Source organism: Ixodes scapularis, unplaced genomic scaffold (genome assembly GCF_016920785.2).
Source record: "Ixodes scapularis isolate PalLabHiFi unplaced genomic scaffold, ASM1692078v2 PGA_scaffold44__24_contigs__length_19508400, whole genome shotgun sequence".
Taxonomy (NCBI): Eukaryota; Metazoa; Arthropoda; class Arachnida; order Ixodida; family Ixodidae; genus Ixodes; species Ixodes scapularis.
The window spans coordinates 1,480,858-1,552,518 of record NW_024609873.1 but is presented as its reverse complement, the minus strand read 5'-3'; the positions used below and the strand labels follow the sequence as shown (position 1 = coordinate 1,552,518).

The 71,661-nt window shown below is 48.6% G+C and overlaps 2 protein-coding genes across 2 annotated transcripts; both read right to left on the bottom strand.

Moving 5' to 3' along the window:
* Positions 1-43,768: 43,768 nt before the first annotated feature.
* Positions 43,769-45,715, bottom strand: LOC120841699 (vegetative cell wall protein gp1-like). Its single transcript, XM_040212658.1, has one exon. The coding sequence runs from the start codon at positions 45,654-45,656 to the stop codon at positions 44,595-44,597; it is 1,062 nt and encodes a 353-aa protein (XP_040068592.1). The 5' UTR covers positions 45,657-45,715; the 3' UTR covers positions 43,769-44,594.
* A 2,580-nt stretch (positions 45,716-48,295) lies between these two features.
* LOC115329030 (polycomb complex protein BMI-1-A) lies at positions 48,296-71,362 on the bottom strand. The gene is made up of 9 exons (XM_040212678.3): positions 71,226-71,362; positions 71,060-71,156; positions 70,919-70,974; positions 70,632-70,679; positions 64,488-64,593; positions 63,103-63,169; positions 56,878-56,988; positions 49,271-49,351; positions 48,296-48,709 (listed from the first exon to the last, which is right to left on the bottom strand). Exons 1-9 carry the CDS (start codon positions 71,326-71,328, stop codon positions 48,296-48,298), a joined length of 1,083 nt encoding a protein of 360 aa, XP_040068612.1. The 5' UTR covers positions 71,329-71,362.
* Between the last annotated feature and the right edge of the window lie 299 nt (positions 71,363-71,661).

Below are 71,661 nucleotides of genomic sequence, written 5' to 3'. Positions count from 1 at the left end.
GAGCTGAAATTTTTAGCTCAAGTGCGTTGTCGCCCTCACTCCCTTCGCCGCTGTCACCATCGCTCACGCTTTCGCAGCGGGCCTCGCTGTTCACCTGTTCCGGGCATGTCGTCCACGGCAGCAGGAGACTTTCCCACTCCACTAGGCGTTGTTCGCCCGTCTTGACGACCGCCTCAGATTTTCCGTTCGCTCCAACCTGGCCCTCATCTTTCCCACCGCGGCGCCAATTCTCCTCGTCCTGATTAGCGTAAAATTTGGCTATCTTGAGTTTGAGTCTTAAAGATGCAATTTTTCGCTGGAGAGCGTTCTCTCTTTCACTCCCTCCCCCTTTTAATACGTCGTCCAACATCGCCGGGCTCTAATCCCCGTTCTCGCTCATTATAACTCGAGCTCCTTTAGTCGTCGACCGCGACACCACTGACATGCGAAACCCGGAGGAAACAGAAATGAGTCCCACCTGTGTCAGTGCGCCGCTCCTGAGTCGATGACTCTCCGGTGTCGCTGGACGTCACCCACCGGAGTCGGTCTTGGGTTCGGGCCCGGCTGGTCCGCTCTTCGGGTCGAAACACCACGCAACCTCTCACGTAGACGATGCTGCGTCGTCGCTGTATTTTGGGCCGTAAACCACGAAGCTTCTCACGTGGATGTTGCTCCGTGCACTCGTTCTCTTCGGGTCGTAACCCACAGGGCCTCTCACGAGGATGTCGCCTTGTTCACATCGGGTCGAAACCCACGAGGCCTCTCACGGGGATGTCGCCTTCTTCTCTTCGGGTCGAAACCCACCAGGACCTCTCACGTGGATGTCGTCATGGTCACTTCGGGCCGGAGCCCACAAGGCTTCTCACGTGGATGTTGCCTCGTCCACCGTTGACGTCGGGTCGAAACCCCCAAGACCCCTCACGGGGATGTCGTCCTGGTCACTTCGGGCCGGAGCCCACGAGGCTTCTCACAGGGATGGTGCCTCGTCCGCCGTTGAGCCGAGGCTCATGTACTTGCCCGCAGGTCGCCGCCACGTCGTCTCACCGGAAATCGCGCCACCATCCTGTCGACTGCGCCAGTTAAAGTCCTCCCGGTGGTGTGGGAGGCAGGTTCCGCTTCGATGTTCTGGAGCGTGGTTGCACGAACGTCGCTGAGTGACGGGTCGACTCACTGCTTGTAGGGAACTATGTGCATTTATTTACACTCTAGTTACAAGTCCCAACTTGGGAAACCATCCCGCCTCGTCTAAAGTCTCGACCCCCGTCCCCAATTTCTCTCCATCAAATCCAAAGTCCGAATCCCTCAAAATCCTCTCCGCGCTCTTTTTGTAGGTCCGTAGGGGCCTCCTTTCCCCTCAGGAACCGAACAATCTCTTCAAATTCCGCCACTCACACGTGGTACACTGTTCTCCAATGGTCGGCGAGCTGTCATCCTGGCGTCCCAACCGTCAAACCTAAATTCCTCGTAGAGTTGTTCTCTGCAATTTTCCCAGCCTGACTGGCGCCAACCGCTAAGTTATTGCATCGGGCAAAAAGCGACAATTTTATACAAAGCGGCAAAACCCTCCATATACAGGCACATTCGGTTATAAGCCACAAGCATCTTCCAACGCGGGCTCTTTCGGTCCCGGTCCGAGCAGACTTCCGAAACCCGAGGCGCTTCTTAACGACCGGCGCGGGGGACCGCTCCCGCGTCGCGGCCGCTCTGGCCCCGCCGACCCAAACGTAGAAAGATAAAAAAACACAATGCCGACGCAACTCTGGAAAGATAAACTTTCCTAACCAAAAGAAAACACCTTAATTAATAAGCATGACTCCTAAATACTTAACTAGAGTGGTTTCGTTTTCGGATGGATCCGAGGTTTGGCGGCCTTCAATTACATTTTTAATGAAGAAATAATCACCGTATGACTATACTTTTTGGTTTTTAGGGATACTTAGGGCGTCTCAATTCAGCTGTCATCATCAAAACACGAACTCAAAAACCACTTTAGTGCCCCTTTAAAAGCTTCCTCACAGCACACAACTCCCTCCGCTTTTTGAGATACCATTGCATTACCAACGCGTTAAGGCCAGACAAAACACAAGGATAGCTATATATTGTCACAAACAAAATAAACACACCACACACAAACACGCAAACCACACGCCGAACGTGGAAAGGAACTTGACTACCCTTGCGCCGATGCGTAGTGAGGATATGAAGGCTTGTCACTTCGGAGTTTCTAATGATCCGTGCAACGAAGAGATTAATTTAATAAGGAATTTCATCGGATGCTAACTCGACATGCAAATCAAAAAGCAAGACGGACTTCATAGCATCCGTGAGCGACTATCGAGACGGGCGTCTCTATAAAGGGAAATTTTGCAAAGTGAGGGAAACTTCGCCAAAAATAGGGAAATTTCATGCGTCAAATGCAAGAGGGAGGAACGTGAAACGCCCTTCACGTCTGCGCTACAGGTGGTCGCCCTCTGTCCGGATGTCAAATATTTCAAAACGTCCATCGTCTCAACGGCGGAAGCTGAGCGCTCGTTCTCTTCACTACGACGGTTGAAAACATACCCCAGAGCAGCCACTTCGAATGAGCGACTGCTCGGTCTAGCGCTCTTGAATGTTCATCGCGACCATTAAAGTTCAGACGGAGGACGTACTTAATATTTTTTGCCGTGAACGCAGGCGGCTGCATCTTAATGTGTAGGCGCTTGGCATAAAGGAGATAATCAAGAGAGCCTGTAAATTAGTTTCTGAAATAACTAGTCACAGTTACTGTTACAAGTAGTAGATGTTAAGGTAAGGTTGTTTTCCCCGACCTCGATGGACCACCTTGAAGTTGCCGTCGAGGACCGGGGGATCGTGGATGAAGCTAGTTACTGGAGGGCTGGATGCGTCGGTGGTGATGCAGAGGCGATCGACAACTCGGAGGGTTAACGAGATGAACGGAACTTTACTTCGATAAAAAAAGGAATCAAACAATTACATAAAATACAAGTGCGAACTCTAATAAACTGCCGCGTACGGCTTACAGACTGCACAGACGCCTCGCAAGGTAGTCGCCGTCCTACCGCGCACGGTAAGGACGGCGACTACCTTGTAGCCGCGAAGACGAAGACGCTGTCGCGCACGACAGGTAACGCGGCGCACCGCGGGAGCTGAACGTCAGTGGGTTCGCTCACGAGCCCGTTCCAAAACTCAAAGATTTCCCTGTCCGGCCAGGGTCTAAAACAGCGTGCTCGAACTCGTTAAGGCCAATCAGGGTTCGACCCTGGTCCCATTGGCTAGAGGGACCGAACTACGACGCCTACACACGACGCACTTCCGACCAATCGGGTGAGAGGTCATTGCTCCGAGAGTGAACCAAAAGCCGAGCTTTGGTTCTCGGAAGCCGAGGATAAAATACGACTTATGGCTTTTCTATCTGCCACAGAAGATACACATTCGCGAACGGCGAGAACCACCAAGACATGTCGGCTGGGGCACGTCTATGCCACCGGGCCGTTGGCAACAAAGTAAAAAGAAAGACAGCCAGGCATATGCAGAATATATAGGGAGCGCCTGCTCCCCCGGGCGTCACGGAAGAGTTCCGAGACACGACTCCGAGAGCTCTGAAGCACTTTGTCTCCCAGCAAACGACCTGGCGAACGGTGACGTGTTAATGTCTCGGCCATGGGTTCCCCGGCAAACCTTCAAGGCCCGTTCACACATGCACTTGCGTTCTGAGCGACCACTATGCTTACGAACGAATGCAACCGCTGCGACTTCAACGACAACTGTGCGCGACGTGTACACACACATGCAACCGCATGCAACCATACGAAGCAACGGTTAATGAAAAACGAGCTTCTGCTCTTGCCCCTAGCCAATAGTAAGCAACCCAGCTACGCTTACAAACATGGCGGACGGTTTCCTGCCCGACTCGAGGTCCTCAGGCTCCTCACCGGAGCAGCCGGAGGTTTCGGCTACGGCGAACTATCACGAAGATCTGCTGGGCGCCTAAAGGGTCGTTCTGACATCTGCAACGAACCCGCTATCCACGACTGCGTCCGTTGTGACCAGAGCGTCCGGAACGACCGCTCTGCGCCGCGCGTACACTCCTGCAACCAGACTTGTACACGTTACTGAAAAATAGTAAGGAATTACATTTACAATTACTCAAGGCTAAATTGTAATTTATTACAATTACAATTACCCTCCCATGATAGTGAGTGACCGTTACCCCAAAAAGTAATCCGTTACTTTCGTGGCGTTACTTTTAACATTATTGTCCCCAAATAAGAAATAAAGGGAAGAGGGTTATTCAAGTTCTTATAATTGCAACCTGGTCCATTTGATGACCTTGAGAATTTTGAGCAACAGCTGGCTCTCGAAAGTCTTGTCAGACATTTTGCGTTATTTCTTACTTAATATCTCGACTGCTACGCTGAACACCAATTTGAACTGAGGCACTGGATGGGAGTGCAATGTTGTTCCTCACAAATGCTTCATGCTTTGCATTGAGCTTTTTCAGCGAAGCAATGGAAGTACTATTTACCTCGAAGATAGAACAAAGCTTCATCTTTGCAGCCGTTGCCTGATATTCAAGAGATTTAGTAGATCTTTCCGATACCTCTGATACCCGCGATAACGATACCTGATAACGATATGATGGATGCGCAAAGACGGCGGCGAAGTATCGGTTACCGTTATCGGAGTCATCGGACCGAGCTACTTAAATTCTCCATTGTTTAAATCGCGAGGCTGTGGAAGTCATCAATAGCAAAACATAGTTTGTAACAGTAAGGTGATAATTAAATAATAAATAAGGTTTGGCTCGCTATTCTTCTTCCTTTGGTTCTGAACAGTCCGAGCCCCACTTGAGACGTTGGTGAATAAAAAAAGTGTCCAGTATATAAATATAAGCAATAGAAGAAAAAGAATTACACTCATAACAACAATTAATTAGAACGTAGGTTAAAACAAGGAAATGTGAATGCGCGTTTACCGTGTGTACCTTTCTTGGTGCAATTCAAAAATGCACGGAGCACGAAGCGACTGCAGTTTACTCCGGTGCTCTCCAGATAGACGTCCGCTGATGCCACGGGCAGCAAAGGGTAGAGTACTGAGTAAGACGCGCTATGGCCCCACTCACGAATTTCACTCTATCCTCAAGACCAGAATTTCAAGTCTACGTCAGCCACCATTATGTTTTATTTTTAAAAATACCTGCTTGAGATAAGATGCTTTCTGCTGGGGCGAAACCGGAAGAAGAAAAGAACACTATTACCATTTTCTAAGTGCTCGCAAAAAGCTGACTCCAAAAAATGGTAGGGTAGACGGAGCGTTGTCTCGTGTGGTGACATTATGAAAACGGTCGTAGTTACTATAACCGGGACGGACATTGTTAATCCTTTTCAGTGCACTTACCACCTCGAGCTTCCCGAAGAGGCACACAATCACTTGATGTCCTCCTCTCCCCGTCTTCGATCGCAAAGAAAAAACAAAGGCACTAAAAAAGGCGGAAATAACTTGCCCCCCCCCCCCCTTTTTTTTGTTTTGCAGAAATGTTTATTTGGATTTTTTGACATTGTTGTTAGGGTCTAAAAAAAATAGACTCAGGGGCTTGGTGCTGAAAAAAAAAAAAAAGGCTTTGCGGAACTGAAGAGCGCCAAGCCTCCCTTTGCGCTGGTCAATTCGCGTGACAGTGTCACTGCGCTCGACTTTACAAAAACGGAAAAAAAAAATTTATTTAGAAGGGGCGCGGGGGGGGGGGGGGGGGGGGTTGGTTCTGTTAAAAAATGTAACGGATTACAAGGAATCCGTTACGTCAAAAATGTAAGGGAATTACTTTAAAATTACTCTAGAAAATATGTAATTATTCCGTTACTAAATTACTGATAAATGTAAGGGATTACAAGTAATTTCGTTACTTGTAACGGATTACGTACAAGTCTGCCTGCAACCACTGCCACAAGCGCAGCGGGTCGGCAGCACGGCGACCGCCTCTGTGCCGCCGTCGGCTGTTTCAGCGGGGCCTCTAAAAAGAAGGAGACGCTCTGCCACTCACTTGCGTAACAGAAAATAGACAGACCGTCTTCTATGACCTAAACTTTATTTTTTTTTTTTTTTTTAGAATACGCTTGCAAGGTAGCGCATTAAAAAAGAAACGATGCAGTACGCCGTCTTGCATGATCACGACTTTAATACACGGCTTTGCCAACAGTACAAATCTTGCCACACGCCTTTTCTACGATCATAAAAGACAATGTAATTTTAGCAGCAATATAGCAACGGAGAAATCATTTCGTGATCAGATAGACGTTGCCAGCGTTCAGGATTGTTAACACTAATCACCTTTCTCGGGTGATGAAAACGCGTGAAAACTCGCATCCTTTATACGGTACGCAACAGTAACACCTTGAACTTGAGCACACGCATGAAATGCGCCAAAAAAGAAATCCGGGCGGTGTTCGAGGGCACAAATGCGAAGAAAGCACCACTGTAGTCGAAGTAAACAAACACGACGGCACGGGCGTTCCTGCTGTCTTGAGAGTGCCGCAACGAGATCGCCGCACGAGTAGGTGGATCTTCCCTTCTAGTACGTGCTGGGTTACCATAACGACACACGACGAAAATTCACAGTCAAGGATAACGCTTTTACGGGAAACGATGAGCGTCCACCACGCCGTCCATGTCGACGATCACTACCGACGCCATGTTTGCAAATAGAAGGAGCCTGGCACGACCGGCATGCAACGCGCGCGACCGAGCTCTCCTCGATCTGTGATTGGTCTGTCGCTCCCGTCGTTCCCGAACGTAACGAAAAAGTTCAGCCCCGCTCAACTCCTTGCGTTGCGAACGAACACGAACGAAACGACCGATTGGCGCTTCGTTGCTATGGCAACTCGTCGTTCCAACCGGTTGCATTCGTTCGTAAGCGTAGTGGTCGCTCCGAACGCAACTGTGTGAACGGGCCTTTACGTCTGGCCCCGCGTCTCAGGGTCAAGGGGTAGACGCACACGGCGCTGAGACAGCAGCCTCTCGTCGGCAAGTTAAGTGCTTTCGCGTGCGTTCGAAAACCGGGGTTCCGCATGAAATGCAACGAAGAGGGCGACATGCCCGCGGCCATTTCCCCGATACCGGGAAAAGCTCATAAACAAGCAGAATTCCAACTTGTAACGGCACGAGACCCCTTGAAATGCGACACCCGACTCAAAAAGCGCCTCCCCATTCCCAACCGAAGCGCCGTCAGGCGGCTAAACAAAACAGAGTGGGGTATGCCGTCCTGTCGGTCGAAAAAAAGTAATAAATAAAGGCGACCACCTCTACACAAGTGTAAACCGAACTCACTTCGCACCGCCAACGTTCATCGGCGGTAAGAAGCGGAAGCATGACATATAGTACGGTTCCAACACAACACTAACTGAGGGAGCCGTCTGGCCCCCTGTTTAATATAGAGCGCCGGACTTCCAGTCATCGTCACACTAGGCCACCAGGGGACCTTGTGGCGCTACATGTTGGCCAGAAATATAACAGTTACCTTTTTATTCGCGGCAATTCCCAGCCGAGAGCACGTAATTATGATTAGTACACAAGGTGGGCGTGAGTGCAGCTGCACCCGTTGCTTACAGTGGAATTGTTTTTACAATTTATTCAATATTCCTCGCATCACTGACATTTCTTTATATTATCATCATGTGTTCGTGTTTTTATATTTACTTTGGTTTGATTGAACAGTGTATTTCAGTGAAAATAGTGTGTTATACTTTGCCTTGAAATTGCCATCCTTCATCCCACAAATGTTTCGAATTATCCAATCTCTGCATACTGTGATCAAGTTCCGCATCCCATCGAATAAACATGAAAGAAACAATTTGTGCATATTTAATTAATTTGAGCATTTGACACCCCACAAACCCTTTTCCCGAAAGCTTATAAGTAGGAGATTGTCGGCGCTCCCCCGCGCAAAAGCGATTGCGTAAGCAGGGGAGGGAGCAGGCCCCGGGGGGGGGGGGGGGGGAGGGGGGGGTTGGTGTCGACCCCCCCCAACCCCCTCTCCCCTCCCCCTGCCTACGCCACTGCTCTAAATAGCCGGTATCTGCCGCAAGAAAAAAGTAGTCCACCAATATCGTGCACCTAGACTTGTACCGTACACATTACAAGTAATCCAATTACTTGTAATCGATTACTTTTTGAGTAATTTTGTAATCAGTTGATTAATTTTATTAGGCCGTAATCACAAGAGTCACCTGATTACTTTTTGAAGTAATAAATCTACTAACCGTTACTATTTTTCACCTGCCCCTCCCGCCCCCCCCCCCCCCCCTCCCCCCCGCTTACACTTTTTTTTCTGAAAGGACAGAAATAAAATTTACTTCTTTATTGAACGGAAAATAAGAGATTTTTGCGGGGCTGTAGGAAACCAGGTCAACCCATTTTTTTTTCGAGCGGGTATTGGGAGTGGGAAGCCCCAGGAAAGCCCCAGTGTGTCACAAAGGCCATTAAGGGCGAAGTTTGAGGGAACAGAATGCAACTTTGTAAGTCCTTCATTCAAACTAGCCCCCTCACGCACACACACACAGAAATAAAAAAAAAAGAAACAATCCTGCTTACGGTACACAGTAAATATTTTAACACCCAAAATCGTGTTAAAAGGGTGTGTTTTTTAACCAACACCCTCCCTACACCCTTCCTACACCCTTTTTACACGATTTTGAGTATTGGTGGGTGTAACAGGGGTGTACGAGAAGGCTTACACCTTACATACACCCCTCTTACACCCCTATCACACCCACAATTTGAAATATGCTCAGGAAATCGTGTTAGAAGGGTGTAGGCACTCGTCGCAACACCCCCCGTTCATAACGTGTAGGAAGGGTGTGATGGACTTATATGATTTCAAGGAGTCGGAGTTAATCACGTTGAAGAAACTTTTGTCTACGAGAGGAACCGGTAAGGACATCGTGACATCGATTGATCGTCATCGCGGTATAGCAGCATGTGCCCCAAATCGAGGAGCTAGCTATGAAATGAGTCGGAAAAAAAAATGTCGCCTGCATTAGCAAGCTCGAATTTTTATCTAATATGTGCTTTAAGCGGTGGATTTTATACTTTGTGCAATACCAATTCCAAGCAATATCAAATTGCTTGGAATTATGTAGCGATTCATCGGTCTGGGCGTCCCGTCAAAACTTCAGGACATCAACGAGAACGTGCAAGAATGCGCGTCACATTAATCTTACACAAATCCGCTTTCCCCTCTGTTCGGTCAATATCATTGTCATCGACGCCGTTTTTCTTCACGCCAGAGGAGAGGCCATTTATTCCTACCGGTTTTTGCCCGAAAACCCGGCGCAAATGACGATGAGCAGTGCTCTATACTTCCGTCCCCGGTGAAGTGGTTAACGGACGTCCACAAACTTTTCATTCACACGGTGTGAGACGGGCGTAATGTTGATACTGTCGATTACACCCATGATTTTATACCCGTTCATGTTTATTGCTTTGATGAAACGGTTGCGGATGTACGGCGGTACCAACATCGAATATAATTAATCGCCACACAAAGGCGTGTATGATTAGGAAGTGCTAGAGAATGTTTTTTGCAACTCCGATCGAACTCTTCGTCCGAGAGGAGCCGAAAATTACGTGTCGCGCGTGCATCAGTTTTATCAGTTCAACTTCGATTTAAAAAATCACCTCTGCTCGAAAAAGGTGACCGAAGACGTGTAAATATACAGCCCAGGCAACACAACGTATGTCACCGATACTGGATCTGTTCGAAAAGATTGTGCCCACACCATTTTGGTTTAGCCAATATTTAACGAATGGGATGAGTCGCGCCAACGATATCCTGACATAACGTACGCGACGCCGTTTTTAGTTGAGTGTTGAGACTATCCTGCGTGAATCGGCTATGCCGGAGAGGTATTTCTATTTATTTGCCGCCTAAAATACGACGTTAAAAATAAAAAAAGATTAGCCAAAACGGAATCTGCTTGCTTTTAGCCCGAGAAGTCTTTCTCGGGCAAAAAGCGAGCAAATTCCGCTTTGCTTAATCTTTTTAGTCATTTTCTTTTTAACTGCGCTGAAGCTTGGAACAAACAGTGGCGCCTTTTTTAGGGTAGCACAAACTCACCTGACTGAACCAATAAATACACTTATAAAACACATAAAGAAAAAAAGGAAAGTGAAAGAAGAAATTCAAACGCATAAACAAGACGACGATCAACGAGTTCTACCCAGAAAGCATAAGCCACTCCCCGGCTCCACACTTTTCGAAAGGGAACCGCCACTCGAACAACAACAACTTCAAGGTCCCACATACAAGGCGACCCTCCCTGTGCAGCCCAGGAGGCAGCAGAGGGAGATTAGCAGCTTTGTCCAGCCCCCTTTGACCTCTTCTTCTGATAAGCCTCCCCACCTTCTTTTGTGTCCGTGTGGCTGTGAGCGAGTGCGAAGGCCGCTTCTAGCGAATCAGAGGTGTGGAGCGAAACACGTGACCGCTCTCCGTAGGACAAAAACGCTTGGACGAACATTTGTCACGCGACTCGCTCTGACACGCTGATGGCCTACTGGGGTCATAGCCTTCGCCGTTTGCCAGTTTATGGTGAGTTGTAGGGACCACGTAAATCCGGTTTCCAAAAGGCGTCCGTCAGTGTTCTCTTTTTCGTGCAAGCAGGTCCTGACGAGTTCCATTTGAAAAACCAAATCGTCGTGAACGGCCGGAATACATCTATGCCAACTTTTTCATCTATTGGCCATCTATTTCGTCGGAATCTATGGAATTATTGTGCTGTGTTTGTTGGTCGAGTTTCGACAAAGAGCTGCTCATCGGCGGACGCGAGACTTCCGTTGAATGTGATCGACCGCCTTCATCCTCGACATTGTGTTTGCGGTGTTTCGTGCTGCCCGAGTCGGATTGTGCATCTATCACGACAGAGAGCTGCTCATCGGTGACCGCGAGGCTTCCGTTGAATGTGAGCGACCGCCTTCATCCCCGGCATTGTGTTTGCGAATTGTTCTGTGCTGCCCGAATCGGATTATGCATCTATCACGGATTATATGAGATCGCTCTCTTATTTGTAAGTACTCTGCAAGCATGCTTAAAAACATGAACTGCCGCTTGTGTCCCAAGTAACTTCCGGTCGTTCCGTTTTTCCAAGCCTGTCGAGTTTTGCTTACGTCACCAGTCCTAGAAAGAATAAATGTCGCAAGCAGGGTTCTCCCCAGGAATTTCTGAGAGGTGGACATTACCGAAGGGGGGGGGTAGAAAGTAACACCCCTTTTTAGGGTGTTAGACATTAATCACACCCCTTTTTAGGGTGTTATACATCACACCCATGACTAAGGGCGTTAGAAAAATCACACCTTTATTCTAGGGTGTGAGAATATCACACCCCTTTTTAGGGTGTCCAAAAATCACACCCCTTTCTTAAGGTGCTAAGACTTACACCCATTCCCTAGGGTGTTCTGTTACACGAATAAGGGTGCTCCCCATAGGACAAGCCATTTACACCAATAAGGGTGTTAAAATTTTAAGTGTGTACCTACTCGCAGCGAGTATAGGTGAAACAGAACCGAAGAATGTCTAAAGCGGATACAAACTATAACAAAGCCAGTTCAAATACACACCAAGATCCCGTGTTTCCCCTACGTGGTCTTTGCGACAAGCAAGGTTTCGAGCTGAGAAGTGGTCGGGGCGACCTCTTCGGCTAATCCTGGAGCTGCTGCTTTTTTTTTATAACATATGATTTCATCCACATGTGAATAATATCTCGAGAAGCGCATGTGTGTGCGAAAGAGAGTAAGGGCCTCTCGGTTGCCAGTACAAGAAAATATAAAGAGCAAGAAAACAAAATACCTTTTATTTGGAACCAGCGATTTCAAGAAGCATTTGTTTCCATTCATGAGGGACCAGTGGACATGTTTCGGGTGCAATAGCGATTGCGACACTGCTAGAAATTTTGCAGCTAGAAAAACCGATGATCCCATGATGCAGCGCACAGAGATGGCGGGCTGATGCTGTAGAGGAGATCCGTTTTTTCTTCTTCAATATACTTGTGAAAATGTGAAATTTAGGTTTGAAGTAGTTCGTTGTTATGAGCGCTAAGATGTAACTCTTCACACAATAAAGTAATCGGAAATGTAACGGTTACTTCTTAAAGTAATGTCCAATTACTTTTGCTGTCAAGTAATCAAGTAATCTAATCGAATACTTTTCAGCCAAGAGTAATGGTGATTGTAATCGATTACTTTTTTTAGTAACGTGTACAAGACTGCGTGCACCCCTCGTAATTTGTCTGCGTAATGTAATTGTTTTATAGCCCAATCTTTGTTCACAGTTTTTTTGTGTTGTTTTCTAACCAATAAAGTTTTCTTTTATCGACGGCAAATATATGCATGATTCTGTTTCTTCAGCGCCATGCCGCTCCACGTTGGCTACGCCCAGCCTCCCGCACACGTGACGTCACGGGGAGGGGCGCTGCGGCCTTGAACTCAAGTTCATAGCGCCGCTTCGCCAGAGTTCTCTTTCCCCCCATTAAAACCCCCTGCATGTACGTAAGCCACGTAGAGAGAGGGAGAGAGAGAGACGGCGCGCCGAAGATCCTTGAAGAGTTGAAACGTACGTTGACCTTGCGCAGCGCTACGCAACGCGCGCGACGGCGCCGACTGCTTCCCGGGAGAGCTCTGCGCAAGATGTGCGAGCTGAGCTGATGGTATGCTCTGTCGCTATTAGAGGGCGCCACGAGATAAGCCGCTGCCGCGCAGCCGCCAGACTTCGCAGTCGGCTGCTCTAGTGCCACTAGATAAGCTACGCTTCGGAGTTACGACACTTGGCCATATTGTGTCTTAAAATCATGGTTGCCAGTTACCTGAAGCTTTATCTGAACTCACAGGAGACCCTTTTCCGCCCTCCACAAATGTTTTAGTTCGCGATAGAGCACATGAGCTTCCTAACACCGAAGCGTAAAGCGGGAAACACATGTACGACGAAACCGTCCGATCCGACGGCCGACCGCGCAATACGACGGTCGGAGGCGAGGGTTTTCAACGCTCACCGATGCTACGAAAACCCTCTCCCCCCAAGGTCATTCCGGCAGTCCGCACGTCGGATCGGACGGTTTTCGTCGTACATGTGTTTCGCGTTTAATGCTGAGGAAGTCGCACTTTTGAATTATGGCGATCGGCAGTTGCGTCTGCTCTGCGTACGAGCCAAAATGGCAGCGCCCACAACAATGTCGGGGAACGGAGTGCCGATACTCTAAACGTAGTTTATTTAGTGCATCTAGGCTGCAAAGTTTATCATAGACAGTTTGCCCGTGCACTGTAGAATAAACCTACGGTAATCGCTGAACACGTGATCTAGGATATCGTGTCAATAATAACACGGATAACTACCAAAGCTATGCTATTTTATGCAACAATTTAAATTATGTTATCTACCAAATAACGTTAAGAAAACGAAAGTCCTCCAATTAATTTTTGAATCCCTGAAAGCGCCCTCCCACGAAGCCATGGGGGCAGACATGTACACGTTACCCCAAAAAGGCAACTAAATACCGTTACTCGTTCAAAAAGTAACCAAGTGCGTTACTCGTTACCGATTCTCAAAAGTAACGCGTAAGTTACCTCAAAAGTAACCAGTTACTTTTCACGTTACTGCGACGACCAAATACGCAACTGCCTCTGTTTTATGGTTTATTGTTTTCTTTGTTGTAGTCGTTGCACTTAAGCAGTAGCTGCCTCTCCAAGTTTTCATCAGTTATGTTTCCCCGTTTCCTTGAAAATACATCTCCGGCAACGCCGAAGAGACGTTCTACCGAGGCGCTCGAAGGAAGGGCACTGCTCTGCTTCAGGAAGATCTGGTGAATCTGGGATTCCCCTCTCTCTCTCTCTCTTGTTATCTCTGAATCTAAAGTTCGAAGTTGAAAATGCATTATGTCTAGGGCTCAGTGTTTTCGGATAAATCCGAGAAACTCCGAAAAACACCCGCCGGTAAAATTTTGGTCAATTCGGATTTATCCGATAAACTCCGAATGTTTATGTGCCAATATTTTTTTTTTTTCAGTTTGATTAGCACAGGGTCAATGGTCCTGAGAAAATTACACCATAATTATCTTTCAAATCTCGGACCGTTGTCAACAGGGGTCTTGCCGCTTGTTTCTTCAAGGTTGATTAAGGGCAACAGGTCGTTCGTTGTACATTCGGGTCACGACAAAAGCCACTCTTTTGGTTTCCGGTTTGAGCCTTGGGATTTGTGATTTAAATAATAATAATTCTGTTGTGGGGATATTTATACAGCGTGTAGTTGGTCAGCCATTAAAGTTGCGACGAGTCACACGCTGAGATGAGCAATTTCGCCAGTGCAGTACAACCGCTAGCCTGGGGTCTTTAACGTGCACCACGCAGTAGTGATACACGACCGCACGCCGGTACGATGCTCATCCAGATCGAAACGGGCAGGTGTGGGGCTCGAACCCAGTATCCCTGGGTTCAGCAGCGCGAGCTTTCGCTCTACGCGCGTCGAGAGTTGGGAAGAGGGGCAGTTCAAACTCTCTATTATACCTCCTTCACCACTCCACCTCACGCGGCCACGGGCTAGATTGATGAAATTAGAGTGCCTTCATGTGCGCTTCGCACATGAAGGCTCCCTAGATGAAATAGGATGGGATGACTACGAGCTTCCTAGCGACTACCTCCGGGAGTTTATGGATCTTAAGGTATCGGCGTTTATCGAAGTGGCCACTTGTGTGTGACGTTTGTCGTGGATAAAGAGCGCTACGTCCGTGTCACTTCTTTGTCTGGTCCTCGTCTTTTCGCGCTGTTTTTAAATCCGATGGATAAATTAGTATTGCCAATGGCAATGGCACCAACGCCAAATTCAACTAAAAATGTTTCATTTGATACAAGCCCGTCTTCTTTTTTTATCTGGAATACGTTTACATTCGGTTATTATTTATTTATTTATTTTAATATGATACACAGCGAAATTAAACTCCGAATTTCGGAGAATTGGGAATCAAAAAAATATAAACGCCGATAAACTCCGAATCTTCGGCAAAATATAAACTCCGAAAAACACCCTCCGAATTTGACGAAAAATAAACTCCGAAAACACGGAGCCCTAATTATGTGCCTCCCCGCATTGGCCACCTCCGGGTTTACATACAATCCGTACTCGGTTCGAGAAGGTTCAACCAATGTTCCAGTTCCAGGCTTCCTTTCTTTTCAACACTGCTCTCTCTCTCTCTCTTTCAACCGCTGGGTGAAGGACATTCCCAGCTGTAGAGTTCGGTACACCAACGTTTATCGCTGGACACGTCAGTTGAACTGTTCTACTGACGTGTTCAGCGATGTACGTTGCTGTACTGTCATACTGTTTAACTGCTTTTCATGTTTCCAATCTGCCTTTGTCGCAATAGACGCATATTCAGGTTAGAATAAAAACAAATCCGTTTGAGCGATGTTGTACACGTTACTCCTCAAAAGTTATGAAATATCCTTACTCGTTACTTAGCCTTTAAAAGTAACTAAATACGTTACACCTTCCTTTTCTAGAAAAGTAACTAAATACGTTACTCGTTACCGAAAATAGTAACTAGGTAGAAGTAACTCGTTACTTGTAACATGTTACGTACATGTATGGCATGGTGTTAAGTAACGAAGGATTTTGTTAAAAATAAGCAAGATTTTTTTTTTAGAAAAGTCTATCTTTCTACAGTTGCGTCGGCATCGTTTTTTTTTTTTAGCTTTCTTTGTGAGTGTCGGCGTTTTGGAGGGAGCATGGGCAGAGCGGCCGGCAGGTGGGAGCGGTTCCCCCGCGGTCGTTAAGAAACGTGTCGGGTTTCGGGAGTCTGCTCGGACAGATCCCTTCTTGCAGCTGGTTGTGGCTTTTAGCCGAATGTGCCTGTATACAGAAGGTTTTGCCGCTTAGTGTAAAATTGTCGCTTTTTGCCCGATGCAATAACTTAGGGGTTGGCGCCAGTCAGACTGGGAAAATTGCAGAGAACAACTCTACAAGGAATTTAGGTTTAGCGGTTGGAGCGCCAGAATGACAGCTCGCCGACCATTGGATAACAGTGTACTACGTGTGAGTAGTGGAATTTGAAGTGATTGGTCCGTCTCTGGAGGGAAAGGAGGCCACTACGAGTCTAGAATAGGGCTGCCGAGAGGATTCTCGGGGATTCGGCTTTTGAGATCAGGGAGATTCGGCTCTTGAGACTGGGGGACTAAAGTATGGGTTTTTATTTTTGGGAGTTCTGTCAATTACTGTTGACTTGTCGTTTTGCTTTGAAATAAAAGTGGCCACACTGGCCATCGTAAACCAACCAACATCGTAATGTGTCCAGCGGGATCGAACAACTTTTAGTATTTTTTTTTATTCGACTTCCAGGGAAACTTCCATCGGGCGAACACCATCATCGGTCGTCACCATCCTGACCGGTCCCCTCTGCCCTCCCTCGGAAAGTTGACTGGCGCAGTCGGCAGGATCCTGCTGACTTCCTGCGACGGGCGGTGAGCGAAAACGACGGTACCAACGGAGGTCGGCGGAGCGTACCTGGGCTCTATGCAACAAGTGTTTCGTCTGCTGGACTACGGACAAGGGTCGCTCCTGCCAGAGCGCGGACCGTGGCAATATCTACCTGAGAAGCCCGGGGGGTACAGTTACCCAAAGAAGACGTGGCGTCAGCTGGACTGCGGACAAGGCTCGCTCCTGCCGGAGTGAGGACCCTGGCAATATCTACGTGAGAAGCCCGGAGGGGGGTGGGGGGTTACAGTTACCCAAGATTCGTGGCGTCTGCTGGACTGCGGACAAGGCTCGCTCCTGCCGGAGTGAGGACCCTTGCAATATCTACGTGAGAAGCCCGGAGGGGGGTGGGGGGTACAGTTACCCAAGAGTCGTGGCGTCTGCTGGGCTGCGGACAAGGCTCGCTCTTGCCGGAGTGAGGACCCTGGCAATATCTACGTGAGAAGCCCGGAGGGGGGTGGGGGGTACAGTTACCCAAGATTCGTGGCGTCTGCTGGACTGCGGACAAGGCTCGCTCCTGCCGGAGTGAGGACCCTGGCAATATCTACGTGAGATGCCCGGAGGGGGGTGGGCGGGTACAGTTACCCAAGAGTCGTAGCGTCTGCTGGACTGCGGACAAGGCCCGCTCCTGCCGGAGTGAGGACCCTGGCAATATCTACGTGAGAAGCCCGGAGGGGGGTGGGGGGGTACAGTTACCCAAGAGTCGTGGCGTCTGCTGGACTGCGGACAAGGCTCGCTCCTGCCGGAGTGAGGACCGTGGCAATATCTACGTGAGAAGCCCGGAGGGGGGGCGGGTACAGTTACCCAAGAGTCGTGGCGTCTGCTGGACTGCGGACAAGGATCGCTCCTGCCGGAGTGAGGACCCTGGCAATATCTACGTGAGAAGCCCGGAGGGGGGTGGGGGGGGGGGGGTACAGTTACCCAAGAGTCGTGGCGTTTGCTGGACTGCGGACAAGGCTCGCTCCTGCCGGAGTGAGGAGCGTGGCAATATCTACGTGAGAAGCTCGGAGGGGGGTGGGAGGTACAGTTACCCAAGAGTCGTGGCGTCTGCTGGACTGCGGACAAGGCTCGCTCCTGCCGGAGTGAGGACCCTGGCAATATCTACGTGAGAAGCCCGGAGGGGGTGGGGGGTACAGTTACCCAAGAGTCGTGGCGTCTGCTGGACTGCGGACAAGGCTCGCTCCTGCCGGAGTGAGGACCCTGGCAATATCTACGTGAGAAGCCCGGAGGGGGGTGGGGGGTACAGTTACCCAAGAGTCGTGGCGTCTGCTGGACTGCGGACAAGGCTCGCTCCTGCCGGAGTGAGGACCCTGGCAATATCTACGTGAGAAGCCCGGAGGGGGGTGGGGGGTACAGTTACCCAAGAGTCGTGGCGTCTGCTGGACTGCGGACAAGGCTCGCTCCTGCCGGAGTGAGGACCGTGGCAATATCTACGTGAGAAGCCCGGAGGGGGGTGGGGGGTACAGTTACCCAAGAGTCGTGGCGTCTGCTGGACTGCGGACAAGGCTAGCTCCTGCCGGAGTGAGGACCGTGGCAAAATCTACGTGAGTAGCCCGGAGGGGGGTGGGGGGGTACAGTTACCCAAGAGTCGTGGCGTCTGCTGGACTGCGGACAAGGCTCGCTCCTGCCGGAGTGAGGACCCTGGCAATATCTACGTGAGAAGCCCGGAGGGGGGTGGAGGGGTACAGTTACCCGAGTCGTGGCGTCTGCTGGACTGCGGACAAGGCTCGCTCCTGCCGGAGTGAGGACCCTGGCAATATCTACGTGAGAAGGCCGGAGGGGGGTGGGGGGGTACAGTTACCCAAGAGTCGTGGCGTCTGCTGGACTGCGGACAAGGCTCGCTCCTGCCGGAGTGAGGACCCTGGCAATATCTACGTGAGAAGCCCGGAGGGGGGTGGGGGGTACAGTTACCCAAGAGTCGTGGCGTCTGCTGGACTGCGGACAAGGCTCGCTCCTGCCGGAGTGAGGACCGTGGCAATATCTACGTGAGAAGCCGGGAGGGGGGTGGGGGGGTACAGTTACCCAAGAGTCGTGGCGTCTGCTGGACTGCGGACAAGGCTCGCTCCTGCCGGAGTGAGGACTCTGGCAATATCTACGTGGGAAGCCCGGAGGGGGTGGGGTACAGTTACCCAAGAGTCGTGGCGTCTGCTGGACTGAGGACAAGGCTCGCTCCTGCCGGAGTGAGGACCGTGGCAATATCTACGTGAGAAGCCCGGAGGGGGTGAGGGGGTACAGTTACCCAAGAGTCATGGCGTCTGCTGAACTGTGGACAAGGCTCGCTCCTGCCGGAGTGAGGACCGTGGCAATATCTACGTGAGAAGCCCGGAGGGGGTGGGGGGGTACAGTTACCCAAGAGTCATGGCGTCTGCTGGACTGCGGACAAGGCTCGCTCCTGCCGGAGTGAGGACCGTGCCAATGTCTACGTGAGAAGCCCGGAGGGGGGTGGGGGGGTACAGTAACCCAAGAGTCGTGGCGTCTGCTGGACTGCGGACAAGGCTCGCTCCTGCCGGAGTGAGGACCGTGGCAATATCTACGTGAGAAGCCCGGAGGGGGGTGGGGGGGTACAGTTACCCAAGAGTCGTGGCGTCTGCTGGACTGCGGACAAGGCTCGCTCCTGCCGGAGTGAGGACCCTGGCAATATCTACGTGAGAAGCCCGGAGGGGGGTGGAGGGGTACAGTTACCCTAGAGTCATGGCGTCTGCTGGACTGCGGACAAGGCTCGCTCCTGCCGGAGTGAGGACCCTGGCAATATCTACGTGAGAAGCCCGGAGGGGGGTGCGGGGTACAGTTACCCAAGAGTCGTGGCGTCTGCTGGACTGTGGACAAGGCTCGCTCCTGCCGGAGTGAGGACCGTGGCAATATCTACGTGAGAAGCCCGGAGGGGGGTGGGGGGGTACAGCTACCCGAGAGTCTTGGCGTCTACTGGACTGCGGACAAGGCTCGCTCCTGCTGGAGTGAGGACAGTGGCAATATCTACGTGAGAAGCCCGGAGGGGGGTGGGGGGTGCAGTTACCCGAGAGTCGTGGCGTCTGCTGGACTGCGGACAAGGCTCGCTCCTGCCGGAGTGAGGACCCTGGCAATATCTACGTGAGAAGCCCGGGGGGGGGGGGGGGGGGTACAGTTACCCAAGAGTCGTGGCGTCTGCTGGACTGCGGACAAGGCTCGCTCCTGACGGAGTGAGGACCCTGGCAATATCTACGTGAGAAGCCCGGAGAGGGGTGGGGGGGTACAGTTACCCAAGAGTCGTGGCGTCTGCTGGACTGCGGACAAGGCTCGATCCTGCCGGAGTGAGGACCGTGGCAATATCTACGTGAGAAGCCCGGAGGGGGGTGGGGGGTACAGTTACCCAAGAGTCGTGGCGTCTGCTGGACTGCGGACAAGGCTCGCTCCTGCCGGAGTGAGGACCCTGGCAATATCTACGTGAGAAGCCTGGAGGGGGGTGGGGGGGTACAGTTACCCAAGAGTCGTGGCGTCTACTGGACTGCGGACAAGGCTCGCTCCTGCCGGAGTGAGGACCGTGGCGATTTCTACGTGAGAAGCCCGGAGGGGGGTGGGGGGTACAGTTACCCAAGAGTCGTGGCGTCTGCTGGACTGCGGACAAGGCTCGCTCCTGCCGGAGTGAGGACCCTGGCAATATCTACGTGAGAAGCCCGGAGGGGGGGGGGGGGGGTACAGTTACCCAAGAGTCGTGGCGTCTGCTGGACTGCGGACAAGGCTCGCTCCTGCCGGAGTGAGGACCGTGGCAATATCTACGCGAGAAGCCCGGGGGGGGGGGGGTAGTTACCTAAAGAAGTGGTGGCAGCTGACAGGTGGTCCTGGGCGTCATCTACGTCGGAGAACAGGACGACCTGTGGCTTCACCTGCGGACCGGCGAAGCATCTTCAGCGAGCGGCGACAGAATATCGGGGCAAGCCTCAAGAGGGGAGACGAGATCGTCGCTGCAGTGCTGAACTTCGTTGTGGTGCCGGAAAATTGTGCGTTTTTTTTTGTTTTTTTTTTCTTTTTGGTGAATGAAGAACTTAGAAGGAACTGAGGGTTCCAGACGACGGGCACGATCGCGAGGCTGAGTGGGGACACTGCGGCAAGTGGGTGGCGGCGACTGGAGGAGCAGCTAATTGGATGTCGCCAGACAACAGTGGGTGAGTCCCTTTCCCGTTTCCTCCGAGGTTCGCCATGACCAGAGAGAGCGCTGGCTCGCGAACCTGCGGCAGGGTTTGCGAGCTCTTTGGAACGGGCAGGTCTGGAGAAACAGATTTCGGTATAAATGAGGCAAAGCAATTTTTTTTTCTGCTGGCTTTTGCTTGTTTGCAGCCACAGTTAATTTTTTTTCTGCTTTTGTATAACTACTGGTCATGGTGGAATCTGGAACGTGCGACGCACACCGCTAGAGTAGATGATTCGGTCCTGCAACGAGTTTGTTGCGCCCATCATGTGGCGCGAATAAATTAGGGCAACGTTTCCTACCTGCCCACAGATGCTAGTACTGAGACCATTTTTACGTAGTGAACGTAGTGCGTTTTCTTTATTTTGGGAAGAGGCGTTGATGGATTTATTATGGTACAATCACTTGAGTGTTGAGAAATCGGAGAGCGAGCAAACTTTCCCAACTGTGTCTCTTTTTCTCTAGCACTGCCCTGTTTCAGTTTCAGTAGGCATATCTACTAGCAGGTACAAACTGCTTTAAAGCAGGTAAAAAACGGGAAGCTTAGGACTGTGCGGACTCCGTGTTTCGCGCTCTTCGCAAGGTGACGGGGCAATTGCTTTTGTGAGGTATGCGGAATATGCAAGCGGTTTTGTAATGCCCGTTGTAGATCATCTTAATCGTTTTGCTGGCGGCTCCAGCAAAACGAATAAGATGATCTACAAAGGCGCAATCATAAGCTACGATTTACGATAGCAGTGCCTTTGCTTCGGTGATCCGTGTAGCTGTATTTTACCCTGCTCTCTGGAACACCGTGCCATGACGAAGAGCTGGAACGGTCACGGTTTTTGCTGGCCTCCCGGACAGAAACCCGCTTTGCCCGCATCGGCACCGAGTGCGCTTGGGCTGTTGATGCTCAAGCCTTTCATCCGCGGCTTTTCGCCAGCTAATCCTGCTGCTCAACGGTGAGGAAGCGGCGAGAGTAACTCGGAGGTGAATGTAAATCCTCGTTCATTCACTTATCCGGTGTCAAAGTGTGGAAGATGTCCAACATATACTGAGGGCGGGAACTACGATCGTTTTGCCTTGCTTTTATAACCGAAACCAGACCAACGAGATAATTGCCTTGCGTACTCCAAAATGACGGAAGCTATAAGTTTCAACAGGTCGAGTACGTACCGGGGATGTAGGCGAGACGGTGCACACTGTTTAAACGCTTGCAGTATCCACGAGTGGTACCAGAAAAGCGACGTCAACAGAGAAGTAGTTCACGATTCAGCATAACCCTATTGGAAAAACGTACAAGAAACAAACCTGCTGCTTGTACAGTTCTGGTATGACACCAAAATAATTTCTTTGTGTTATGCATGCAGATAGTTTGGTTTGGCGTTCTGCATAACTGGAGATACCAGCACCGCTATGGTTCCGGGTCTGTCTATACTGGCAGCCAGTTTGCTTGCCGATATGATTCGGTGAGGCTGGTATGATTTTGCGTCCGATGACGTAGGCGACCGCCATCTTTCCCACAAAACGCTTATACCACTGGACCACCGGTATAACCAAATCATACATGCAGAAAGATGACCGCCATCTTCCAACGAAACGTCCATCCATCACCACCGGTATCGTTACATATACCATGCATGTCGAAAAAGAACATGAGCCGCGTTTACATGAATGCTACTTAGTCGCATTGAATCCAGTAGCCGCATTCAATATGCGGCCATGTAAACGACATAATGCGCAAAGCGCATCGCATTTTGGAACGGGGAGGATTATCGGAAGGCGCTCGCTGCGGGAGCGAGTGAACAGCTGAGAACATGGCAACGGCCAACCTCGTCGGCGGCGGGGAGAGCAGTCCCGCAATTTTTTTTTGCCGAGAACAAACGCAAGCTTTTATTGCGATCATAAGTAAGCGGAATATAGCGGAGCTGCTCGGTGAGGGGGGCCCCGTCCAAACCTTTGCGAAGTACGACTTGCGCGTCCGAAGGGGTCACAAAGGCTTCAGTGCAAGCACGAATCACAACGAGAGCACCGAGCACTGCACTGTTAGCAAAAATAACACGCCCAGACGTGTAAACCGTTGTCCCATAGCGGACACGTCAAAACGTGTTCGTTTTACACGCAGCTATCTGTGTTTTTCGTCTACACATGAGGTGCTGTGTAAACTTCACACGCTACACCGTGTCTGCCTTCAGCAAAACACGTTTCGAACGTGTTCCTTATGAAACATGGCGGCCAGCGGCCGAGAACAGGCGAGAGACGAGCCCAGCGAGCCGCGCGCCTTTCACCCGAATTGAAAGCACACAGGGCTCGTTAGTTCTCTTTCGATGTCTTTTATACACAGTAAAGTCTCCAAGCGGCGGACGTACCTACGTGCAAAGGTACGTACTGTACGTGCGTCGTCGGCGGTCGGCGGCGTCGGTAGCTTCAACGAGCCGCTGGACAAAAAAAACGAATGCCGAACTCACATGGATAAATAACTTGAGCAAACTATTTAAAATCGGTCGGTAACTTGCGCCACCTATCGAGATTTCTAGCAGCCTGTATTTAAAAAAAAAAGACGAGTCTGTTAACACTGCGAACGACCACGAGTAGAGAGCAACCCTACATACAACGCAGGCAAACCAGTACCACATCCTACACAGCACCGACATGTACACAAACACAACAACGACACTACGCCCGACACTTCCTACTCAGTATTCATTTCTCTCCGCGGCGCATATAAGCTTGACATGTGCGGGTGAGCTCTTTGGTCGCTGACCATTACAGATTTATAGAAGAATACAGAAAACACGGCGCAATGGACAGCCGTGTGTTAGAACTGTTTGCATTTAAGAAGTATGGAGGCAAAATCTATAATGTTAGTCCGTTGCAATAAATAACGATACGTTAACAATAAATCTTAAACCGGTCATGAAAAAGTTCAAATTTTTGATATTTTCTTGCTTGACCAGTGTTATGAGCATTCCGACTAGCTTGAATCAGATAGGAAAACAAATTATTGGGATTTTGTCATTATGTATACAATAATAAATGAAAATGATCCGTCCGCAAAGCATTTTTTTTATATATTTTTGTGAAGGACATCCGCCCAACACATCACTTCCGCTAGTTGCAGTACGGGAGCAGACGCCTTCAGTTTAGGGGCGTTTGATGCAGTTTGTTGTCGTATGTTGTGTCGGTGTCGAGTGGAGCGGTGGGGCTCGGGAGTTTGTGACCGGTGTTATTCGTAAACACTAGTGTGAGGCGCTGATGCGTCTTCTCTTTCATACTGAAACCACCCCGAACTTTGAAGATACACGGGCCCGTAGCACTGCATTATGCTGAATCGCGAGCTCCTTCTCTGTTGACGTCGCTTTCCTGGTACCACTCGTGGATACTGCAAGTGTTTAAACATTGTGCGCCGTCTCGCCTACATCCCCGGTGACGTACTCGACCTGTTGAAACTTATTGCTTCCGTCATTTTGGAGTACGTAAGGCAGTTATCTCGTTGGTGTGGTTTCGGTTATAAAAGCAAGGCAAAACGCTCGTAGTTCCCGCCCTCAGTACACGTTGGACATCTTCCACACTTTGACACCGGATAACTGAATGAACGAGGATTTACATTCACTTCCGAGGTTACTCTCGCCGCTTCCTCACCGTTGAACAGTAGGATGAGCTGGCGACAAGCCGCGGATGAAAGGCTTGAGCATCGACAGCCCAAGCCCACTCGGTGCCGATGCGGGCGACGCGGGTTTCTGTCAACCGGGAGGCCAGCACAAACCGTTACCGTTCCAGCTCTTCGTCATGACACGGTGTTGCAGAGAGCAGGATAAAATACAGCTACAGGGATCACCGAAGCAAACGCACTGCTATCGTAAATCTTGGCTTGTGATTGCACCTTTGTAGTAGATCCTTTTATTCGTTTTGCTGGAGAGACGCAAACGACGGGCATAACAAAATCGCTTACATATTCGGCATACCTCACAAAAGCATTTACCCCGTCACCTTGGGAAAAGCGCGAAACACGGAGTCCGCACCGTCCTAAGCTTCCCGTTTTTTAACTGCTTTAGAGCAGTTTGTACCTGCTAGTAGATATGCCTACTGAAACTGAACCAGGGCAGTAAAAGAGAGAAAGAGACAAAGTTGGGAAAGCTTGCTCGCTCTCCAATTTCTCAACTCTCAAGTGATTGTACCATAATAAATGCACCAAAGCCTCTTCCCAAAATAAAGAAAAAGCACTACGTTCACTATGTAAAAAATGATCTCAGTACATGCATCTGTGGGCAGGTAGGAAACCTTGCCCTAATTTATTCACGCCGCATGGTTGGCGCAACAAACTCGTTGCAGGACCGAATCATCTACTCGGGCGGTGTACGTCGCAGTGCAAACGCAGTCCAACACGAAGCATAAAAACGGCAGATTTAAGACAACAATCCGGAGTCCATCATTCAATTAAAACGACTTAATTTTGTTGAAAACGCCCGCTGCTTCTTACTCACGGTAAGTGTCGGGATATCTTCACAGTTTGAAACGGAACGAAGGAAGATTTACTTTTAAAACCGCTCGCTGCGTCCTCCCGGACCAGCTGGACCGGACCAGCTGACGACGACGGGACTGTACCCGTTGAACCTCCACCCCGCAACAAACAATTTGCGCTCCGTGTTAAAAGCGCGGTTCAAACAGACCCGGAATACAAAACACCGCACCACACACGACGAACGTTTCAGCTCTTTTTCGCATCGCCCTGTTGCACCAAACCAGAACGAGATCGCCGAAGTCAACGCCGCCCTGTCGTGAACCTTGGCTTGTGGTTGCGCAATCGTGGACCCTGTGACTCCCTTCGCTTTCAAAGCACACACGATGATTACGAATGGTACTTTCCGTCTTCCGGGAACATCACAGGGGAACTTCTCCGGTCACGTCTTCACTATGTGCTCGCAAACTGTAAAGCTCTATGCGAAGCTTCTCGCGTCCCGTCAAACCAAAACAATAGCGGCGCCATGCGTACTTGCCATACTTGCCAGATTTTCTCCGGTCTAACAAAAACAACGAAAGCCAACCGGCTCTTGCTTCCAGCGTACATCGGCGTTGCGCTTGCGCCGTGGCCAGATCGCTTGCAGTTGAAGCAAAAACGAAACCAAGTGCAATGTCACGTGTTCTCATCGAGGACACGCTTTTTATATTCATCTTAACTGTTTGGAACGAATAATTAGACCCATGGCTTTATTTGTGGTGTGTAAAAAACTATTATCAAGACCAGTAAGCTAAATACCTCGTTTTTAAATACAAACATAGGCGACATGAGGGAAGCCGCATTGCCATCGACCAGAAAATGGCGGCGAGCACGGTAAGAAGCGCGGGTTACGCCAACGTCCTGCGACATGGCGCAATTGCTTTTGGTGCATATTTGTCTCCGAGACATGTTTCTTTCCGCGGCATTTGTCTCGACGGTCCTTTCTAGGTGTGTCCCCAAGCATTCCGGTGCTTCGACAGCCGGCAATGCCGCGGTCGTCGCCGGGGGCGATGCGTGTTATCGAGGTCGGCTACACGGTTATGCGTGTATGACCCAACCAAAACACGTTTTTTACAACCTCGCATGATTTCTGAACGAATTATCCGTTACTGATCGTGTAAAATTATGGTAATTTGTGTAAATAGCGTGTTTTTCACCCCAAATACTCGCCAAATACACGGGACTTGCTAACAGTGTGTAGAGCACTGCATGGTAGCGCAGAACGAGCAGCTCCTACCTCGGTGCCGTCCCTGGCTGCGCAAGAGCTTCTTGGACTCGGGGTCCGGTTGGTCCGGTCGCGATCGGCGAGGTCTAGCGCGGCGAAACGCGGAGCCTTCCTCAAAGCGTGCACACACACGTCGCCTCTCGTTCAGAGTGAACCGGCGGCCCGGCCCGAAGTCCTAAACGCCTTGGTTTTGATGCTTCTTCCGTCTCCCAACTTCTTTTACAGCACCGAAGACAGCGGGCACGGTCTTTACGTTCACTGAATGCGTCGAAAGGCCTCCACGTGCGATGCACCGGAAAACGTGGTGCGGCTGGTGCCGGAACGGAACTGCATAACTTCGAGCTTTGATTCAACGTGCACGGCAACAAACCGATCGTAACACCAAGCCGTGGATACCGCGTCGCCGGTCGACAGCGGCAAACGGCCCGTTCCTCGTATCGTGGGCCGTGACTCGTACTTGGCCAACTCGGCGTCTTTTCGTGGCCCCTCGCGTGGTCGCGACCAGCGGCAAAGCCACCAGCCCGCAGCCGTAGCCGGCGTCGGAGAAAAGCGAAACCGAAATGTAAAGCTTCCGCCCAGTGGCTTCCGCTGCCGCGCCTTTTCTAACTTACCGGCTTCCACGCTTCCGGTCGTCGCGGAGATGGCGACGTAGCGGTTTCGGCGTCGCTGGCTCGTTCTGCGTTTTACGGGACAGATGTTTTACGGTCCGTTTCTAGTGCGTCTGTGGCTCTCAACTCGACGGCGCCTCTCCTAGTTCAACCAGGCGTGGTCAGCGTGGGTCAGGCCGGCTCGATTCGTCCGACCGCCGGACCGCAGGCGACTTTCGATTTCGGCCGTTAGGCCTAGGATCGGAAGGCCTAGGATCCGTGAAGCGGTAAGCGAATCTCGTCCCGTTTTCGTTCTACTTTTAAATTACTTTAGGTGCGCTACAGTGTAAGCATGCGTGCCAAGTGTTCGTGACAATTTTGAACTAGTATAATTGTGCTTCACTGCGGTTTGTCATTCACCGAAAATGTAAATCGAGCAATGAACGAGGAGCCATGCTTGAAAACGATGTATGTACGATGTTAGCTTCTACCTGTGCGGCTTTAAAAAAAGTCAAGACTGGTTACGGTTGGACGCGAGGCTGGTCCCAATGCAATGGTAAGCACTTAGAGCGCCTTTCTGAACGGCATGTAAACTATGTAGCGATCAACGAGACGAGCGACGGCGAGAAGCTACGAGTGCCAGCGCTGAGCGACGAAGATTTCTCACTCTCGCTACTTGCGCCGCTCGGCTCTTGGGCTTCTAGAAAACGTCGCTCATCGCCTTGGTCGCTCGCACCAATCGCTTTCATAATATGTCTTGTCGCGCGGCTGACTGCCGTGTTTATTCGAATATAAGTCGACCTTTTTTTTTTTTTCCGGAAATTGTGATTTAAGAATTTCGACCTACATTTGCGACCAAATTTTGCGACCCTACTGGAGGCATGAAGCTATCGAGTCACCGAGCCGGCGTTGCAGTAGAGCCGCGCCGCTTCTTGTTTCAAAAAGCGTTTGGTAAACAACCGAAATGGCTCGCCGCCCGCGGTGGCCGGTGTCGCTATCGCGCGCACCCCTCGGGCGTCGGATTTCTCCATTGCGCCTCTAGCGTTCCCTTTGCTGGGCAACGGGGAAGGAGAGGAACGCGATGCGCCATACACTTTGCCCTCCTTCCTCGCAAACGCGCACAAGAAAAGAAGAAATAAAAAACGAGTTACTTTTGTTAGTTGCTTGAGGCGGCTCGGCTCGCGTGTTGCTCATGGCGACACGGCGGCTTTGCTTGCGTGTTTGTAGTTTGTCTACCGTCGCTTCGCACCTTCTTTCGTTTCTTGTCGTCATTTTACAACGGTGTCAGTGAAGTATTGCTGCAAATTAGCGAGGATGTCTACCCAGCTGACGAAGCTTCGGACGACGATGACATGTCCAGAAGTTCTGACGGTGATTAAGTTTTTGGCATCGCCCCGTGATTTAGCTGAGAGTGATGTAAATAAAGGTTTGTTTCTTTCTTTTGCCCAAAATTTCCCCTGTTCTTAAAAATAAAAAAAAAGGTCGACCTATATTTGAATTTTTTTTTTTTATTCTCGGTGGATCCAATAAATAGGGTTCGACCTATTTTCGAGTAAATACGGTATCTTTAATTTTTATTTTGGGTTACGTCGGACGCAACTCGAATGCTTGACAGTTACGTTGGGCGTAACTTTAATTTTTATTTCGGGTTCCGTCGGACGTAACGTTAGACACTCCGTTACACTTAAGGTAAATGGGGGCTGCTGGTTCATCATATAAACCAACCATTTGTGTTTAATTAAAATGCATCACTGACCTCAAAAAAAAATACTGCTATCCTAGAGTTTATGCTATAGGAATGTAGCGCTTCAGATAAATTTGTTAATTTTTACTTTTAGTCCCTGCCCCCTCCAGATACAACATCTGGCCTAAAGCAGTGTTCCGGATCTCCTTCCAAGACCTCAGGCGGGTCGTCATTCAATCCAGGAGTCGGCAGCGTCTCATGGGCGTGTTGCTGGTGCTTCTTACTGGATGGTGCTACCGAGGGAAAAGTGGTCATGCTTGGGAAAGGAAAGTATGGCCGCCGTAAGTATACATATTGTTTTTACCTTTGCTCGAATCCACTTTTAAGAAATGCACAGTTCGCATGTGTGCATCTCTCAATGTTTCCACAGTCGGCTGTTTTTTGTTTTTTTTTGGAGTGCTCCAACTGTGTCAGCGCTAGTTTCTCTAGATCATGCAAATGGGATGCAACAATAAACCACATATACTTTTGCAACGAACAGTGCTGTGCCGAAGCACTGTGGAATTTACTCTAGCTTTATGATGCAGCACAAAATAGTGGACGCCAATTATAGCTACTTTTGTGACTCCGTTTTACCAAAAGCTCTGCCGAAACAAACTTGCCGCCATATAGGTAGTGCAAAAGAACCTCGCGTGCCTCTAACCTGGAAAGGGCATTTTTTTCATAGGTAAATTTTTTCTTAAACCAATACCTTCAGCCTCCTTGAAATGTTAACATCATGTGACACACGGAAGAACAGTAAACCCCTTAATGTTGGCGAACCTTTAATTTTTGCGGTTTTTAATTTTGCGGAATTCAGTCGCTGCGGTTATGTCCTCTGTGACCGATTCGAGAAGAGATAGGGGCCACAAAGATAAGGGGGTTTTACTGTACATCCGAGGAAAGAGGAAGTCACTTTTGTTTGTATGCAAGAGTAAAACCAACTACAACAATCATGGTGTCGACACTTAGTGAGCCTATCAGTGTCTATTGAATGATATCAATTTTGTTTTATAGTTCGTTAAACATTGTTGCCTGTACATTGTGGGATGTCGTCTTCAACACGAGCAGTGGTTTTCCTCTGAAGCAGGCAGCATGGACACCATGCCGCAGCACAACATAGTTCATTTGCAGGTAGTACCGCAGGTTGAAGGATGGTTGGCACAATATGGGGGAATCACAATTCAATGTTCTACCTCGGACGTAGACAAGATTTGCTCATTCTAAATCATTTTGTCTAAAAATTGGGGATTTGCGACGAATGTATCCACGTGGTTGGAAGGGCCGGACAAGCCTTGTGAGCGCTTTGTTTTTTAGCCTCTCAGTCCTGAACCCACTCACGCACCACATGTGTAGATGTTCCGATAGGTGGGAGCACTTATTTGGAAAACGGTGAATGGCAACTGTTATCTTTATCAGAATTCTGTATTATGGTCAAAGTTTAACTGCATATTTGCAATACTTTTTCTCACTTAAAAATATGTCATACTAAAAATATGTAGAATAGCCGATGACAAAAAGAGAATGGCTGGGCGTCCTCCAGCACGTGCTTGTGCTTTTCACCCCACTTTGGACAGATGTGCTCGCTCCAGGCTCATGAGGCGCTGAAACGTCATCGAAGGTAGCAGACGGGCTGGTGGTGGAACAACGGAGACTTCTCCCTGCCTTTCTCATGCTGTCGGTGAGCGTGTACTTCTATACTCTAACTTAGCTTAACCTGCACAGAGCTTAGGAGAATAGGCTTGGCGAGTGCCCTTACTGCATATGCATTTGTACAGCTGAGGCACTTTCTGAATCAAGAACGTTGTGTATCTTACCTTCAAAAACACATCATTTTGGGGGTGCAAAAGGAATTGTAAGGCATTTTTTGTTTGTATTGTCCTATTACGCATCGCAGGCCCGTAGCCAGGGGGAGGCCCATTGGGCCCGGGCCCCCCCTTCCCCCTCCCCCTCCGAAATCTTCCATTTTGCATGTGTCCTTCTCTCCCCCCTCCCCCTCATACAGCATTTTGTCATGAGTGGGCCCCCCCTGAAACAAAATCCTTGCTACGTGCCTGACGCATGGACTCCTTCAACTTAATGCGGAGTCGACCCACCCTGTTGAAAAATTTAATGCCTGTCAGGTAATTGTTTTGCATTTAGTCAATATATCAGTATTCAGTTAGGTATCCCAAGTCATTAGTCGTTGAGATGCAGTCTCTCTGTAAGTCAGTCATGTTTAACATTCATAAAACTGCTTGTCAAATAATGGCACTGTCGAGGACATGTACTCGGCTCGAACAATCGCTGTGCACAAGCTGGTCGTGTGGTTACAGGCAGCAAACATACCGGTTGGAACGTCCTACCTAGCAATGTAGCTGAAGACTAGGCCAGGGCCCCACTCACAAACGTCTATACTTTGCATCTCTTTAAGCTGGACCACTTTTGACACTACAAGCCATTGCAGCAAACAGTGTGACACATGATTATAAGCTTGACGTACCATGGCATCCAACTAGACGGTCACATGGCTTGCAGCTTCTGCCGTGGTTAACTTTAAACTGAGATAGTTTGGAATAATGCTCTCGGTTTTTAGTGTTTCCCGGCACGGTTAACAATTTGGTAATATAGTGCTGCCTTGAAAAATCTGCATTCGTGACTGTATCACCTTATGAATGCATAGCTATTAAACTCTCCATTCTGCAGAGAAATGAAATGCACTTTGCTTCCAAGTGCAGCTACTTCTGGAACTTCATGGTATGAAGCACCTTATGGCTGCAAGCTCTGACCGATCTTGTTCTCTGGTCTGCGCAGGCCCATTGCAGGGAGTCGCACCGACAGCCTCACCAGAGGTTCCTGCCCATGGTCGTTCTAAATTTTTTTGTTGTAGGTATGCATCATTTCTGTTTTTCCCTTAATTGTACTCGGGCGCTTTCTTTTCATTGTCGCAGATTTGCCTCAAGATTGGTTCAGCACAGAAATGGACGCTGTACAACTGTATCCCACATATTTTGTTCAAGATAACTTTTCTTCGTGAAAGTTAGATTTTTTTATGAAGGTTAGTCTTTTTTGTTTTTATTTACAAATTTATTTGAGTTTCCATGGGCAACACTAAAACGTTATGCCAGGGGCAAGGACAAGTTCACTGCTCTAACTTGTTCTCAACTGATTGCAAGAAATCTTGTTAATGTCGTGAAACCCCTTTCCACCACTTCCTTTGCAGCATGAAAACAAATTATACATAGGACATACTCTTTTTTAGACTGCTTGCTCATTCTGCAGGTCTTCCTTCTATAAATGTCGTGCTACTGGAGAGCGGGCGAATTCGATTGTTGGTTTTGCCATTGCTTTTTTCTTAGCCGTTGTCTTAATAGCTCTTGTAAATTTAAAAAGTTTCCTAAAAACCAAGTCGGGAAGAATATTTAGTTTGACTAGTTAGCTGAAAATAATAATCTAGTACCCTTTAGTCAGTAAAATAAATACTGTGTGCCGCTGTTAGTGTCAAGTAGAGATCCACGCTTTTTAGTCTTTTTGCGGAGAGTAGTACCCATTTTTATTGGTTAGCCTTTTGATGTGCCAACTAAACTCTTTCTATCCAGACACCTGCCCTTTCCTTTTATTTGGCAGGGCTCTGGCAATAAAATAATACAGTGTTATTCCTCGGTGGCTTAAAAACCTAAAGAAAGAAGTTTCTGCATGTTTAAACGCAAACTTTTATTCAGGCAAAAATGAAATAAGCCAGTAGCAGACGACGCGTAGCCTCAACAGTGCTCCGCGCCAACAGCGTTGCGTCAAAATGGCGGTCGTCTCCTCTTTGCTGCCTTCTCTCTCCCTCCTTCAGCGCTCTCCTCCCTTTCCTCCTCTCCGGCACCTTCGTCACCAAACCCACTGGCAAAACTCTCCCACTATACGGCTCTGCATTGCAGTAGTAGTTTTTTTTAGTCTTTAGAGTTAAATGTGAATATTTGACAGAAATCTCTCAGGTTGTGGTGAAAAAGGGTTAAATGAATGCATTTGATCATTCGCCTTAATTCGGTACCCATCATTTCAAGGCCTGTGTGGCCTTGTCCTGGGGTGCGACTATGACTGTGGCTGTGAAGGAGCAGTTTTTTAATAGGTACAAGTACAAAGTATAAAAACAAAAGGATCTATGTGCTGATCACGAAAGAATATGCTAGCCATTCTAATGTAGCTCTGCCAAGTACTTTATTGTGATTTGTTTTTATTTTTAGCTACTTGGGTGGCCTCAAGATCTGGAGATCCTAGTGGCCACAAGCTTGAACTCAATCTTCTTCTGTGGTCCGGCCAGGACCATGGGGGAGGTAATCCCAGCAACAAGAGCATCACGGTATCTCCCTGCCTGTGACTTTCGATTAGCATCACGACAAGGGAGTCCTCCTGCCACAAGGTGTTAGGTATGCTACTCGAAATAAGCATTCTTACCTATTCTTTAAGTGAAACAGCAAAAGCACTACTAAGCCTAAAATGCAAAAAAAAACATATTCAAATCTTCGGTTGGATGGAGTTCCAATTACAAAAAGGAGTCTGCAGACATGATTCACATGTGAACTTAAAGCCCGCGGATGTATAGTTCGACGGAGTCACAGAAATAACTTCCCGCAGATGGCCTCGCTAGTGCTATACCCAAACAAATTCTTAAAATAATCAGAAATAACCCCACCCAGCAGTCGGGAGATGTGAAATATAAAAAAAATGTGAACTTGCACATTGTCAGCTCTGCAAAGATAATATATTGAACCGAGCATGGCACGTTCAACTTAAGAAAGCAATTCAGTGCAGGCCTAGTTTTAAGGTTCACATGTGTTATTGCCCTCCATAATGAAGTAAAAACTGCTTAAGTTGTGGCCCACTACAGGCTTTCTATTAGTGTTAAAAAGTGTTATGGCGTTTTAAACAGCTCGCTCCAAATATTTTCTTGAAATACGTAGGTTTGTGGAAATTATTATGTGGATGTTTGCAGACAGTCATGGTGAGACCAATCTTTAGTGCCAAGTGTTCCACTTATTCAGAGTTGGTTGAGTCTGTAAATATTGTAGGTCGCAAATTATATTTTTATGGTATGCGACGGGCACAATCATCCGTAATGACTAGCTCTACCTAGGCTGAAGTTTTTACGTTTACTACGGCAAGATGGTTTCGCAAAACTAAGTATTTAGTTTATTCAACTCCTGCACTAACCTTATCTCTAGAAACTTTTTATATTCTTTACGATGCTGAGATAGGATTCTGGAAGTAGTTTTTCTAGAACTACGCTAGACATTTCCAGTTCATCATTTTTCTCGCAAAGCATTCGAGAGAGCCAAACCCTGTAATATACGGATGGAACTCACAGAATGATGCGACTGGCAGTTTGAAACATTCGGTCTATGTAATACTCATTGTCGCAGATCAAACTGCTTTTTCCGTCTACACTCATTTTCAGTGGACTCATTCAGCGAACTTGCACCCGAGACTGCAGCGCTGGGTTCTGCGAAGTAATTTGCATGAATATAGATGCAACAGGTTTCTTTAAGTGTGCGTCTAACACGTATTCTTCATATTGAATCTGCTAACCGTATTCATGACCATGTCCATAATTGTATCCACATTCCAGCTTATTTTTATTTTGACATTTGAGTTTTCTTCAGTACTTTTCTCAACATCTATGCTTGTTGAGCCGTACTCAAGTCCATGCATCTTGTCTTTCGCTATTACATTAATATATAAAACTGTTGATGCCAAGTGAGAGTTCAAGGTACCGAATTTGTCTTGCGAGTTAAATAAGAACCAATAAAAAGCTCTACAAAGGAAATTTTGTTAAAGGAGGCTGTATGGTCATTAGAATAGCACATGCCATGCTAAAAAAATACAAATTCTTGTTAGGTATGCAAGGATGACAGTGCTGTGCTGTTTCTGATGTGTCACAAAAAAAAATCAGTGCCATACAGTGTTCCTTATGGAAGTACAAACTGTTGAATTCGAAGCCCAGAAGTTTTATTCAAGAATGTTTCCTCAATAAAAATGTATTTAGAGATCTGAGCCACTGACTCATACATGACTTTGTGGCAAACATTCATTTTCATGTGCATTATAGTTTACAAGGTCTAGTCTGCATTGATTTATTGCATTCATGCTGAAACTGGGAGGGGTTTTCTGGGTTTGAATAAAGAGATCTAAATTTCTTGAAATCAAAACATTTGAGAACAGACAAAAGGAAGGATCTGAGAACAGTATCTTAGATTCTCTTTTTCTTTTTTTTTACAGTATGTTCACTTTAATTCACCTGATGCATTTAGTTTTTAGCGCAGCTCTTAGCACCCGTTTCCACGTTTCGCTGCGTCGCTGTCGGCCTAACCGCCCAACTAAACTTGGTAGGAAATTGAATTAATGTTGCGGTCATGTGACGTTAATATTTCCGCTAAGTCTAGCTGAGAAACTGAATTTTTTTATGGATGACGTGACACGGCCATGCGACGTCATTTTCCCCGCTACTTTTAGCGGGAAAACTGCATTTGTGTTGAGGTCATGTGACATGAATTTCCGCGCTAAATTTAGTGGGAAACGTAACCCGCTAAATTTAGCGGGGAAATTTTCCCGCTAAATGGGAGGGAGCAGAAGAGGAGGAGGGGAGGGGGAGGAGGGGCATACCCTCCCATCCTCCTCTTCAAGATCTGTGCTCTAATTTCACATTACAGAGAATTGTAAACGTCTGATATTTTATCTTATGTTTATTCAACTTTTATATTGCAGGTGCGCTTGCAGCACAAATCTGGGTTGTGCTGATCCTCTACGCACAAGTTAGGAACTCCTGAGTGGCAAGAGTGGGGGTTTGGTCTGACAGCTCAAGGGGCACCATTGTTCAGTATTGAAATTTTAATTATCTTCTTTTGAGCAAAGTTAAGCTTTGCTGCATGCAGTTCTTCTAAAAATAAATACCTGCAACTAAATTTACCAGGTCACGACATTTTGCCTCTGCTCTTAGTGCCCCTGGTGAGCCTCGGATAAGAGCTTACTGGTGTGCAAACATCATGCTTGTTTGAAACCCCTCACTGATGTAGACTCGCTGACATCCCAGCATTCCAATGAAACGCTGGATGTCCACAAGTCTTGAACAATGCAAGCGGGAAAGGAACCATACAATCGTATCGTATTGGGGGACATTCTACAGAGTGTTTTTTTGTATGTTTTACAAACTTTTTTTTAAAAAAGCCGTAAAAGCTACATCTACGCGGTCTGTGCACGTGAGTTGCATGGCCAGGGCGGCATAGTATAAAAGGCTAATTTGTAATGATCAGTCGGCTTATTACAGAGATGTGCCAGACTTCTTTCAGAAAACTAGATGGAGGTTTATTCTAGCGTAGTTTTATCCCGCAAATCTGAATATCCCGTTCGTTTTCCACACAAATATAAGATATAACTAAACGTGAGAAAACACACACAAAAAAAAACATCCTACCAATAGTGACATCGTAAGAAGACCTTTCGGCCGCCAAGCGTGTGTCGCTTAAGGGCCGCGCGTCCAATCGCAAGTTTTCTAGGTATATTCTCCCGCATTGGCACCAGTCGTGACACATTTTACTGCCCTTTTAAAAAATGACATGTGCGTGCATAGCTTTGATAGGCGCTGAAGATGCGTGAGCAAAGATTTCGAAAGATGCTTTTGTGACGTCGCTCTCCAGGGAAGTGCTTTCACAGCGCTTTAAAAATGACTCTATGCAGCCTCGATTCATCAAATCACCAAATAATTTTGATATTTGAGATTCTGGAGGTCAAATGAAGGTTTAAAAGTGTTTTCTCAAATACAGAATTGGTTCAGCCTCTCTTTAAGTATAGTTTGTTCCTGAAATTTTTAATCAGTGAAAATAGACCCATGGTTCCAATTAGAAACTTGCTAAGCGTCATCAAAACACACTAAATCAACTTTCTTTGTGAAGATATAAGACAAGAGAATCATTTTATGGCGTTCTTAAAAAGTGGTCAATTTGGACGCGTTTCCAGACTTCGGTTTCTTACCAGAGCGCATCTTTGCACCTGCGGTCCTGCTGCCCGGTGGCCGCAGTGCGAAGCCGCCCCCTCGCCTCCCTCGTAGGATGGAGGGAAGCAAGGCGCACGTGTGTTGCGCGTCTAAGCCCCTGGGGAACAGGACCGTGGGTGCAGAGATGAGCTCTGATAAGAAACTGAAACCTAGAAACTCGTCCAAATAAAGCGTTTTTACAGAACGCGTAAAATGCTACCCGTGCATTATATCCTTCTAAAAAGAGTTGAATTTGTGGTTTTCAATGACTCAGCAAGTTTCTAATTGAAACCATATTTTCATTTTCACTAATTAAAAAGTTAATTAACAAATTGTATTTAATTATCTGACTGATCGTTACGACTAGGTCCCTATACAACGTACGCCTGGCCGTATAACTCGCCTGCACAAACCGCATTAATTTAGCTTTCACGACCTTTCTAAACATATATGTAAAGCTTAAAACTAAATCGCCCTGTACAACAGTGAAAAGGCGAAACCAACATGCTGGAGCCATATAGGTCCACCATGCTTGTATCGCCTTTTCGCTGGTATAGGATGTTCCATAATACGATACGCTTGTATGGTTCCGCCTACCTGTATCGTTCCACCTTAATCCACTATACTAGAGCCGCCTTTTCGCTTGTATAGGATGTCCCATATTACGGTTACGCTTGTATGAACCTTTTCCGACGTCTTTCCATCATCGAAAGTTTCCAACAGGGAATGCAGTGATACGGACCCGTGTATCTTCAAAGTTCGGGGTGGTGGCAGTATAAAAAAAAGACGCATCAGCGCCCCACACCAGTGTTCACGAATAACACCAGTCACCAACTCCCAAGCCCCATGCACCGCTCCACTCGACACCGACACGACATACGACAACGAACTGTATCAAAACGCTCGAAAAGTGAAGGCGCCTCCTCCCGTACTGCAACTAGCGGAAGTGAAGTGTTGGGCGGATGTCCTTCACAAAAATATACAAAAAATGGTTTGCGCAAGGATCATTTTCATTTATTATTGTATACGTAATGACAAAATCCCAATAATTTGTTTTCCTATCTGATTCGAGCTGGTCGGACTGCTCATAACACTGGTCAAGCAAGAAAATAACAAAAATTTAAACTTTTTCATGACCGGTTTAAGATTTATTAATATATCGTTATTTGTCGCAACGGACTAACATTATAGATTTTGCCTCCATACTTTTAAATGCAAATAGTTCTAACACAAGGCTGTCCATTGCGCCGTGTTTTGTGTCTTCTTCTATAAATCTGTAATGGCCAGCGACCAAAGAGCTCACCCGCACATGTCAAGCTTATATGCGCCGCGGGAAGAAATTAATATCGAGTAGGTAGTGTCGGGCGTAGTGTCGTTGTTGTGTAGTACGTGGTACTGGTGTTACCCTTACAAAAAAATTGAGCGAGGGAGTATCCAATTTGTATACAAAATTGTGGATTCATTTAATCGATTACTTATTGAACGTGTATCCAAATTTTCATCGCGTTTCTTGAGCTGATTGGCCGACCACTGGGTTTGGAAAAGCTGTACACTAAAGTGTCTAAAATTCAGATGGAATGCCTGTAGACTTTCTATCCAATGTTAAGACATCTTAGTGTATACCTTTTGTATTGAAACTGACGTGCCAATTAAATAAAGTCGTTAAAAATGGAGATACATTGTGGATAGCAAATACTGCTAGAATGTCTGTAGATCTTCTATTCAAAGTTCAGACACTTCAGTCTACAGCTTTTTGATCCCCAGTGGTCGGCCAATTAGCTCAAGAAACGCGATAAAAAGGTGGATACATTGTGAATAGAAAAGGTTTGCTAGAACTCCTGTAGACTTTTATTCTGGAAATTTCAGACATTTAATCCTATATAGTTTGTATCCAAAGCGGCCGGCCCCGGCTGATGTCGTCCTCCGTGTCCACCGCAGCCATCTTTAGGTTGTACTCCAGAAGCATGTCATCTGGGAGAGCACAACGTAAAACCGCGCAGAGCATTGCACAGAAGGAGTCCTCGCTCACCCCCAACTCCTTGAGTCCTCGCGAGCGTGTAGGTTGTCATACTAACGTCTGAGGCCTTTAGGGTTCCGTGACGACGACACATGAGGAATATCTATTAGGCCCTCCATGTGGACTTGGATGAGTGCTTCCTGGCTTCCGAACGTCTTCCGCAAGAGGTCTACGGCGTCGGAGTACCACTGTGTGGTGGGCTGTGAAGCCGGCAATGGCAGCTGCTCCATCGCCACTCAGCGCTGATCGCAGGTAGTTGAACCTTTCCGCCGGCGATAGGTCCGAGTTCAGATGGGTGGCGTTCTCGAACTGTTCCCCAAAAGGACTGCCATTTCTTCCGTTGACCGTTGAATTTCAGAAGTTCAAATTTTGGGAGTTTGATACTCGACTTCGCTGCAGCGTTGCCGATCTGTTAGTGCTTCCAATCAGGTTACTCTCGTTGGCTGGATTGTCGCGTTCCGCACTGCATCTTAGCTGGCTTTTCATCTTCGTCATGTAGTGTCACGATCTTGTCCGCATATTCGAGGACGTGGGTGAATTCGAGGTCTCCGTCTTACTCCGAAATGAGTGGTTCGATGGTGGCGTCGGCGATGCTGCGTTCGCCCTGCACCAGGATCAGTCGTTCGATGAGTAGCTTTAGGTCCTCGCTGTTGGGTTGCGCAGACTGTGGCAACGCCTCAACGTCGTTCTCTAGCCGCGTCACTTGTGACCGAACCGCCTTGCGCTTTTTCTTGTGAACTTCCGTGCTGTCGTTCTAGCAGAAGGAAGAATCACTCACTTTTCTTTCGGCGTTCCAAGTGTTCACAGCGCTGTAATCTCGGGTTTCCAGCATCAAGTTTTCTGTTAAAGCTGTTTTATCTTGCTGGCAGATGAGGCACTACTTGAGTACAACAACAACACTTTTTTTAACTCCACTGCGAATAGCTTTCGTTCAATAGTCAAAATGTCGTGCGCATAGACTCGCTTGCGTTCGCGTTCTGGCCGTCGTCTCATTGTCCTTCTTTTCCTCGCCTCCCTCTTCGAAAGAGAGGAGGACCCGAACCGCCAGAGGCAACGGGGGAAGATGCGCCCATTTGTTCCTCCAAACCAGTTCCAAACCGGGACGGTCACGCACGGCGCTGTAGAAGTCACCGTATGAAAGGAGTCAGGACGCTCTTGTCTCCACGAGGGAGTTCGTCCCGAATCTGGGATTCTTCTAGTAAACGTTACAACACAGTGTTTTTTGTTGTTGATTTTTTTAGCTGCGCGAAGTTTTTAAATAAAGGGGGGAAAAGTAATATGAATGCGGTTTTCGATGCGTGTTTATATGGCTTGACGGACACTAGGTGGGAATATAACCATCGCTATTATCGGACGAATCAACTAAACTTCGGTATTTAACTTTTTACTTACTATAATTAGGATATATGTTTTTATTGCAAACTTTGAGGCGGTCATATGCCAAGACTTTCATTTTGTGTAATTCGAATAACCAGCGTGTGCTCCGCGATATGGCTCTCCGAATTTTGCACTTTAATCCGACTAATGTAGCGAATGTTTACAGAAGGTGAGCAGAAAAAAAAAATTCAGATTAAGTTGAAAATTCGGGGGCAGATATTTCGGAACACGGAAAAGACAAAAATCTCAAAATATTAAAAAAAAAAAGCAGAAAATAATCTATAATGGCCAAAGACGCCCTGGTCTTTGGACAAGACCAGGGCGTCGACCCTGGTCTTGTCCAAAGCAGGCTTTCCGGCCCCATCGTTTGGACGTTGCTCTTTACACAGTAGAGTGGTTCTATATGGTCTCAATGTAAGCTTGAATCTTGTTCATTTGGCTAAAAAGAACATAGTTCTGCCCATTGTGTATTTATAATTTCTTTGTTCATAGAAAGTGAAAAGAAGCTCACTTCTTTATGCATTACAGATATGTCAAGTTATTTAGCTTTATAGACCACTGATGTTAATAAAAAAGTATATAAGAATGAGTAATATAACATTAATCTAAATTTGACACATAAGGGAACAACAGCAGTGTATAGGCTTTTGTCTCAACAAAGGCTATGCAAAGTCTCAACACTACAATTAATAGAAAGTGTATAAAAAGTGGGTTATAAAAATTAATCCAATCTCAATACATATTTTAACAACTGGAGTGTATAGGCTTTCGTATCAATAATGGCTATACAAACTCTGAAGACTACCATTGATAAAAAGTATATAAATAGCGGGCGATAAAAATCAATTCAATTTTGATACACATTGTAACAACTGCAGTGTACAGACTTTTGCCTCAACAAAGTCTATACAAAGTCTGAACAATACCATTGATAAAAAGTATATGCAAAGCGGGCGGTAATAATGAATCCAATTTCGATGAAAAGTTTAACCACTGCAGTGTATAGACCCGTGTCTGAAAAAGGTCTCCACAAAATGTATACAAATACGTTGTTAGAAAGTGGGTAGGGAAGAAAGTCGCAAGGATCGTTAAGAAGTCGCAAAGATTTCAATAGACTGGGCAACTTTTTGTTTGTAAGGGAATTGCCTGCGGTGTATGTAGGGTTGCTGTCCAGTCGTGGTCGTCGCAATGTGTTAACATGGTGTTAACAGACTCGTCTTTTTTTTAGTATAGGCTGCTAGAAATCTCAATAGGTGGCGCACGTTACCGACCGATTTTAAATAGTTTGCCCAAGTTATTTATCCATGTGAGTTTTGCATTCGTTTTTTTGTCTAGCGGTTCCGTTGAAACTACCGACGCCGCCGACCGCCAACGACGCACGTACGTACCTTTGCACGTAGCTACATAGGCCGCTTGGAGACTTTACTGTGTATAAAAGACATCGAACGAGAACTAACGCGTCCTGTGTGTTTTCACTTCGGCTGAAAGGCGCGCGGCTCGCTGGGCTCGTCTCTCGCCTGTTCTCGGCTGCTGGCCGCCATGTTTCATAAGGAACACGCTCGAAACGTGTTTTTCGGTAGGCATACACGGTGTAGCCTGTGAAGTTTACAGGGCACCTCGTGTGTAGACAAATAACACACATGGCTGGGCGTAAAACGAACACGTTTCGACGTGTCCGCTATGGGACAACGGTTTACACGTCTGGGCGTGTTATTTTTGCTAACAGCATAGTAGTTGCGTTGAGAAAGAGGTATGGTTATCATCAGTACCTCCTCACGGAGTAGAACCATGCGGCGAATCCCGGACCCCTGATTGGCTTTTTTTTCTTCTTCAGCATATCACAAATACGCGCCCGCCGGCAAATAGACACGCTGTGGCGGCGGCTTTCTTTTGCTAGTCCACATGTTACCCGGCGCGGCAGAAAGAGGAAAAGGAGAGAAGGCTTGCCGCTTGGGTAAACAGCTGCGTGTTTCACGCGTACATGGATGCTGCCTCGGAGACTTGCTTGCTCTCCTGACAAAATGCTGTATGAGGGGGAGGGGGAAGAGGAGGCCCCAGCAAAAGGGGAGGTTTCGGGGGGGGGGGGGGGGGGGGGGCAACCCCCATGGGCCACCCCTCTGGCTATGTGCCTGGCATGCCGGCATCCGCGGTGTACTGGCTGATGAGATCGGTTTATCACGAATGTACGACACCCTCAACTATGCGCCCCGCCCATTCTTTGGAATCTTCATTTCCTGTTCTCTGAAATGCCGCCGCATATGCAATATGACAGTGAAATGGTACCGCGTCTGCTATATCAACCCACAGTTCCTACAACACTGCGCAGCACCCTTTATCAAGCATTCGAGGGGAAAAGGGGGCTCAGCGCCAGGTGCACCCCTCGTCGCTTGTTCTTACCTGGAGTGTCACGGACAAACAGGTGTAGACGAGGAACAACACCGATGGCTGGACAGGAAATGGTCCCTGTCCAGCCTCAATCACTTTTTCATCGTACGAGTGCACACCAATACGTGTGTGTGTATAATAATCTGGAATTATTGGGTCTTTATTCTTGGGGCAAATAAAGCAATCAGCATTAAAACCTTCTTCGCGACGCGCAGCTGACTACATGCATTCATTAAAGGTGCCCTGAGGACGTTTCTGGGATCGCCTAAATATATCAATACCTCACTTTGCAGGCTCTAAGTAAATCTATACATCATAACGATGCGCGGCCAAATTCCCTATTAAAAATTGCAGGGGCTTAGCTCGGCTATGCCAGGATGTACGTAGCGTGAGCTTAGGTTCAGCTGGTTATTCTTAGCTTTCCTGGTAGTCTAGGATTAGCTTGATTATCATGCTTACTGCTGCTTCAATGACAGACAGACACGGTATACGCATTATGTGACACTTGCATATTTATTTTTTCTGCTCAACGTCTCAGCACAAACGCAAGCTGGGCACGCGGCGGTGCCAGTGCGTCTGCCACGGCTATGACGTCACTCGTCTGGAATGCGCAGACCGGCGAGGCGCGCGCGGCGTCACCGGAGCGCGCGATGGCGGCGGCTCCGGCGCGCCAGCTGTGAGCCGTGTGACGTCACTGCTCCTCGCGCATGCGCAGCACGGCTCTCCAGGAGCCACGCGAAACTGCTCAATTTCGGCCAGTGTAGCTCACGCTACAAAAGGCAATTAAAGATCGAACACACCGAGGTCATCTCCGGCGGTGGGAGGATCACTGCTCCGGCAGCCGGGATATGTGACCAATAAACACGCGACATTTCGTTGAGATTGTGAACGCAATATTTACAAAATGTGAATGCTTTGGTAGAGGGAACATAATGCTGTAATAATCGTGTCAAAAACAGCGGACTGTTTTTTGCTGTTGCTTTTTTTTTTTGTTGGGGGGGGGGAGGGGGGGGGGTAGCGAAGTGTCTGGTCGTCAGCTCCCGAGCGCTCGCCCGCTGGGTTCTATCGTAGTATGGGGTGTATGGGCAACGAGCCGCGCGCACATTCGAGATATCACTCCGCGGTTCCACCGGTCGGAGGCGCGAGAGTCCTTTGCTTGCTATTGGCTGACAACGGTCATGGTTTCGGAACATGCTCCTCCATCGCCGAAGATGACCTCGCGGTGTGTTCTGTCATTGATTACTTTTTTTAATCGGGAAATGGACCACGCATCGTTATGGTTTATGGATGTCTAGGGTTGCTTTGAGTCCGCAGAGTGAGTTCTCGCCAGATTTAGGCGATCTCAGAAATCTCCTCAGGGCACCCTTAACTTCCGGCATTTTCTGGACACAGGATTAAAAGAAATAATTACACGCAGTGCGGTCTATGTAAACAATTCACAATACGTGCGTTGTGTGCTTTCGAAATTTCTCGGTCTAACATGTGCGCATATTCGCAGTATTGCAGAATCTTGATGCGGTGCAGTCACTAAACGTAAAGGCGCATTACTGTACGATTAAAGGGTGCGGACTACGTTCCCAGCCCGCACTTACGGAAAGAGCGCCTCCGCGTCTGCTCTTTGACGAAGAGCAGTTTGCGAGAATAGGAGAAAGAAATATTCCTAAGAAGCACACTTGAGGTTCACGAGGACCGTATTCCGAGGTAATCCAGGTGTGTGCACATACTCCTCGAGTTGAAGACGCTCACGCAGCTTGACACGAACTCGCGCGCACCAAGACTTGTGCCACCCACATACGCCGGAGGCCGCGCATAAAGCAGTCCTCCTCACGGGCTCGCATGGCGGCCGGGCCCCACGAGTCACGAGGAGCGAGCAAAGAGTACACGACCGCCTGCAAACACAACAGCACATCTGCCCGACCCAGGATGTATCCGAGCGGCAGGGAGTGTGTATCCAGATGTCTTCTCAGTGGCGCCAAGACGGCTTCCATTCACTCGCACGCACAAACAAACGGCGTCGTCTGCCGCGAATCCCGCCAGCTGCACGTGCGCTCGCGGTAGAAGTAGGAGACACACGCAAGGAGACTAGAAACAAGGCGCACGCTACCACGAGTCACGCCGTCTCTTCGAGGGGAGAGGGCGGCACGGCGACGCACCCTCACATATCACATCCTGTGGAAGCTGGCACCGGAAGCGCGCGGAGGCAGGTTCTTGATGACGATGCGCGGGTGAAAGGCGTCCGGGTCCGGGTTGATGCACGTCAGGTTGGCGCCCTTGAGGAAGCCCCTGCTGCTGCTCCGATGGTGGTTGTGGTGGTGGTGGTGCTGCTGCGACAGGGGCGAGGACGTGGCGGTTTGGCTGACCGCCACGGCCGGCTTCTGGTACAGCGACACCGCGGGCGACGACGCCGCCGTCCTGCGGTGCGGGGAGGGCGAGGCGGGTCCCTTGGCGGTCCCCGGTGGGCACGCCGTGGGCAACACGAAGGGCGGCCTCCCGACAGGCCTGCGCACGGGCGCCGGCGCTGGCAGGCCCCGATGCGACACGGAGAGGTCGAGGGGTCGCGTGTCCTCTTGGCTTTTCGTGGCGCTCGGGGCAAGTGGAGGGGCGACGGGAGGAGTCCTCGGGGTCTGCGGGTGGGCCCGGGGCGGAGACACGGGCGACCCGGGACTGTCGGGCCTCGAGCCATTCTCGGCAAGATTCTGGCTTTGCTGGGCCGGCTCCGGAAGAGACGCGCGCTCGGGAACCAGCCTGCCGGACGAAGCGGAGGGGGACACGCGGCGGCCGTACGCGGCATCGACTTCGGCGACGTCGACGCCGTTTAGCCTCGCGTTCTTGGCCGGCGTCGCTCCGTCCGGTCGCTCCGGAGAACGGCTCCGGGGAAACCGGGGCCTCTGGGCGTCCTGGCTGTCCGGGGGCCGTCCCTGGTGTCTGACGTGCTGCAGCGTCCGCTCGGCGTCCCGCTGCTCCTTGCGCCTGGACTTCCTGGACAGCGGGGAGCGGGGCGGGGACATGGCCTGCGCCACCGCCGGGGGCACCTCCTTCGTCTGGATGGTGATCTTGTTGCTGCTCCTGTCAAGGGTGCTGATGGTGATCTTCGACAGGGCGGGGGGACTCACGGCGGGAGGCTCGGCCGCTTTCTGTCGCCGTTGCTGCGGCGGGGAGCACGACCGCACGGGGGCAGCGTCCTGGGCAATCCCTGTGTCAGCCGACCCCTCGGTCGCCGCCATGCTGCAAGGAGTCCCCGGACAGGCGCTGAATCAGCAAATAAATTTAGAATCTGGCAGAAACAAATGGATGATATATAGCGTCGCATGTTAAAAGCTGAACTTCAAATGTATCGCTTTCTACAGCGAAGCTGTTTATGGCTACGGTTCCGTGGATTTTACGTGTGCGTGACCAAAAACGCTACGCTCGCACCGCCCCAACGCGCTCGCCTTCTCCGTATAAAAGATTCCAAGTAAACAACCAAAGTGAAGCGTTGACGAACGCGCGTGCAAGATGCCATTTGTTTTAGGCTTTTGCTTTCGAACACTTACTGCTGCAGACGCCGGCGCGTGCGGCGCGTGGAACACCATTCCCTGCATTCTCTTTGATGCTTGGGTAAGTCAGCAATAGGTCTATTCAGCAGATTAGTTATCACTAGGCACTATTTTCAAGGTCAGTACACTCTCAGGTACATAATAAAGGTTGCTCAAAGATTCGCTACTGCATGTGCGACCCGCGTCGGCCATGTCTACGCTCGCACCGCCCAGTCTTTGTCGTCGTTCCAAGCGCCCCCCCCACCCTCCCTCTCTCCCCCTCCCCCTCCCCCCCCCCCCCCCCGCTTTCGCGCCTAGTTTTCTTTCCTTCGGCTCTCCCGGAATGGCGGTCCCGTCGCACGTGCCTAGTTTCCTCCGGCTCCTCGGGGCGGGTATGTGTCGTGTACTAAACAGCTTCGCTGGTCATCCACCTCCACAAAGTGGAATGGCTCATGATTTTTATGAATATACGGAGTTATATGTCGAAACAATATATTACGTGTAATTTTTATTTTCTTTTAGACCATACTGTCCTTTAATTTTTTTTTTGTTGAAATTTCTTTTTTTAATTCCTCTAATATATAGCGTTTTTCCGCTGCGGTAAATTGGCTTCACAATAACGATAATGTACTTGTGAAATAGGTAATTGTTTAAGCTTTTAGTTCCTATATTATTTATGCCACAAAATTGAATGTAACAAAAGTTATCATCCAAACAAGGTAAATTACAGTCAAAGAAGCCTGATTCAGCATTGTTTACAAACATAACTAAAGCAACGACATGTTTTGTTTCTTTACATTTGGCACTTTTGATGCAGTGTTAAAAGCCATGTAAAAACTTTTTTGTGTGTGTGCAGAAGGTATCTGAGCTTGGTGAAGCTCCGAAGTGTGTACCTGTGTCGGATCATTCACATCCCCATATGCGCCCTTGGTCCTTTAAAAGTCAAAAACTAAAAATATGACGCAAAAAAAAAAAAGGTTTTCAGTCCATTTTTGAGCAGAATTTGTCCTGCGTATATATTTTCTTAGAAAGTTTTCGAAACATGATTCCATTTTCCAGCACGATTTGAACGATATAGCCCTTTTGATCATTGATAAATGACGGAACAGTTAAACCAGCAATGTAAAGAGGAGGGCCCCTGGATTGAAACGGGCATACAAATACATTTTTCTTAGTCGGCACACAAAAGGCTGAACTCACCGCCACGTGACGAATTCCACGAGGGGACTACGACGCTCAACAGCTCTTCTATAGACCAACGCGATTGCCCGGAGAATTTGAATTGCGTAAAGTTTAAGCATGGACAGTTCAGATGAGAGAGCGCGAACACAGGAGCCTATGAAGAATGGCGACAAGGAAAAAGTGAGTCGTTTACCACTCCCTGTAACGCCGAATTGGAGCGCAGCTCTTGAGGAGGAGGAGGGAAGGGTACTAAGGGCCACATGTTCTCGGGGGGGGGGGAGGGGGCGTCACGTGACCCCCCCCCGAGGGCACGTGACCTTGGTGGGGTCACGTGGGGGCAAACACGTGCCCCCTCAGAGGTCACGTGACCTCGGGAGGGGGTCACGTGACCTCGGGGTGTCACGCCTCCCCAGGTCACGTGACCAAAATGTTTCCGCTAGATTTAGCGGGGAAATTTTTTCCGCTATTTCCGCTAGATTTAGCGGGGAAATTTTTTCCGCTAGATTTAGCGGGGAAATTTTTTCCGCTAGATTTAGCGGGGAAAGTTTTCCGCTAGATTTAGCGGGGAAATTTTTTCCGCTAGATTTGACGGGGAAATTTTTCCGCTAGATTTAGCGGGGAAATTTTTTCCGCTAGATTTAGCGGGGAAATTTTTTTTGTAAGATTTAGCGGGGAAATTTTTTCCGCTAGATTTAGCGGGGAAATTTTTTCCGCTAGATTTAGCGGGGAAATTTTTTCCGCTAGATTTAGCGGGGAAATTTTTTCCGCTAGATTTAGCGGGGAAATTTTCCGCTAGATTTAGCGGGGAAATTTACCCATAATGCACCGCGCGGTTACGCCGACGGCGACGCCGACGGCGACGGCGACGCCGCTCAAGCCGGAAACGGGCGCCTAAGAGCTGCGCTCTAAAACAAAACGGTTCGGGGAAGTGAGAATGTAAACACCGAACAGTATATGGTTAATTCCAGGCTACATGCGGGTTGCATCGTCAATCAACCGTCCACGAACTCCACACTGATCTACGTGATTACGCTCTCTCTCCCTGCCAATGCACGGAGCCTGTTCAGGAGTCCGAGGGCCAACGGTCAATTGGCCCATCCGGTACCAGACCTTGCCGCCCGCCCGCCCGCCCCTCCCCCTCCCCCCTCCCCCTCCCGAGTTTCAGCCTACAGGGTTAAAATCCAATCTGGGACGTCCCAGGCTTCGGTTTCGGGCACTGACCCGTCCGGCGTCGTCGGCCGGCGCGTCTCGGCAGCGGGAACGACGGTCCGAACAGCAGCTTCCTCCTCCTCCTCCTCCTGCCGGACGTCCCGCGGCACCAGCGCGGGAGGTCCCGCGCCCGTCTTCGGACCCGCGACGCCCTGGGCAACACCTTCCTCCACGCTGGCCGCCGCCAAACACTCCGGCACCGGTCGACCGGGCGCCGTCAGCTGTACCCGGGGACACTGTCGCTGCCCGCCCGGGTCCCCGCTCCAGCCTTTCGCGTCGACGTCCGCCGCGTCCTCAGTCGTCGTTTCCGTCAGGGTCGGCCGCTTTGCAGGGCGGGGGTACACTCGGAATGCGAGGCGGAGAGGAGACTCCTGCACATTTCCGGATCCAGTCCCCCGCGGTTGTGCATTGCGGCGGGTGAAAGTTAGACACCGGAGCGCGGACCGCCACCCTAAATTAAAGTGCGAACATTTCACATCTGGACCACCCGGGACTATAGGAAAAGAAAGTGGACAGCACACACAAAAGAGGTCAAAGTTTATCAGCTCGCCTGCACCTTCTCCGTTATCTTTATAATTGCGAATATTTGCAGGTTCCACGGTGAGAAGACCAGTCATTTATTCTCGCTGGGAAGCAAGGAATACCAATTCAATCGCATCTGTAGCCTATGCGACGTTCATCATCAAATAGGACTATCACGCAACGCCTGGCCGTTGGCCCGGCATTGAAAAGCAAAGCTTGCGCTTCCCAGCGTCACAACTGCTACGCTCAGATCCCAAGGATGTGCCGCAGTAATGGGTATTGAAAGCACTGCGAAGCGTGACGACGTCACAAAATTAGCGAAAGCCGCGAGGTGATCTCTCGGAGAAGTTGCAAACGGGGGTTCTTTCACACTCAGCAGGCACGCGTTCGTCGGGATGCTAAAGGCTCACCCTCTTCCAGGCGTAGATGTAGGCCACGTCCATGAGCGAGTAACCGTCGCAGAGAACGTCGTCCATGTGCAGGATGTCAATCTGCGGAGGAGAAACACTGATAAGTACAGACATGATTCACGGTTTTGTGCTCCAGCTCCGTCGGTTCGTCGTGCTCGACGACTCGCTCACATCGCTTGAATTATGCGAGAATCACTTGGCTTCCACCCCAGATGAAGCACAATTGGCGACAACCAAGTGCTCGGATGAAGAAATCCGCTTGGCCCGGAGACCTCTCCGAGACTTGCCGAGCGGTCCGCTATGTCTTTTTAGAGGTCCCGCGGGATCGATGCCCCGACCGATTTCTTCAGTTGCGCACCTGTTGCCTAGAGGGAGCGCGAGTTGCCCCTGGAAGTCCCTTTATTCTTCTGTATATCTTCTCCACTTTAGGGAGTTCCTCGAAAATAATGAAAATCACTGGAGTTGTTGCGCGTTCACCGTCAAAGACAGGAGAGGAAGAAAGCGTAGTCTTGTTTCTTCCTCCTGTTTATGCTCGCGATATACATAGGAACGGGGTTAAACAGAGAGGTGTATAACATGTTGTTACGCCACCCGACAGTCCCTTTCACGTAAAGATGTGCGTACACTCATGACGTCAGGCTACTACGGTGGCGTTGCTGTCGGCGCTTGCCGGCAGACATCTCGCGCGAATTTCGGTTTATGCGTAATACTATAGGGACACAATTACGCTTAATTTGCTTTCTCTCTGTCCATATATGTGTGCACGCACGCTTTTCTTAGTTTTGTCTCAGGTCCACGTGTATACTTCCTGGCGAGAAGAGAGCTCGGTCAAACTGAGAGCTTTTTTGCCCCACCAACCTCCCCTATTGCTTTGATGGGAAATAAATATATCATTATTATCATTATTATTATATATAAAAAAAAGACCAACTGAGCTATATATTATATTTTCCCCCTTAACTGATCGGCTTATTCATTTTACCTTCTTTATAGCAAACTTAATGCTCATAAAGTTTGAAACCCGACACACAAACCGCTCATTTACACTGCAAGCGGATCCGCGTTCGCAAAGCGATTGCGAACGCGGTTGTATAAAGATCCAGTGGAATTGCACGCGCACTTGATGACATTAAGTGCGCGTGAAATTGTACTGGATCTGTATACAACCGCTTTCGCAACCGCTTTACGAACGAGGATCCGCTTCCAATGTGTATATGAGCGGATAGTCTGGACTCTGGTTCACACACTTGCGACTTCTTCTGACTGTGTGCCTTGAAACCAGTTTTGGCGGTAACGCGTTGCAAGTAACGACGTTACCAGTAACGCGTAAATTTTTTTTTTGTAACATAGTAATGTACTGGTTACTTTTTCAATAATGTAGTGGGCAGGCACGTAGGCAGGATTTTCTTTCGGGGGGGGGGGGGGGGGGGGCCGTCCATGACAAAATGCTGCATGGGGGGGGGGGGGGGAGGGCGGAAAGAGGTTCCCTGCAAAATAGAAGATTTTGAAGGGGGGGGGGTGCCATGCTCCCCGTCCTGGCAACGTGCCTGCTGGTGGGTAACGTTACCAACATTACTTATTAGAGCGCAGCTCTTAGGCGCCCGTTTCCGGCTTGAGCGGCGTCGCCGTCGCCGTCGGCGTAACCGCGCGGTGCATTATGGGTAAATTTCCCCGCTAAATCTAGCGGAAAATTTCCCCGCTAAATCTAGCGGAAAAAATTTCCCCGCTAAATCTAGCGGAAAAAATTTCCCCGCTAAATCTAGCGGAAAAAATTTCCCCGCTAAATCTAGCGGAAAAAATTTCCCCGCTAAATCTAGCGGAAAAAATTTCCCCGCTAAATCTAGCGGAAAACATTTCCCCGCTAAATCAAGCGGAAAAAATTTCCCCGCTAAATCTAGCGGAAAAAATTTCCCCGCTAAATCTAGCGGAAAAATTTCCCCGTCAAATCTAGCGGAAAGAATTTCCCCACTAAATCTAGCGGAAAACTTTCCCCGCTAAATCTAGCGGAAAAAATTTCCCCGCTAAATCTAGCGGAAAAAATTTCCCCGCTAAATCTAGCGGAAATAGCGGAAAAAATTTCCCCGCTAAATCTAGCGGAAAAATTTTGGTCACGTGACCTGGGGAGTCGCGTGACACCCCGAGGTCACGTGACCCCCTCCCGAGGTCACGTGACCGCTGAGGGGGCACGTGTTTGCCCCTACGTGACCCCACCAAGGTCACGTGCCCTCGGGGGGGGGGGGTCACGTGACGCCCCCTCCCCCCCCCCCCCGAGAACACGTGGCCCTTAGTACCCTTCCCTCCTCCTCCTCAAGAGCTGCGCTCCAATTCGGCGTTACAGGGAGTGGTAAACGACTTTCACTTTTTTTAAGTAACGGGTAAAATAGTTACTTCCCAAATTTACCGGCAAATTGAATTGGTGTTGAGGTCACGCGAAGTCAATTTTCCCGCTAAATCTAGCAGAGAAACTGAAGTTGTCCACTACATCTAGCTGAGAACTGAATTACCGGCCTAAATTTAGTGGGGAATTGAATTGGTGTTGAGGTCACGTCACGTCAATTCTCCCGCTAAATTTAGCGCGACTAGGCCGATGCCGACGCCGCGAAATATGGAAAGGGGCGCCTGAGAGATCCGCTCTAAAACGTCTCCCCTCTGCTCGTGCACTTTGCTCCGAGGAATAAAGTGTCGAGTTCTTGTTCTATTTTGTCGCGTCTGATGCGGAGCCCAAACTCCAGAAACGGTCGAACCCGCTGTACTGTTCACAAAATAGGGTATTTTTTTTTTCGCCAAAAGCATCTCTAATTTTGCAGATACTTTTTAGTGACTTAAAAAATGTATTTAAGCTATCGTTGCAATTACATAACAAGAATGTATCAAGTTACACTTAGAAGTTACAAAAAAAAGAAGTAACAAGTTCCAGTACCGCGATGCTACCCAAGACCGCATTTAGCACTTTTAGAGCGCAGCTCTTAGGGGCCCGTTTCCGGCTTGAGCGGCGTCGCCGTCGCCGTCGGCGTCGGCGTAACCGCGCGGTGCATTATGGGTAAATTTCCCCGCCAAATCTAGCGGAAAAATTTCCCCGCTAGATTTAGCGGAAAAATTTCTCCGCTAAACCTAGCGTAAAAATTTTCCCCGCTAGATTTAGCGGAAAAAATTCCCCGCTAAATCTAGCGGAAATATTTCCCCGCTAAATCTAGCGGAAAAATTTCTCCGCTAAATTTAGCGGAAAAATTTCCCCGCTAAATCTAGCGGAAAAATGTACCCGTCAAATCTAGCGGAAACAATTTTCCCGCTAAATCTAGGGGAAAACATTCCCCGCTAGATTTAGCGGAAAAATTTCTCCGCTAAACCTAGCGTAAAAATTTTCCCCGCTAGATTTAGCGGAAAAAATTCCCCGCTAAATCTAGCGGAAATATTTCCCCGCTAAATCTAGCGGAAAAATTTCTCCGCTAAATTTAGCGGAAAAATTTCCCCGCTAAATCTAGCGGAAAAAATTTCCCCGCTAAATCTAACGGAAAAAATTACCCGTCAAATCTAGCGGAAACAATTTTCCCGCTAAATCTAGGGGAAAACATTCCCCGCTAGATTTAGCGGAAAAATTTCTCCGCTAAACCTAGCGTAAAAATTTTCCCCGCTAGATTTAGCGGAAAAAATTCCCCGCTAAATCTAGCGGAAGTATTTCCCCGCTAAATCTAGCGGAAAAATTTCTCCGCTAAATTTAGCGGAAAAATTTCCCCGCTAAATCTAGCGGAAAAAATTTCCCCGCTAAATCTAGCGGAAAAAATTACCCGTCAAATCTAGCGGAAACAATTTTCCCGCTAAATCTAGGGGAAAACATTCCCCGCTAGATTTAGCGGAAAAATTTCTCCGCTAAACCTAGCGTAAAAATTTTCCCCGCTAGATTTAGCGGAAAAAATTCCCCGCTAAATCTAGCGGAAATATTTCCCCGCTAAATCTAGCGGAAAAATTTCTCCGCTAAATTTAGCGGAAAAATTTACCCGCTAAATCTAGCGGAAAAAATTTCCCCGCTAAATCTAGCGGAAAAAATTTCCCCGCTAAATCTAGCGGAAAAATTTCCCCGTCAAATCTAGCGGAAAAAATTTCCCCGCTAAATCTAGCGGAAAACTTTCCCCGCTAAATCTAGCGGAAAAAATTTCCCCGCTAAATCTAGCCGAAAAATTTTGGTCACGTGACCCGGGGGGTCACGTGACCTGGGGAGTCACGTGACCCCCTCCCGAGGTCACGTGACCTCTGAGGGGGCACGTGTTTGCCCCCACGTGACCCCACCAAGGTCACGTGCCCTCGGGGGGGGGTCACATGACCCCCCCCCCCCGAGAACACGTGGCCCTCAGTACCCTCCCCTCCTCCTCCTCAAGAGCTGCGCTCCAATTCGGCGTTACAGGGAGTGGTAAACGACTTCCACTTTTTTTAGTAACAAAGGCGAGCAAACCGCGCAGACCCACGCCGCAGCTTCTCCCGCCATTTTGTTTGTTTCTTCTCTTTCAGCAGCGGAACTTCGTCTGCGATCCGGAAATACGTCACACGGCGCTCCTTCCATTCCTCGCGCACAGTCTGAGGACTAGGGTGTACGAGAGCGCGAGTCTTTTCCCTCGTGCACCGGAAGTCGCTTTTTGCCGTCTAGTAGAAATGAGCGCGAGCTCCTCGACTCCCGGAGGAGCGTCCAATGCAAGTTCGCAACCGACGACAGCATCTCACATATATATATTACCCGAACGAATCCTCGAAACAACCCAATGCCATTTCACGAGCGGTCGGTGCATTGGTGGGGAGAAACGTTTTTCCCAACTTCGTCGGCGTTGCAGCAGGGAACGGCAGAGTGGTCCCGTGGGCTTGGCAAAGTAGCCGGAGTTTTCTCACGTGCCTCCTTCCACCTCCCTCACTCAACGAAGTGGGCCACAGCCGCAGCGTACGCTGTTTGCCAAGAGGAGTCTAGACAGCGTCCCTGGCACGACGCGGGCCCGGTTTTCTGGCGGCAGCCTGTCCTTCCTCCTCCACCGCTCATTGATCCACGCGGAGAGGAAGGAGAGGCTGGCGGGGAGCACCGCGTAGCGTCTCGAGAGTCGACACACACGTCCGACACTCCCCCGGGCACGTGCGTGGATTCGACCGATGTGGAGAGGGCGGCGGGCGAATCCATCGGCGGCCGCCGGAAAGAGGGGAGGGAGGGAGATGCTGCTCGGCGCACACGCCGCGCGAGCGCGGCGTAGGAGATGTGCACCATAAAAGATGTGTACACGCCGGCGGCGTGTACACATCTCCTATGGCTTTTTTCCTTCGTGTATACTGTTTTTTTGCAAAGTCGAAGCAAAATGTTTTGTTATCAATGACTAATCTGTTCGAGCGCATCTTGTACTTCTTTCCTTGTTGTTTCGCAAACTCAATCAGTTTTCGCCGTGCCTCACGTACTGCTGGTGAAAAATCCTCGCTGACGGCAAAACCAGTATTTTTTAGTTCGTAACACGCGCTCAAGATACTATCTGTCCAGATCAGAGCCCAAGTTCTCACACTGCCAGCGGCTACAGCTACCGTTACCTGTATATGAGCCCGAAAAGCTTCAGCTAAAGCTAATATATATATATATATATATATATATATATATAAATATATAATTGCAGAAAAACAATAAGGAAAAAATCGCGCCTTTTCCAATCTTGCAACTTGTCAGATGTCCGGCGGTTTCAAGGACAACTCCGGTCATTATATATACAGTAGTGAACAAAAGGATATGATATTTCGTTTCTTTTACAGAAGTATTGCTCGGCGCCTAGTTGATTGATTCATATTTAAGTAAGCATCAGTTTCTACTCTATAAATGTGTTAATGTAGAGTTCCATTACAATTTTTATATCTGTATCACAGTTTGAAGAAAAATTACCGACGTAAACCGAAATATCATGTCTTTTGCTTCACTACTGAATATATAATCTGGGACAGGGATGAGCAAAATACATGCAAATATGTATCAAAATACAAATACAAAATATTTCGTCAAAATGTATTTAATTACAAATCTAATTACACTTCCAAAAAAGCATTTAAGTACAAGATACAAATACAACCAAATGTATTTGGTCTCCTCCAAATACTTTTCAAAATACATTCCTCAACATTTGCGTCAGCGACTTCAGGCCACCTGCGACCGGTTTCTGGCTATCTCATTTTAATTTTGCATCGCACGCTTGGGAGTTAGTGTGCGAGGCTCTAGTAACGTAATAGAAATATAATCACAAAAAAAAATGTAATCACTTTGGACGTAATAGGTGAAAAAAGTACAGAGCTTCAAGCAGCTTTTTTTGTCGATTACATTTTGGTATAGACCAACAAAGAACCAAGACGACCAAGACGCACAGCACGACCCGCGCATTTAGAATGTACCAAGCAAAAATAGAGATGGAAGTCAGGCTGGAAAGCATCACAAGTCGTCACAGGCACTTATTTAGCCAGTCTGCCTGTGAACGTCGATTTCGTCACAATTCTAGCCCTGGACTAGCGCCGTAATCACAAAGTCACTAAACGCTTGTGCTTGACTGAGAGACACTGCATTCGGTGCAGAACGTAGTTTTCTTCCTGCTCTGGACAGTCACAATACATTTGAGGGATGTATTTTTGCCCACAAAATTGTATTTAATTACAATTGTATCTGACATACCCACGTTTTAGTATTTAAATACACACGTCAAATACATTACCCAATTTGTAATTGAATAAAAATGCAAAATACACAAGGTATTTGAAATACGTATTTAAAATACTTGTATTTGAAATACTGCCCATCCCTGATCTGGGATTACGACTGTTTTCAGCTAAAGCAGTGTCCCTGAATTACAAGGTATCATTTATTTTCTCTGCATTGTGTAGCCGTACAGATATCACGGCTCAAAGTTTGGTTTCGGGCGTCTACGGCAAAACGGAAACTATCTGCTAGAAAGATGGCAACACTGATCCTCAGCATTACGGCCCCGACATGACGTCACAAAGGTGCTGCGCCAGTGTTGCTCGACTAAAAGCGAACCCGCTTGCCGCCCGCTAGAGAGCAGCTGGACGCTTCCTTAAAATCGGTTCTAGTGGAGTAGGCCGCTTCACTTTGACGTAATATTTCGACTGGGATCATATTTCGTGCCACTAAAGCGATACCAGTAATTTATTTCGGTTTCGTTTTCGACCGTAGTTCACCTTTAAACAATATAATCCTCGTGTTGACAAACACACACACACACACACACACACACACACACGCACACACACACACACACACACACACACACGAATTGTAACGTCATATTCTAACAAACCGGTCGAGATAAGCCACGCAGACAAGCTGGTCGAATGTAGGGCGGCAGACGCGCTGAGATTGGCGAGAAATGCTTCCAGCGAGACGACGAGTCACAGCGATCTAGGCACGGCTGGTTTCAGAACGCCTCAGAGTTTCGAAGGATCTATCAAAATTTTCAAGCCGTTCCCCGGCTACCTTCCCAGGCACAAGGCGGCACGCAACACTTTAGCTTGCCACCTGGTGGCTACGACGTGAATCCCCAAAAAGAAAAACTACGGTCCTCAGGACGTCAACGAAAAGTTTCCGGCGAACGTACCTTCAGGCTGGGTGACAGGGCGTACTTGGTGCGGAGGAACTTCTGCAGGTGGTTGACGGTGAAGGCAGCAGGGCAGCTGAGGAACCGACGCTGCCTCCGGTCCTCCTTGCCCTGTGGAGAGAGAGAGGCGCTGTCGGCAACATTTCTCCTAGACAGGGAGGTTTTAGTCCAGAATTTCGCCACCACGGTTCACAGACACCAAGCGGCGCAAGCTTGCACTACGGTTACCGTCTGGAAGAGAAGTTGGGCTTCCCTTTCCTGCTTCGTCCGCGACTCAGACGAGACGCGCAGGAGACAGGAGGGGTAGCGCATCTCCCTTAGCGAACGCCAATCGTAGTTTGAGCTATCGCCGCTGTGCGACAAAAGTCCGCGCAAAGGTCTTTTTGAAAAAAAAAAATAAATAAATAAAATAAAAAAAAAATAATAATAATAATATCCAACGGCCAGGACTCGTGTTCAATCGGTGAGAATACGAATCCCAGACGAACGGTGAAGCGGTGCTCGCATCAAATCTGTGCACACGCGCTGGACTCTCGTGGGGGACGTCGAAAAATTCGGCGCTTCGCCCTTGCTATCTTGGAGGCGCTCGTTCGGCGACAAAAGAGGCGGTGAAGCGGGGGGACACTGCCGAGGCCAGGGTCAACCGCAACTGCCTCGAGACCGGCAGCGACCAACGGCGCTCGCGCGATTTCAACAACAATCGTCGACAAGGCGAGAAGGGGGCGAAGATTTTATCGCACCGCCACCGCACAAGCTCGTTTTCCGCTCGCCGATTTCCCTTTCCTCTCGTCGGTCGGGTCGACCACGTGACGAAGCGATCACGCCGGCCGCTGCTCTTTTCTTTTTTGTTCGCCTTTAAAAGTTGTCTTTTTTATCGTACCTTTCTCGCACGACGGAGACCTGTCTCCCGGTACATTCGTTTTCGGTTTTGCTCGCATCCCTCAGAATAGTGTGCGAAGCTGCGGAGGAGCGTTGTTGCGGAGAGGAAGTACGAGTGGGGGTGAGAGGGGGGGGGGGGGTGTAAGATGGGAGGGTATTTATGGAGAGAGTGCCTAATTAAGGGGGGCTGTCCTCACGAAACGCGCCTACATCCGCTTTTTGGTGCGCGGTTTCCTTTTCTTCTTGAAGGGGACAGATTTGCGTTTGTTTAAGTGCTTCAGTCCGCCTTGGGACGATGTTGCGCGAAGGGCGAGAGCGTGCGTCTTTGGAATGGGCTGCCAGCAACCAGACATGGAGGTAATCCGTTACAAGTAACAAAATTACTTGCAATCCGTAATTGCAAGTAACACTTGTATCACACGATGATCGTACGCCCGTGTTGGCACGTTTTCGTTACAACTGTTCGTGACCACGCTCTCGGCTCAACTCCATAAAATACCTCTTAAAAATATATATATACCTTTTTTTAACAGTCTGGGTGCGACACGCGTGTCAAAAAAAATTATTTTAAACGAATTTTTTTTTTTTTTAATTTAGAGCAATATTGTCGGCGTGAGACGCGATTCAGTCGGCAGTCACCTCCGTTCCGCTGGTTTTCTGTCTCGGCATTTCGGGCGCGTGGAGGAGAGGGGGATTGGCTTCGCCTTCATGTTGAGGGGGAAATGGCGAATGACCATCTCGTTGAGGTGGAAAGAGCAAGTGACTATTCCGTGACGTCATGGACTCTGCGCGCAGAATTTCAAATAGATCTCGCGCCGTCAATATTGCTCAGAATTTTTTCCTCGAGTATTTTGTTTTTGTTTTTTTGGTTAGACGCGTGTGCTGACCAGACTCTTAAAAAATTCTTTCTTTTCAGAGTTTTCTAAAGCATTCGGCTTTAATACAAAAATAAAAAAATAAAAAATATCCCAGTTGTATTTTAATTTATTGAATAAACCATCAGATGCAGAATTGCGTTTTATGAGGAATGCTGGAGGACGCTAACTTTAGTTTCAGCATTAACAGGCACGCGACATCGTGTGTAGCATCGCGGATATCTGAGCAGTTTTCATTTTTTTCTCTCTCTTGTTTCGAGGATTTCGCAGCTGGCGAGATCATCTCGGAGCGTTTCGGAGGCCTCTCTCCTGTTCTTTTTCACAGTTGCGTTGTTTGGTGGGCGGAGCCCATGGTGCAGGAGTTCGGAATCCGGCCAACCATGCCAAATCTCTTCGACGTTGGCACGCTTCACTCGCACTTTAAATGCTAAATAGAGTTAGCGTAAGAAAAGAATGCGATTCCGCAATTAAAAACAACCCCCCCCTCAAAAAAAAAAAAAAAAAAAAAAAACCGACGCATTATAGCACTGTGTTACTGCCCTCGCACATCTACGATGGGCTCACGCAGAAAAGACGCCGGCAAGCGTGCACTGTTGTTCACCGCGGACAGAAACGCGCGCGCGGATATTTCACGCAGAACACTTTTCCGGACGCCAAGAACCCGAAAGCAAATGAGCCAAGAATAGACGGCGTCTCTTTCGTGCCACCCCGCCACCGACCATGCCGCCATGTTTTGTGCGTTTTGTGCGTTCATAAACCCCTATGTCGTCTTCTCTAAATTACATAAACGGGTGTTTAAATGTTTTTCTCCTAAACAATGCCACATGCCCTATTATTGTACCCATTCGTTCGGTGTGCGAACTGCCTCGCAGACAAGAGCATTTCCTGAATTTCCTCAAGCCAAGGACTCCGAACTGTTTCACTGCCAGCTTTTTCTCGCTTCATTCTCTCGCGCGCAGTTTTCACCTACATTTGACTCGTCTACAGATGCGGCGCAAGCAAAAGAAACAACTTCACCCCGTGCAAAGAATTCTCGTCGAGGGCATTCACATATCAACGTCGTTTCTGATTATTTGATTTTATTTTGTTTCTAATTTCGTAGCTTAATATGTATGCCTATGCCCACAGGGGCTTTCCATACAATAAGCGATTGTCAGCACAGGATGTTGTAACAATATCAGGAAGAAACAAACTCTATCTATTGGAGCCCATAGCGAATCGGGGGATCGGTGGCCGAGTGGGCTAGCGCACACCTGCAGCTCGGAGCACGTGGAGCGAAAGCTCGCGCTGCAAAACCCAGGGATCCTGGGCTCAATCCCCGCCCACTGCCCGTTTCGATCTAGATGAGCATCTAGATCGGAGTGCGGTCGTGTATCACTGCTGCGTAATGCCCGTTAAAGACCCCGCACTAGCGGTTTGTACTGCACTGGCTCAATTTCTCAACTACAGCTGAGGGGCGAGTCGCCCGTTCAGGCAGACTAAGCTCAGGCTGTGAAACACACCCACACACCCCAATGCCCATTGGGCGGCGTACACGTTTCCTTCGTAAAACCGAAAAACTCGTCTCGCCCATTTTGCGACATTCTAGTCTATGATTACAATGCGTGCGCTAAAACAAATATCTAAAAAGCTAATTACTAAAATGTGGGTCCCTAGATGATTTATTCTCATGACGCAACACACGCAACCTGGCGTACTCCCGCCGCGGTCGAGAACGTCGTCCATCATTCTTTCTTTACCCCAAATGTCCTCACTTTACTGATCAGCCTAACATCATCATCATCGTCATTATTACACTAAACAGACGCAGGCCCCGTACCGGAAAACATGCACAAAATGTCTAAGGAGCGAAGCTTGTCATTCAATCCCTGTGGATTTCGGCTTCATAAAAATTCAATAAAACATGTTTTGTGTTTTTTGCTGCAGCGTTTGTAAGCCTGGAATTAAAATCAGGCGACATCGGTGTCTTGAACAGAATCCGTGATGACCGATCCTCCGAACTTGTTGCAGAGTTTTGAAACCACGACGATAAAATGGACGTTCAGTATTCCCTTTCATCGGCAGTGCACGGCTGCTTGCTTTGAACAGGGCCCGGTCTTGTTTGCGCGACAATTTGCGTCGGTCGAGCATTTACTCAACGAAACTGCGGCTAAATGAGACACAACAGCAATCCGACCGTTGTTCAACGGCTCGTTGTGATAGCCCTGCGTCCGACACTGAGCCTAGAAAAAATATCCAGCAATGAGAGGACACGCAAGAAATGGAGCTCGTTAGAAACAGTTCGAGGTACGCTTTTTTTCTAAATTATGAGCAGAGATATAAGGACAGCCCAGTGAAAATTGCGAACTGCTGTGCACTGGCGTTTCCGTATCCTGTTATACAGACGGAGATATATGCCAGTGCCACTCAAGCAAACAATAAGCTGGGCAGATGATTCAGCAAATCTACACGTGCAATGAAGCATACAGCCTTAGCCAGGGATGGGCAGAATACTTCCAAAAATGTATCGAAATACAAATATCAAATACTTTGACAGAAATGTATTTATTTATTTACAAATTCAATTACAATTTTAATAAATGTTTTTATATACAGGCTACGAATATAACAAGGGTATTTGATCATTTTTCATATACTTTTGCTAATACATTTTGTTCCCTTAACCTGACGTCTTTAACGTAAATGTAAACATGAGTAAAAAAAAAAAGAAAAAAAAAAGAAGCCACATTGAAATAGAGTGAAGTCGATATCAATAATCAAACGCCGAAAACAAGTTGCATCTTTAAAAATATTTTTTTTTTGTTATGGTATAGGTAGGTAAAACGTCAGCGAACAATATATTCAGCATGAGTTTAGTCTCGATAGGTGAAGTTGAAAAAAGTCCTTTCAAACAACAAGCCGCTGATGCGACGTCTAAAAATATAAATGAGCCAACCAAAACGTGAATAACTGTAGCAATCCCTTTCATTCCTTGCCGCTCTTCCCTCTTTCTGTGAAGTTTATCATGAGGAAAACGCAGCAAGTTTCATGCTCCCTGCATGACTCCCATTTCGAAAAGCGCCCATAGCCGCGAAAAACAGTGACCAAAAATGGTTCTCCGGCCGTTTCTAAAATACAGGTATTGTAAATATTAAAATGTCAGTATCAAAATACAATTGTCAAATACATTCTCCGATACGTATTTATATACGAAATAAAAATGAAAGACGTTTACAACTTCCTGTAACGCCGAATTAGAGCGCAGCAGTTAAGTATTTAGGAGTCATGTTTATTAATTAAGGTGCTTTCTTTTGGTTAGGAAAGTTTATCTTTCCAGGGTTGCGTAGGCATTGTATTTTTTCAGCTTTCTACATTTGAGTCGGCGGGGCCAAAGCGGCCGCGATGCGGGAGCGGTCCCCCGCGGTCGTTAGAAAACGTCTCGGGTTTCGGGAGTCTGCTCATACCGGGACCGAGAGAGCCCGCGCTTGAAGATGGTTCTGGCTTTTAGCCGAATCTGCCTGTATACAGAGGGTTTTGCCGCTTAGTATAAAATTGTCCCTCTTTGCCCGATGCAATAATTTAGCGGTTGGCGCCAGTCAGACTGGAAAAATTGCAGAGAACAACTCTACAAGGAATTTAGGTTTGGCGGTTGGAGCGCCAGGATGACAGCTCGCCGACCATTGGTGTAACACGTGTAAGTGGTGGAATTTGAAGAGATTGGTAGGTTCCTGAGGGGAAAGGAGGCCCCTACGGGCCTACAAAAAGGGTGCGGAGAGGATTTTGAGAGATTCGGACTTTGCATTTGAAGGAGAGAAATCGGGGACGGGGGTCGAGACTTTAGACGAGGCAGGATGGTCTCCCAAGTTGGGACTTGTAGCTAGAGTGTAAATAAATGCACATAGTTCTCTACAAGCAGTGAGCCGACCCGCCATTCAGCGACGTTCGTGCCACCACGCTCTAGACCATCGGAGCGGAACCTGCCTCCCACACCACCGGGAGGAACAACAACTTTAACTGCAACTCTTCAGGAGCAGGAGGGGATGGTACTTCTTATGGTACGTTTCTCATAATGCAACGCGCGGGACCCTTGTGACGTCACGTGTGACGTCATTATGGGAAACGTCCCGTAATGCAACGGGAAGGTCGCGAGTGAGACGCGCGCGTTGGATTTTAGGACGTTTCCCATAAAGCACCGCGCGGTTACGCCGACGCCGCTCAAGCCGGAAACGGCCGCCTAACAGCTGCGCTCTAAAACAAAATCTTCAAATCATTTTAAATACGCATACTAAATACCTGCATCTGAAATACTGTCCATCCCTTGTCTCAGCTACGCGAAAACGGCAGCAGTATTACCACCGCCGTCTAGTTGCAGACTTTACCGATCGCTATGCTCTGCGAGCGGCACGATAAAACGAGCCCCTGATCTGAATGCAGCGTAGATTCAGACATAGAATCTGAGGGCGGGGTTCAAGGGTGGTGAGCGTCAACTTACCGCGCCATCAGCAGCCTCGGCAGCACCGCCTTTGCCATCGTCTTCCGGCTCTCCGGTATCCGTCGGGCTGGACAAGCGGGATGAGGCGACGTGACGACCGGGACGCACAGAACCAGTCCCCGAGAGACCACATTCAATGAGAAGCTAGCTTCTGGGATGAACCGGCCGCTTCTATCGTCCGGCACCCATCTCAGAATAACGCAATCCGGAACAAACACTAGCCTTAACAACATGCTGATGACCCAAACAAACCTATCAACAACATTTCCTAGTATTAAACGCTTCGACGGAACAAAAGTTAAAGGGCCCCTGAAAAAATAAAATCTTTTTTTTTTTAAACAGACTGGAAAAAAGCACCGTGACAAAAAAAAAGAAAGAGTATTGCGCGAAAAAAGGTTTTTAGAGCAAGATTGACGGCGCGAGATTTATTTTAAATGCTGCGCGAAGTCCACGACGTCAGCGAATGATCATGCCTTCCTAAACGATATGGTCATACACTCTCTCCACCTCAACGTGACTGCCAAGCCGCCCTCTCCTCTACGCGCCCGAAATGCCGAGAAAGAAGACAAGAGGAAAGGAGGCGACTGCCGACTAAATCGCGTCTCGCGAATGCTCTGAGATGTTTTTTTTTCGCGTAAGATTAATATCTTGACACGCGTGTCATATCCCGACTATACAATTTTTTTCTTTTCTTTTAAGGGGCTTTTGAACAGCGGGAATATCCCAGGGTCAGTGACGAAGCATTCGTTGTGAGTTGGTGGAAGCTTACGAGGACACAAGACTAACCTCGAAACTTGACTGCAATAGAAAGGAGTACCGAACTTTACCGGAAAGGACAGGGATACCGACAACGTCTAAAACGCTATCCATATCCGACCGACTTCGTCACTATCCACGGGGATTCTGCTGATTTAGCAAAAATTACAGGAATCTCAAGAAATGGCATTTATACAACGTCACACTTTTTGAGTGTCCACTTGACGAGATACTTATCAAAGTTGAGCTTTGCCTCCACGATCGTGTTGTAATACAAGCTGGCAACGAAACCCGAAGAAATTGTATGATTTACTGAAATATCTCCCTTTTTTTTATATTGCAATTGTCAAAAAAAGCAAAAAGCATAAAAAAAAAAAAGAAGGCCAAAGCAGTCTACAGTCAAAGACAGGGAGGGCGGTACCACTTCCCCGCGTTCAGGTGAGTTTTACAATAATACCGAACGTGATTTCTTCACTCCACGCACGAAACTTTTGGGAGAAAACCAAGAGCGTCAAACACTGAGACTCCCGGGGCTTTGGAGGGACTGCCCGCAAACGGCCGGTAGTGATGGGAGCGTCACTCGGGCAAAAGCGTCCGGGTGTTCCTGACATGCTTGTATACCCACTCACCCGGTGAAGTACTCCAGCGACACGCTCACGGTGTCTTGGGGGCTGAAGATGAGCCTGGTCGAGCCGTCCACCACGCCGCGGTCCTCGAGGCACGACACCTTGGCAGCTGCGAACGCAGGAGCCGGAGACAGGGGGACGTTAGGCCCCTATTAGCCCCGAGAGCGAACACAAGCGTCACTGCGGTCGCCGCGCCCTGATTGGGTGAGGTGTACCGTGACGTCAGGGGGAGTACTCCGCTCCGCGATCTCGCATCGGCTCGCTTCCCAGCACCGGTTTCCTGGTTTGGCGTTGTGTGCCGCAAGCTCTTCGAGGAGCTGGACTTCGTTTACCCGGTGTGCAAGACGTTAAGTTAGGCCGATATTGACGTGCTTCCGTACATTTCATAAGCCTGCTTGTCCGTTTTACCTTTAAAATTGGGTTAAAAATCCCGAAAGCTATCGGCGGAGGCAATTCCGCCGATGAACCTCCCCGTCCGACCACACGACACAAGGCAATCTTGCGAGGGGTCAGTGAAGTGGTGGCGCAAGTGTTTCAGACGCTGGAATTCGGTTCCTTGCACGTTCACGATTTAAGACGATATTACATCCCGATTCAAGGCATTTGAAGTGGCATTTATATCATGGGCCTTTGGGTGGTCGGCAAATTAGCTCGCGACCCTGACTCTGCCCTGCCACTCTGCATGCGCTGGTTCGTAGATGTTTTAAAGGCCCTGCGTCTGATGATCTTGAAAGTGCTCGTGGAACAGGGTTGTTTTAAATAAATGTAGCTTGTTTGTGAATTAATTATATAGTTTACACACGCATGCAGGCATATTTCTTAGAGGATTCACAATTACTGGAAATTAGTTTGTATGGTAGCAGCAAAAACGGCCGAATTGCCCCCAGTTGTCTGTATATGTATTGGCCAAACTATGCACGGCAATAGTGCCGTAATATCGAATGTTTATACTTTTTCCTGACATTCTTTATTCCCAGCCTTGGGCATTCCGAAAATACACCGTTTAGTCTGAATTGTCATTTCCAATTAAAAGGGGCACTGCTGCAGGTCCCCAAAAGCTTCCTCAGCCTCCACACTCCCTACAGCTGGACTCCCTGACAGCAGAGGAAAACAGGAATAGAAGCAAGCATTCGAACGTCTGTCTAGTGGTAGATGCAGCACTATCAGCAGAAAATGTGGAACCTGTGAAGGGCGACAGTCTGCGGGAGAAAGGCTTCAGGTATTTCAGCTTCAGGACGATACGATTTAAGTAAAATTTCAATTTTAGGGCTTAAGGGGCTAATAACGAGCTAGACACCTTGGCTTACGTTTGTTATGCATTACTTGAGGGTTGATATAAACAAGTCCACAGATACCACCCGTGTAGTCCATTGAAATACTATCCGAATCCTGCAAAGGTCAAATGCGAGCAATGTATATAATAAATGTTCCTCGTTTTTTTACTTTGCCCCTGCACTTGGGCTGTCTTACTTGTAATTCTCTCTTCATGGCCCAGGCTGTATTTAACATTTTGCTCGAACAGCATGCAGCTTTTCTGCTTCGGCGATCTTGTTTAAAAACAGAGATACAAAAAAAAATATACATAACCTGCCAATTCATTCAGACCATCAGCAGCATTTATTGTGCGAGATGTAAATCTATAGTGATGCTCCTGCAATTGTGGCCATATTTCTTTATTTTCATATACCAGCTGCGATTCATGCGTTGCCTGCCCTGTCAACCATGCTTAAAATGTTGGTTGAAGTTTCGCCTGTAGCTACAGGCCATACCTCAATAAAGGCGCATAAAAAAAAAATCACACTTCAACGAAAAACACGCCAAAAACATTGAATAGAAAGGAGCGCGCCGTCAGCTACCGTCGTCACAGCCTCCACAGGGCGAGCGGGCCGAGTAGGGTAAACATTCTCTCCTCGCCGTGACGTCACCCCGGTTCGCCGTAAGGGGGCGCCACGCGAACTTCTCGGGGCTAATGGCGACGGATTCACCCATGGAGAGTCAAAGAATAGGAAACCCTCCGTCTTCCCCTTTGGAGCATTAAAGGCCAAAGGGTTCTCCAAACCAAAAACGGAAAGCGGGAAGCGTGCCCTTTTAGCGGAGAGTTTTCCTGACGCGTTCCGCTTCGTCCCGTCTTTTGAGGGGGGTGCACCCGAGTGCGGTCTTGGAATGCGTGCGTGACGAAACCACTGGGCGCAACCAATCACGGGGACGAGGAAAGTGCAGAGCAGCGGGCAAATCAGGCACGAAGCAGCAAACAGGAACTTCGAACCGGATCAAGGAAGCGGCGAAGAGAGGCGACGTGCGCGAAGGAGCAGGTGGACAGACATTCTCATTGGTCGGTCACGACGAATGACATCTTTGTGACGATTGAATCGATGTCGCCCGCACCCTCTCTCCCCGATCTGTCCGCCTTACTCCGGCAAAAACCATATGCAACCGATAAACGGAACGAAGAGTTTCCGCTTCCCGCTAGAAGCGCACACTTCCCGCTTTCCGTTCTTGGTTTGGAGAACCCCTAACTACGGAACATTTGGTCGATTTTAGGGTTACGAAGTGTAATTTTTTTCTATGTCTGGTGTAATTTTGTAGATATATATATTAGGGAGTTTTAGAATAGCGTACCAAATTTTAGCGCACGCTGGCGCTAAGTTTAGCACTTGCGTTAGCGCACGCTACGCAGGAGAGTTTTAGAATAACGTTTCTCCGTCACGACGCAAAAGCCCAAGCATCTCGTGTTTGCAACGCCACCGAGATACAGTCACAATTTTTATTTCACACACGAAACGTTATAACTTCATAAAAAAAAAAAAACAAAAAAAAACAGCTTTTTGGCCCAGAGTAACATTTTCGCTTTGGTGAAACACGAGAATGCGACGCGAGCGGTCGTTTGATAGTGGACCCCCGCTTGCGTCGCCTCGGCAAGAGGTGTCTCGTTGACTGACATTCGCACCCGTATTTTTGCCGAGAAATGTTCGCGCGTCGCAAGCATTAAGTTGCCGGTGATCGTTGCCCACCTTACTGGGTTTTCCAAACCGACTGCAATGACGTCCCATATTGAAAATTGCTGTCGCGAAGATGCCGCCAACGTTGCCCTTACGACGCCGTCAAAGCGGCCGCAGCCTTGGCCCTGGGGGCCGCCATTTTTTAACTTTGCTCTTCTTGGCTTTAGCCGACTTCTTTTCACGAATCCTTCTTGAAGGAGGGCAAAGACTCTTTGTGTACGCACGCAATTTCCGAAAAAAATAGCGCAAAAAAAGCGCAAAACATGGCTAGCGTTCGTCGCATGCGCAGTGGCGACGACGCTATAACTTGCGCACGCCAAGCTTTAGCGTACGCTATTCAAAAACTCCCTATTATATGAAAGTTTTGTTTCAGGGGTCTGCGGTGAAACCGAAACTACAGGAGGTATTCACTGGACGCCATATTTGAGGGCGATGTTTAGAGCGCATGCTCAGAACGAGCTCACATTAATAGCCAGCTAAGACCGGCAACCTTGATGGTGTTAAGTGCAGGCTCCAAAAGGACTGCGGAAGCTCGCCGTCAGCACGCGCTCAGCACCAGCGCCCACGGATATGGCCGCCAGTGAATACTCTCTATACCGGCTCGTGCAGGATGGCAATCCTTGTGATCCGCTGCAAGACCATCGTGTGACGGAAAGTTCGTACCGCGGTGCCGCAAAACGGATTGGTCTAGCATCAAGAGGAGTTCCCATTATTCAGGAAAGATACTACCGCTGTTTTACTGCTTTACATCGTAGATACAAACGGCTGTAGCAAATAATACATATTCATAATCGTAAGCTCGCACTGAGCAGACACGCACTAAACCATGGCTGCCAGTGCATGCCGCCTTCGGCACGAGGACGCACTTGAGCGAACAGGGTGTAAATAATCCTGCGCAATCGCTGAGGATCACTTACGGACTACGGCAGCTAAAACATAACGCAACAAGCAGAAATCGTCCACTGGGACGGCCGAAAAAGCAGCAGAAAAACGCGGCTTAAAGAAGTGGCAGTAGGAACAATGACCTACTGGAGTACGCGAACATGACGTCATGGCACAAGGTTGCTTGACAAACAGTCAACCCGCTGAGAAGCTTGTGCTAGTATATCTAATAGCGGATTCAGAGTGGATCGCGGTTTCCCATTAGTGTCATCCTTTGGCAGTGCCAGTGATGTGATTCGCCTAAACCATTTTGGAGCACCTTTTGGAGCAGCCTAAACAGTGTTTTGGAGCAGCAAATGTGGACTTTGGAGCAGCCAAGACAGTGTTTCAGAGCAGAAAAAGTGACGTTTGGAGAATATATTCTTAGAAAAATTAATATTTGTTTTAAGTGCTGGACAAACGAAGGCCACTTTGTGTTGTGTTATGATATGACGTGTTGGGGCGGAACTCGCTGCTTGTGTTTGTGGTGCTGAGACATCCCACAAGTATACAAAGCTGTAAGCGCTGCCGAAAAATTTCGAAAAAAACAAAAACAACAAACACTTGCTATCGTTTTACTGGTTCCCGACGTGGCCGATTTTTATAAAAAGTAAGCAAACCTAAAACAATGAATTGCAAGCGTCCCGGCTGGTGCCTCTCGTACAATAATGTTCACATGCAGGTGAGGGAAACTTCGGCAGGCTTGCAGTTACACGTGATTCGCCGCGCGAGCGGAGACAACGGCTGTTCGACCGAAACCGAAACCATGCCACCAACTGGTTCCCAAAATAGTATGCAAAATGTAACTGTCCAGCATACGACAATAAAAAGATCAGCGGCGCGTGCTTGCCAGGCCGGCAGGCGAGGTACAGGCTAAACACACAGGAAAATAGAACCTGACAGTATCGATGCAAGACATTACGAGTCAAGGTCAAAAAGTTCTTGGAGCGCTTTGTGCAACGACTGAACTCATGACAAACAAGCGCGCTGTGTGGGTTCAGCGTGCAGACATTGCTTTCGATGCTTTAGCTCGCTTCTCGTCATCAACTTTCTTTCGCGGCAGATTTTTCACGTACCAGGGTCCCTCTCGAAAGAAAGCCCACCGAGAGAAACCTAGGTAATCAAAACTTCGCCAAGCATTAATTGAGTTAAAGAGGGATTTTTATAGCAGCGTATGATTTAAACAAGAGCAGAAATGTCGATGCGTTTCAGTTTAGAAAGTGCCATATCTGCAGCGACGTGGGGACGGCAACACACGACGCCGCGACCACGGCGACTGTTCTCGCGCGAGCGCTTCAGCTCACAAAGTAACTCTCGCCACGCAAAAACGTGGTTTTGTTTCACAGCATGACGGCACACTAACGTCGGAGCATCCGCACACGCCCACGTCTATCGCAAAAAAAAAGAAAGAAAAAAAAGAAAAAGGCGCGAGACGAGATTTCCGAGACGACGAGAGCGCGAAACGCTACACGACGGGAAAAATCATGCAAGACCGAATAGACGATTGATGCAGGGTACTTTGTGTCGGGCGACGTCTTGTGCCATTTAGCTCTTGCATGCTCAATTACGGTTCTTAGTTTCGTTTTTGAAAGGCTACCAAAACTGGTCCTTTGGCGCAGGCTTGGCGCAGATTAGCCATATTTCGGTGACATGTAGCAGGATGTAGCAGGGTTAGCCCCTTGGCGCAGTTTGGCGCAATTGGCGCAGCAATCACATCACTGCAGTGCTCGTACTTAGTCTCTGTTTATCGAGATCAGTCATTTATTTTAGTTCGACTTTTGACCGGAGTTGCCCTTTGAACTTACCAAGTATTGATACTGTGTGTATACACACAATAATCATGGAAGCTTTGTCCGCTGGATAGGTATGATAACTGATATGACCTGGCAAACAGCTTGCTTGCTACTCAGCCCCCGCCCCTTTTCCTCAAGAGACGCACATACATTCAGAGGTACAAAAGAATGGCGAAAACTCAATGTAGACAGAATTATAAAAGAGAGCGATAGCTATAACCACATGGCAACGGATAAAGGAGGAAAAAGCTACTGTACTGTATTTAGAGCAAGACCTGAGAAGCGGCAAAGGCTATGACTACAACGAGCCACAAGTCGTCGTGGACATCCACCAGCTAGCCAGCCCATCGAGTACAGAGCAGCGAAGCTTCAGCGCCGATTCATCCGGCGACGGCATGCATTGCACCGACCATGTACATTACAATGGTTCTCACCTGCGTCGGGGTACTGGTCGTAGAACTCCCGGCGCTGCTTCATCTCCCCTGGGAAAGAAAAGAGAACGACCGACGCTCACGCCTAGTTCCCGCAGACAAGAAACAAAACAGAAAGCTATAGAAGGAGCAGTGAGAATGGTGTGGGCTGCTTGGTGACGGGGAGCTATCGCGACACCTCTGGAAAGACTCGTTCTGATCGAGGAGTTCCCAGCGTGAAGCGCGTTGCCATTTACGCTTCAGACCGACGCCAGAAGAAAAAAGGCAAAATACTTGCGAATAACGCTTACTCTGGTAGAGTCCCGGAACCACCTTGTAGACGATGTCCTGCAGAGTCTTGTCCACCCTGGAAAAGGATTCGGAAAGAATGACTGAGTGTCGAGGGTGCTAGAAAGACGGGTACGAAGGCAAGCAGAGCGGCCTGGACGTACCTGAGGCAGCTGAGCGGCCTGGACTTGTGGACGGGCACGTCGCAGATGGGGCACAGCTTGCTGGTGTCCAGGTAGCGCACGATGCACACCTTGCAGACTGCAAGGAAGGAGGGATGACACGTCCCCATCGATGTCTTCCAAAGGGAGAGAGAATAGAGATACTCACAGGAGTGGAGGCAGTCGATTAGCGTAGCCGCGTTCACCAGGTAGCCCCCGCACAGCATGCAGGACAGCGCGGCGTTCAGGTCGCGCAGCAGGGCGCGGGGCATTCTCCCGGAACGCTGCCCTCCTCCTCCTCATCTGTCACACTGCCGAGTGGGCAGAGAGAGAGAGAGAACGAGAGTGAACTAATCGCCAATCGTCAAATATACCCTCAACCTCTTTCACTACGGCGTCCAACAGCAGGTGCTCTTTGACGGGAGAGTGGCGACGCAGTTTAGCATTGCCGCTTCAGCGGATGATGTGGTAACTCATAAGCGTGAGCTAGCTATATGAAGCATCTACGTTAGATGTCCCAATATCACGGGCGACATTACCTGAATCGCGCAATAACAAGTTAGTGATGACCACTGATAACAATAGTCAACATCTCCTTCTGTCTA

Excerpts from the sequence above, each read along its gene's own strand:
- LOC115329030 (XM_040212678.3), bottom strand. The coding sequence starts at position 71,328 with ATGCCCCGCGCCCTGCTGCGCGACCTGAACGCCGCGCTGTCCTGCATG. Across the intron at positions 63,170-64,487 it reads TCGCTGGAGTACTTCACCGG|CCCGACGGATACCGGAGAGC; the intron begins GTGAGTGGGTAT and ends CCGCTTGTCCAG. Across the intron at positions 49,352-56,877 it reads CCCTGTCACCCAGCCTGAAG|ATTGACATCCTGCACATGGA; the intron begins GTACGTTCGCCG and ends TCTCCTCCGCAG.
- LOC120841699 (XM_040212658.1), bottom strand. The coding sequence starts at position 45,656 with ATGGCGGCGACCGAGGGGTCGGCTGACACAGGGATTGCCCAGGACGCT.